General features: G+C 44.1%; 1 pseudogene; it reads right to left on the minus strand.

The window, feature by feature from the left end:
- Nucleotides 1-5,735: 5,735 nt before the first annotated feature.
- LOC137335347 (cadherin-like protein 26) lies at nt 5,736-48,757 on the minus strand (annotated as a pseudogene).
- Between the last annotated feature and the right edge of the window lie 9,368 nt (nt 48,758-58,125).

Raw genomic sequence — 58,125 nt, forward strand, 5'->3', positions numbered from 1 at the left:
ATTTCTCAGCCTGCAGTGCACAGCTGAATTTTTTCTTATTCGTTCATGGGATGTGGGCGTCACTGGCAAGGCCGGCATTTATTGCCCATTCCTAATTGCCCTTGAGAAGGTGGTGGTGAGCCGCCTTCTTGAACCGCTGCAGTCCGTGTGGTGAAGGTTCTCCCACAGTGCTGTTAGGAAGGGAGTTCCAGGATTTTGACCCAGCGACGATGAAGGAACGGTGATATATTTCCAAGTCGGGATGGTGTGTGACTTGGAGGGGAATGTGCAGATGGTGTAGTTCCCATGTACCTGCTGCTCTTGTCCTTCTGGGTGGTAGAGGTCGAGGATTGGGAGATGCTGTAGAAGAAGCCTTAGCGAGTTGCTGCAGTGCATCCTGTGGATGGTACACACTGCAGCCACTGTGCGCCAGTGGTGAAGGGCGTGAATGTTTAGGGTGGTGGATGGGGTGCCAATCAAGCGGGCTGCTTTGTCCTGGATGGTGTCGAGCTTCTTGAGTGTTGTTGCAGCTGCACTCATCCAGGCAAGTGGAGAGTATTCCATCACACTCCTGACTTGTGCCTTGTAGATGGTGGAAAGGCTTTGGGGAGTCAGGAGGTGAGTCACTCGCCGCAGAATACCCAGCCTCTGGCCTGCTCGTGTAGTCACAGTATTTATGTGGCTGGTCCAGTTAAGTTTCTGGTCAATGGTGACCCCCAGGATGTTGATGGTGGGGGATTCGACGATGGTAATGTCGTTGAATGTCAAGGGGAGGTGGTTAGACACTCTCTTGTTGGAGATGGTCATTGCCTGGCACTTGTCTGGCGCGAATGTTACTTGCCACTTATGAGCCCAAGCCTGGATGTTGTCCAGGTCTTGCTGCATGTGGGCTCGGACTGCTTCATTATCTGAGGGGTTGCGAATGCAACTGAACACTGTGACATCATCAGCGAACATCCCCGTTTCTGACCTTATGATGGAGGGAAGGTCATTGATGAAGCAGCTGAAGATGGTTGGGCCTAGGACACTGCCTAGGCCCACTGAATCAAGCAAGTTGTCATACCCTATTTGTCAGAACCAAACAATTTGTCAGATCCTTTCCCCTGGATGCCAACACTCAAAATGAGAAAGCTCTGGATTTGCAGCAGGTGCTGGCTTTCCCCGTGTCCAGGGCATTATGGTCTGCACTCATGTAACCATTAAGGCACCAGAAGACAAATTAGCAGCTTTCATCAACAGGAAGGCTATCACTTAATTAGTGTCCAGCTGGTGTGTGATCACCGCAGAAGGATCATGCAAGTGTGTGCCAGTTTCGCAGGCAGCTCTCACAATGCTTTCATCTTGCAACACTCATCTATCCCGCCGCTCTTCCACCCTTCTAGGAATGTAAGAGGATGGCTGCTTGGGGACAAGGACTAAGCCCTGCACATATGGCTAATGGCACCCCTATCCTTTGGCTGCTGCCAGTGCAGTTTGGCTTAGCTGGCTTTCTGGCACCATGGCAGGTATTGGTTGAGGGATGTTGAGGGAGTAGATGTGCTGACATCCTGAGAGAGAGGAACATTACTGCTCCCATTACATCACTGCCACTCTCGTGGGGCTGAGGCTCATCAGTCCTACTGATCTGCAGGAGCACTTACTGCAGCAGATGACTCCTTGAAAACCCATTGCTATTCAGTCCATCAGTCTCTCCAAGGTGAAGCCCAGGGTCTGGATGGCGGCCATTTGAGCTTCCACTGAATCTACAAAGACTGTTAATATCGACTCCTGTTGCGAGTGTCTAGCTGAAGTGTCCCTGCAGCTGACCACATCCTCCAAGTTAGACAGCAGAGTGGCGATGCCTTGCGAGATGACACCACACAAGCTGGAAGCAGACTCGTCCATACTTTCAGCCATGGTGATAAAAATCCCTGACAGGCATTCAAATACCATGTATAACTGCAATTTTCTTTTCATTGCTGGGCCTCTAAAGTCCACATCTCTGTCCTCTTCAGCAGAGCTGATAGAGGATCTCGTGCTCCAGTGAGCCATCTCCTGGGCTGTCCCTGCCACCACTACCTGCCCCTGCTCACTCGTGTTGGGTGTGTCACTACATGCATTTTTTTCTAACTCAGTCTAACCCACACGGGATGTCAATTTCTGTGCTGGAAGAATGGAACGCTTGACGCTGTCTCTTCAGAAGAATTGGTCTCCTCTGAGGTATGTTCTTCTGCAGGGTCTTGCTGCTGAAAGTGGTGACTGCAACCTCCCTTTCAGAGGTGCATTCCTACTTTACATAGGCCTCTGGAGGCCTGTCAGAAATTATGGCCAGTAAGCGGGCAGGCTTCCAATTCCCAACACAATTGGGTGGGAAACCTACCAGTCAAATTTAAATGAGGCTCGGTAGTAAATATCCCAGACCTGAAATATAGGCCAGCGAGTGTGTTTTGCACTCGCCCCACCTCCCCGATCACTTCAGGTTAAGGTTGACCCCTATGATAATGAACTTTTGCTGACTAATGCAAAACAACATTACACCTTGCTCTTGAAATTAATGTTTAATGTATTTTACTTGCACCCAATAATTGAAAAATTATTTGATACCAGTATTCCGAATGCTAATCTGTGCCAGACCTATGGACATTTTTGTACTGTGATGCCAAGGCCATTACAAATCTAAGGAATCTTACAACACCAGGTTATAGTCCAACAGTTTTATTTGAAAATCACAAGCTTTCGGAGGCTTTCTCCTTCGTCAGGTGATTCAACCTGATTGAGGCAGCTCAAAATCCCAGCAGCGAGGAGACTTTTATACTGTAATGCTGGGATGGATTTGAACTCCACTCCTAGATGGTGAAAGGCCAGAATGCTCATCCATTATGCTAACCATTTCTTCTAATATATGTAATTGTGAAGTAAACAAGTTCCACCAATTGCAAAGTAAACAATTTAATTTTATTAAGAAGCAAAAAAAAGTAACAGTATTGAAAAAGTCCCAAAAATATATCAATATTAGAATATTACAACATCTTACAATATCCAGCTAGAATATCCCAGAATATTCTGTGAGAATCCAGTTAATTTAATCCAATTTGCTAAGTTTCTAGCATTTAATGGAACTGAACAGATACTGATAATTCAGAAATTCATTGGTGTTTCATCATGTAAATTCAGTTCATGTAAGGTTTGATCCTAAAACTAAAATTAAATGGCATCACATATCTAGGTGAAATATTCTATAAACTAAACTCAGAAATGACTATTGCTTAAAGCACACGTTAAAAAAGAGCAAAACCTAGAGCATTTATGTAATAAGAAAAACTGTAATAACTGAAACCATTTACCACCCCCCACCCTGACCCTGCCTCAGTCTTCCCTTCCTCCTACAATATTCAGACTTTTAAAACTTAAGCTTTAAGTTTTTTCATATAACCATTATTTATCATATAACCATTATTTCATTTACCTATTCTTTTCTCTTAATCTTTTCAACCTTGGCTGTATTCTATACAATGAGCATTGGCCCTCCACTTAATTTAAAAAAGGGAAGCATGACTCTTTATGATTCTTGATGTTTACCATTCATAGTTAAGAAATGCATATATATTTTGTAAAATTCAGATCTTCATTCCAACTTGGATATCTGGGGAAATGAAAACTTAGGCCAAGAAATTCCATCGCACCCGAAGACGGGTATGCAGGGGCAGGCACCTGTTAGCGTCCTCTAAGACAGCATGTAATATTTTCGCTGCCTGCTCATTATCATCACTCAGGCATGCAGCCAGTGGTACCCATGCTATTCATTGGCTGTATGCCTTTTTGAGGGGCTGGATATTGGGCCTCTCTGACACCACTTAAAGGCAGCTAGTACCTCTTAAAGGGGAGGTGCGCACTGACTGCATACACCAGGGAAACACTTGTGAATTGGAGAAATGGCTGCTAAATCTAAAAATCATGCCGTAGTGGCAGGAAGCCCTCCAGGCATCGACTCCATTGCCAGTAGGAAGAGGTGGCACAGCAAGCAAATGCCACGAGCGTAGCTCCCAGGACATGAGGCTTCATGACCTCACCTGAGTTGTCAAGGTAAGAATACTGCCCTCTTACTCTCTGCTCACACTTCCACCATCTCCAGCCTCACTATTCACAATACTCCTCTCCCCTGCTTACCTTCATTCTCAATCCCTATACCACATTTCACTATACCTCCTTCTCCTCACACTCACATACTCACCACAATTCCAACCCTCACTTCCCCACAACTCTCATCTGACACGTTGCATGCTAGCTATTCCACCAGGGCAGGCACATTCTCGGAACACCTCACAAGACTCTCACTAACACACACCCTTCTTTCTCGCAGGAGAAGGTCGCATACAATTCCAATCAGGAAGCTGCTACCCGAGGAGGCCTAACCCACCAGCACATCCCATCCCCTCGAAGAAAATGTGCTGGCCATCACGGGCAGGGGAGAGTCATGGCCATGGGGACTGGCAACGCTGGAGGAGAGGTCACGTAGGGTCTCTTCACACTTTATCCTCTTTTTCCCTTCTCACTTCTATCTCACCCTACACACTCTGCATGACAAACTACAGATGCTTTTACCAGCCACTTCTATTCCTCTGTTCTCCCTTCGCACTAAAAGCTAACCCTTGCCCTTCTCTTTCATTTCAGGTGCTGAAGCTGTGGACATACCTCTGCCAGTGGAGGAAGAGGAGGCCAGCCTTCCTGAAGATGCACCATCAGCTGAAATACTGGCACCACGCATACTTTAGAGGCTAGGCTAGAGGAGGGATCTTCACCTGGTGAATCACAGGGCACAGGTGTGCAGGAGCTAGACAGGGGGATAGGACACCACAGGTGCTAGCTTGCTGGAGGATGAGATCACATACTAGCTCTGCTGCAGAGGACTCAGATGCTAACTTCCAGGGCCCAGCCCACCGAAGAAGGCTGATGGGCATACACCAGGAAACGCTAGGTGCACTGGGCAACCTGCCAGTGAGCTTGCTCACATTGTTGCAGACAATGGGGGCGTCCAGCTCCAACTTGTCTCGAAACTATGAGCAAAGCATGGAGACCATTCTGTCCAACATGGACCAAGTGGTCAGATCCTTCAACACTGCAGTAGAACCCACCAAGATGGAGTGTCTCCTGACAGCTCTCACAGTTGCTATGGAAGCTCAGACTGCTGCCACCGTGACTTTGGGGGCCACTGTTGACAGTGGCTTCCAGAGCATCACCTCACTCCGTCACTCTGTCTTAACCAGAGCCGTATGAGTACTAAGACAATCCCTGGAGAGTGGTCTTGGCTCCATGGGAGAGGCACCTGCTGTCCTCTCTCAGGATGTCAGCATGCCTGCTTCCCCACCACCCACTACACCAGTGCCCTTGTTAGTGCCACACAGCCAGCTGAGTCAGACAGCATGGCCCATGCCGAGATACTGTAGTCTGCAGCTGGGGCCTCAAGGCCCAGGTTATCCTCTATGGAAAGTTCAGCAAGTGGGAGTCAGGCACTGGGGCATACCAAAATTGGAAAAAGGTCTTGCGCTAATTTAAATAAGGTGTTCATTACTTTAAATACTTCTGGCATGCACTCCTGACACCAACGGAAAAGCCCGAGCCAATATGGCGTGCGGCGCACTTCCGGCTGGAAATGTGTGCACGATCCCTGCCCGCCCTAATGGACGCTTAGGAGGCCATTTAGCACCCGATAAACGGACGCGCACTATCAAATTTATAGGCCTTAGTTCATCAACTGTGCAACATGTTGGACTTGGCTCTTAATTCTGTGGTTTACAGTGATAAAGTATGCTTATCATCAGTACAAATTTAATTGTTTTGGATTTTTTTTGATGGTTTAGCTGACAAATTTCACCGAGGGTTTTAAACTTTGTCCCATTGGATTAAGATAGTTGAAGTCATCACTTTTTTCAGTATGTGTCAAGAGATATTATACTGGTAGATCTCCCTTCATGCTCATAAACACAGGGTTCATAATGGTCTTGAAAGTCTTCCCTATTTTTTTAGAAATAAACTCTCTGAAAATAAACATTAGGTATAGGCTGTTAAACATTTTAATAACATTAAACAAATACACCAGGCCTGCAAGAAAGATGAAACATTCATTTTTTGTCATGTTTGTGTGCTGTGCCATAGTTAATCTAGGAAAATAAATCTATACAAAACTACTGCCAAGGGGAATTATCTGCTTTCCTCATCTGTTAGCATCTTTGATCTTGTGAATGCCATGGTGTTTTTTATTTCTTTGATATAATTATTTTAATGTATTGCACAGTCTGTAATGTGGTAATGATTTGTTTCTGTATTTCTGCCAAGTAAATTAATTAATTGACTATGAAATGTCTGGCAACGTTCCATATTATAGGGGATGGATTTCCGCAGGGATTCTGTCACTTGTCAGCTGTAAGATGGGCAAGAGAGCCATGGAAACCATGGAAAAATGGTGTAACTACCCAGAATGTGGCCAATTCCCATAACTAATAGGTCTGCAGTGTAGGTTAAGAAATGGCCCAGAATTTGCTGGAACGGGGCATATCACGGTGTGCCCCGTTAGTTAGACTTTTATCGTCACCCTTTACCTTGAAAGCTTTTGCGCCGCAAATTGCTGGAAGTGCGAGCTGATAACAGGGCATCTGGGAACTTGGTGAATGATGGGACCAATAGTCTATCACCTTAACCAATGAGATTTAAGGATAGAAACAGAGGAACGACGGAGAAGGAAATAGGGTGAATTAGAGTCAAATTAGATGCAGAAAGAGAAATAAAGAAAGGGAAAGAAAGATTGGATTAAGAAAGAGAGAAAAAAAAGTGACAGAAAGGAAAAGTAAGAAAAAAAATTAAATTAAAAATTTTAAATTTAAAAAACCTCTAGGAACAATTTACTACCTGCAGGAGTGAGAATCCACGATTTCAACTGTTCCCTTTCTCGGCCTCTGAGGTTGAACGGCATTGTAGGACCATAAATAATTTAAAGGGTCCTTGAGTCATTAAGTACCAGCCCTAACTTTCTGCGTTGAGTTTAACTCATTTTAACAGCGTAAATCCAGCAATTTCTTGATGGAGAGATTGACGGTGAGTTTTGTTTTTTGTGAGGCTAACAGCGGAGCGGCGCTAATCGTCCGGCAATTTGTGGCGATTCACAACTCATGGTGTATCTCTTGCTCACCACAAATTGTTGGATGATTTACACACTAATAGCAGCATGCACATTTAATTCACCATTATTTTCCCAGCAAATTCTGGGCCAACAAATATAAAGGAGTTTCATATTATTGCATCGTGATGTTTCCTGTCATACTATGGTGAAGATAAAATTGATAAGGTAAGTGAAAGAAAGCTAACTACCATTATGTTGGTTTGCTCAGTGACAGAAACTTAGTCTGCGAAGCACCACCAGTAAGTTATCTTGTTGTGGGTACAGTCCGGTTGCCATGCCACCAATGAGATAACTCTTCTGGGCCAATAAATCACACTACCCTATCATCATTAGTTGGAATATAATTGCTTTTAGTCAGTTTCATTACTGAATCAAACCAAGGTGTACACTGGGCCTGGTAAGCTTTATTCTTAAGGTTACATGCCTGGGCTTTACTATCTTCGCTTTCAGCAGATCTCACCAGCTGACCCCCAACATATGGGTCTTTGTTCTCTTGTTTCTTGTCCCACAGGAAGTAGGGGGGCAGTTGATACCCGATCCCTCCCCCTATCTGGGGTTGGCCAGCAGAGCTTTTAATCATCCTTTTGAAACTAGTTTAATATAAAGATCAACAGCAAGGGGCATTCAAACACCCCATGGTGTGAATGTTTGATGGTAGCATCTGAGATGAGATAATAACACCCCTACTGTCCCCGTGTCATGGGCAACAGTTTCAATGGCTGCTCATTAACATACCAATCCCCTCTCTTTGTCCTAGCAGCTCCAGCTTGTGGTTGACAGATGTGTTTTAAACATTGAAAACTCACTTTAATTTAAAAGGAACACTAACATAAATCATAGCTAAATCCTTTCCGTGAAAAAATGGTGGAAAATCCCGAAACGTGACAAGGGGTAACAAAATATGTGGGGGAAAAATTCGATAAGGGTCCGTTTCGGGCGGGGGTAGCGATGCGCTACCACCCCGCACCCGACGGACCCTGTGTAGGCAGGACGCAAGTTTGGACCCACCAGCGCACTTACCTGCAATCAGCCTTCCTTTCCAGGCCTTGCACGTGGAATCAATGCAATTTGCACTTTCCACCACCTTCGACAACCAGTTCTTCACCCAAACACACAGAACAGCCATGGGGACCAGATTCGCACCCCAATACGCCAACATTTTCATGCACAAGTTCAAGCACGACTTCTTCACTGCACAGGACCTCCAACCAACGCTATACACCAGATACATCGACGACATTTTCTTCCTATGGACCCACAGCAAAGAATCACTGAAGAGACTACACGATAACATCAACAAGTTCCATCCCACCATCAAACTCACCATGGACTACTCCTCAGAATCGGTTTCATTCTTGGACACACGAATCTCCATCAAAGACGGGCACCTCAGCACCTCACTCGACCGCAAGCCCACGGACAACCTCACGATGCTCCACTTTTCCAGCTTCCACCCTAACCACGTCAAAGAGGCCATCCCCTATGGACAGGCCCTGCGAATACACAGGATCTGCTCAGACGAGGAGGAACGCGATGGACACCTACAGACGCTGAAGGACGCCCTCGTAAGAACGGGATATGACGCTTGATTCGTCAATCGACAGTTCCGACGGGCCACAGCGAAAAATCACATGGACCTCCTCAGAAGACAAACATGGGACACAACCAACAGAGTACCCTACAAAACTTGGAAGGGTAGTAAACAGTGAAGAGGATAGTGATAGACTTCAACAGGATATAGACAGGCTGGTGGCATGGGCGGACACGTGGCAGATGAAATTTAACGCAGAGAAATGTGAAGTGATACATTTTGGTCGGAAAAATGAGGAAAGGCAATATAAATTAAAGGGCACAACTCTAAAAGAGGTACAGGAACAGAGAGATCTGGGGATATATGTGCACAAATCGTTGAAGGTGGCAGGGCAGGTTGAGAAAGTGGTTAAAATAGCATACGGGATCCTGGGCTTTATAAATAGAGGCATAGAGTAAAAAAGTATGGGAGAACCTTCACCACACGGACTGCAGCGGTTCAAGAAGGCGGCTCACCACCACCTTCTCAATGGCAATTAGGGATGGACAATAAATGCCGGCCTCGCCAACGATGCCCACATCCCATGAACGAATTTTTTAAAAAAGTCATGATGAACCTTTATAAAACACTGGTTCGGCCACTACTGGAGTATTGTGTCCAGTTCTGGGCACCGCACTTCAGGAAAGATGTGAAGGCCTTAGAAAGGGTGCAGAAGAGATTTACTTTTCAGAAGAGATTTACTAGAATGATTCCAGGGATGAGGGACTTTAGTTACCTGACTAATAGACTGGAGTAGCTGAGGTTGTTCTCCTTGGAACAGAGATGATTGCGAGGAGATTTGATAGAAGTATTCAAAATCATGAAAGGTCTAGAGAGTAGATAGAGAGAAAATGTTCCCATTGGTGGAAGGATCAAGCACCAGAGGGCATAGATTTAAGATGATTGGCAAAAGAACCAAAGGTGACATGAGGAAAAACTTTTTTACACAGCGAGTGGTTGGGATCTGGAATGCACTGCCCGAGGGGGTTGGGGAGGCATATTCAATCATGGCCTTCAAAAGGGAACTGGATAAGTACTTGAAAGAAAAAAAATTGCAGGGCTGCAGGAAAAGGGCAGAGGAGTGGGACTAGCTGGATTGTTCTTGCATAGAGCCAGCACGGACTCAATGGGCCGAATGGCCTCCTTACGTGCTGTAACCTTTCTATGATTCTGTAATATTCAGTAAGGATTCAAACAGCGCAATTGAGAAAACAGTTACTTACTCCCTCTTTGAGCACATTCTCATTTCTCATTCGAAAAATGACTGATGTTTCAATGTCACAGTCCAGCAGGTGATCACTTTAATCTGATAAAAACCATATAAATTTGCCAATGAAACCAGCCTGTAAAGAAAGAAAAGAAAACCTTTCGATCTGCTCAATTTTGCATTATCCATTACTTTAAAACTTTAAATGCTTTCTTTGATTTTGGGTCAGTATTGTTTGTATGGATGTGTTTTTCTTCATAGGTTTTAATATATGACATGTCTACATTATAGCCCAAACTTTCTATATCCATTGGTTAACTTGCCAACTTTATGTCAATTTAAAAGTGGTCAACAATCAATCATCCTGTCACTAACTTAGCAGTAAAATCGCCAGTAAATAAACTGATGTAAAAAGATTTACACACCTAGAATAATCCTGATGTTATAGTGATTTTTTTAAAATGCCAATGTATATTTTATGAATTTCAATACTGACACTATACACAATACACAGGTACTCAAGAAAGTTGAAAAGATTAAATACAGTAATTTGTAAAGTTTGAGCATTGAATGGTTAACTAAAGGCCTGCATGGTCAATACACACAAAGTTGTCGAACATCCTGGAAAAAGCATTGCCATCACATGTACTTGTACCATATTTAACTGCACCCATCTGTAAGCCTGATGAATGGATAAATTAGATTCAATTGTTGAGGCTGAACTGAACCTGAGTCAAAACATATCATTCAGTTGACAGAAAAGACAAACAACCTCTGTGCTGCTTGCTGCTGAATCTCTCATTTAAGTCACACCATCATGGGGACTTAATGTTTAAGGTCAGGTTGAAATCATCAAATGTACTCAGCTGACATTAACCATGGATTCAAGCATAAGTGCATTCCCGAATTCAGTATGGTTGGCAAATTTCTTTTGCAAATCTGTACTGGCCAGGCATATAAAAATTGTGCCAACTGAGTATGCAAAGGCCAATAATGTGGCCCCGACTCAGTGAGGACTGCTGTTCTTCAGGCTCTGCATGCGACTGTAGTGCAGGGAGCCAGCCTCATGCTTAAATGCACAAAGTGCATGAACTGCTGGGGTCACACCAGGACAAGAAGTGGGTTATCTAATGCTAGCAGTTCTTAAAGAGCTGCTGAATGGTCTTAAAGTGCTCCTGTCCCTGAAGATGGGGAGAAATTATTGCAGCAAGTGTATTCAGAACAGTACCATTTAATGTCATGCTTTAGAGATGCTACTCGAGGAGGTACTGCAAAGAAGCTGAGCTGATTGCTACCCTCCAATGAGAGCATCACCGCAGCGACTTGGTCAGAGCCAATGTTGTCTTAGGTGTATAGAACTGAATGAGAGAGAAATTTGTTGGTTCTCTTGAGGTTTGCCAAGGTAAATTCTGCTCACATTTTGCTTAATTTTTTACATTAACTTATTTTAACATTATCACAGTTTAAGTTGAGAGCAGTAACAGAGATGACTGTTTATGTACTTTCAATTGCATGGCATGCCCATCTTTTGCCAGGGCACTGTGTATTGCTGCTTTGACAATGCATTTTTCCTGTGGCAAACAATAAGTACCAAATATCAAGCCCCAAGCATGCTGCCAATATAAGCTATCTGTATGCTGCATGTTCTCAGGCTCATAAAACCTGGCTGCTGGGATGGCACACACCTTCTGACAAAGTTCCTCATTTTTATTAGCTTACAGGAGAAGTTCACACATACCAGATAGCATTGCATGCAGACTGCAGGAAGGTTTCCAAACCTACAACCCTTGAATCTTTATGATGAGAAGACCCTGCAGATTCTGGACATAAAGGCAATGGGGGAAGGTGAGGTAGGACAATGACCTCAAAACTCAATTTTTGTTTTTCATCCTCCATCTTCTTACTCAGTCACTCTTTCACTCCCTCACATAGAGATATACAATGCTCACTGCAACATAACACACTGTAATATCTTTCCATGTAAGCTCTTTTCCAAGGGGTGTCTTACTGACAACATTCTAAAATATGTTTGTCTGCTCCTCTAGGTGTCCAAGGGGAGAAGATAACAAGGCCCATGAAGAAGGGGGCTTAAGAGTAATTGTAGACCACTTTCAATCTCCAGATAATGTGCACAGCAATTAAAAAAGTTAATAGAATATTAGAATATATGTCTAGAACAGTGGAGTACAAGTTTGCAGGTGTTATGCTAAGGCTTTACAATCCACTGGCCAGACAATTTTGGTCAACACCCTTCAAAAGCAACATACATGAATAGAAGAGCACAGAGAACAACGAGAGTGATCCCAAGTGCGAAGGGAATGAGCTTTCGGGAAAGATTAGAGAAGTTTAAGCACTACAGTTTGGAGAGAACATGGTTAAAGGAGGATTTCATTAAAGTATATGAGGGTTAAAATTCCACTTCTCCTCTGTTGGCAACACCGCCAGTGTATGATTTTCCAGCCATTAATTTTAACGAACGAAAAATCATGCACCAGGGTTGCGCAATATAACAATATGTGCTCCTTGCATATACTGGGAGCCTTGAAGTAAAATTTTTACTCCAAGGTGTATTAAATATATAGATAAGGAGAACCCAGAATAAAATTTCAAAATGTAGGAGGAAAATAGGATCAAAGGAAAAATGGAGATTAGAGAAAAGTAAATTTAAAAAAGATATCAGGAAAATTTTCTTTACTTAAGGATCAATAATTATTTGGAATAAAGACAGAAAATGTTATCCTTAAATGTTCTAAATAAATGACTTCTCACACCCTAATAAAACTTGCTAGCCTGTATTCTCAGAGTTTATTGCAGTCCCCACCTCTTACAACATCCACGCTTATCATGGACAGCCACCTAGATCGGGCAAATAGCGCTAACCATTTGCCAGTACCATAGGAGTCAATTAAAAAGGAAACGCTTATAACACGTTAAGCATGCTGGCTATTTCGAGCAGTTCTATATGTTCTTTCCACCTCGTTATCATATTTGTATTTATATCCCTCCATGGATCCTCCGCATCTGTTTTGAACCCTCAATCTCTCTCATTGTTAACTATCACCGTTTCAGAACTAGAATCCTACCCATAGCTCAGTTACCAATAACTGCTGCAGAGATATAAGAAATCCTGTCTTTCCCACGTTTTTCGAGCTCTTGATTCTTCATTTGGTTTAAATCCCGGACAAACCATCTGTTGATACCTTTCCACATTAAATTTTGTTAACAATAACCACAGGGACGGAATTGGAATCCAGTCAGCTGTTTGTTTCCCTCTCTGTTCCTGTTCTCTCGGTGTCTCGAAAAGACGATACACCATCCAACATTTATAATGGGGTAATCGCGTTAACACCAACACATCCGCAAAATGCAGTGAGGACTGTATCTCATAAACTCCAAACTAGTAACATATTTTACCATTGCAACTCAGATTAAAATAGTGATAATTACTTGTGCTTGGATTGTAAGTAATTAATTTTTAATTACTTACTGCACTTGCTGCGCCATCTCCTTCTTCATTGTACTTTATTAATGTCCCATTAGGTTCATCATAAGGGACTAAATTAGTCCGCATCTTAAGTGACAAAATAGAAATAAACACAAAGAAAATGTAAGGAACGAAAAGGACAATACACTGAGTTATAATAACAAGTGACCCAAGAACTATGGTTTTATTGTAAATATTTTAACAAGGTGAGCAGAAAAAGTTGGTTTTAGTAGAAGGCATAGAATCATAGAAATTACAGTGCAGAGGGAGGCCATTTAGCCCATCACACCTGTATATGTGCTAATCTTTCAAATTTAAGCTATCTCCTCTAATGCCATTTTCAAGCCCTTTAAAAACCTTCTGAAAATTGATGAAGACCTCTATTCGATCCGCCTTAATCATCTCTATTTCAGTGAAAAACATACAATTTTTTGAGCCTTTCTTCATAACTTTACCTGTCACTCCTGGTATTATTCTAGTGAATCTTTGCTTTATTCCATTCATGGCTCTAATGTATTTATTATAATGGGGTATCAAAATGGCACATAATATTCAAACCGTGGCACTACCAATACTTTTGTACAAATTTAAGATCAGTTCCTTGGATTTATATTCAATGCTCATATATATATATATATATATATAAAACCCAGAACCTGACTTGCTCTTTTTGAATCACCTTCTCTACCTGTACTCCCACCATTAAATTTCTTTATTTCTGTATTCCGAAATCACTTTGTTCTGCCACTCTGCTTAGAGTCTTACCATTTGGAGTATATTTCCTTTCGCTTTTCTTTTCCCCAAAACTTACGACTTTATATTTTAGGAACACAGGAACATAGGAACAGAAGTAGGCCATTCAGCCCCTCGTGCCTGCTCTGCCATTTGATAAGATCATGGCTGATCTGTGATCTAACTCCATATACCTGCCTTTGGCCCATATCCCTTAATACCTTTGGTTGCCAAAAAGCTATCTATCTCACATTTAAATTTAGCAATTGAGCTAGTATCAATTGCCGTTTGCGGAAGAGAGTTCCAAACTTCGACCACCCTTTGTGTGTAGAAATGTTTTCTAATCTCACTCCTGAAAGGTCTGGCTCTAATTTTTAGACTGTGTCCCCTACTCCTAGAATCCCCAACCAGCGGAAATAGTTTCTCTCTATCCACCCTATCCGTTCCCCTTAATATCTTATAAACTTCGATCAGATCACCCCTTAACCTTCGAAACTCCAGAGAATACAACCCCAATTTGTGTAATCTCTCCTCGTAACTTAACCCTTGAAGTCCGGGTATCATTCTAGTAAACCTACGCTGCACTCCCTCCAAGGCCAATATGTCCTTCCGAAGGTGCGGTGCCCAGAACTGCTCACAGTACTCCAGGTGCGGTCTAACCAGGGTTATGTATAGCTGCAGTATAACTTCTGCCCCCTTGTACTCCAGTCCTCTAGATATAAAGGCCAGCATTCCATTAGCCTTCTTGATTATTTTCTGCACCTGTTCATGACACTTCAATGATCTATGTACCTGAACCCCTAAGTCCCTTTGGACATCCACTGTTTTTAACTTTTTACCATTTAGAAAGTACCCTGTTCTATCCTTTTTTGATCCAAAGTGGATGACCTCATATTTTCCTACACTGAATTCCATTTGCCATAATTTTGCCCATTCACCTTATCCATCAATATACCTTTGTAATTTTATGTTTTCATCTACACTGCTTACAATGCCACCAATCTTTGTGTCATCGGCAAACTTAGATATGAGACTTTCTATGCCTTCTTCTAAGTCGTTAATAAATATTGTGAATAATTGAGGCCCCAAGATAGATCCTGCGGGATTCCACTGGTCACATCCTGCCAATGTGAATACTTACCCATTATCCCTACTCTCTGTCACCTTTCGCTCAGCCAATTTCCTAACCAAGTCCGTACTTTTCCCTCGATTCCATGGGCTTCTAACTTAGTTAACAGTCTCTTATGTGGGACCTTATCAAATGCCTTCTGGAAGTCCATATAAATAACATCCATTGACATTCCCCTGTCCACTACTTTAGTCACCTCTTCAAAAAATTCAATCAGGTTTGTCAGGCACGACCTACCTTTCACAAATCCATGCTAGCTCTCCCTGATTAACTGAAAATTCTCGAGGTGTTCAGTCACCCTATCCTTAATTATAGACTCCAGCAATTTCCCCACAACAGATGTTAGGCTAACTGGTCTATAATTCCCCGGTTTCCCTCTCTCTCCTTTCTTAAAAAGCGAAGTGACATGTGCAATTTTCCAATCTAGAGGGACAGTTCCTGAATCTAGAGAACTTTGAAAGATTATAGTTAGGGCATCTGCAATGTGCTCACCTACATCCTTTAAAACCCTGGGATGGAAACCATCTAGCCCTGGGGATTTGTCACACTTTAGTGCTATTATTTTCTTCATTACTGTTGTTTTACTTATGTTAATTTTATCAAGTCCCTGTCCCCGATTCAATATTAGTTTTCTTGGGATTTCCGGCATGCTATCCTCTTTTTCGACTGTAAATACTGACGCAAAGTAATTATTCAACATATCCGCCATTTCCCCATTGTCAATGACAATATCCCCACTTTCAGTTTTTAAGGGGCCAACACTGCTCCTGACCACCCTCTTTTTCCTAATATAACTATAAAAGTTATTTGTATTGTTTTTGATACCCCTTGCAAGTTTCTTTTCATACTCTCATTTTGTAGCTCTTACTATCTGTTTTGTGACCCTTTGTTGATCTTTGTATCTTTCCCATTCGCCAGGATCTGTGCCATTTTTTGCCTTTTTGTATGCCCTTTCCTTACGTCTTATACTGTCCCTTATCTCTTTAGTTGTCCATGGCTGTTTTTTTTGGCAAGTAGAGTTCTTGCCCCTCAGGGGTATAAACCGGTTCTGTATCTCGTTAAATGTTTCTTTAATCATTTCCCACTGATCATCAGTCGTTTTACCCATTAACAGATTTGCCCAGTTTACTGTGGACAGTCTCTGTCTCATCCCATTGATGTGGAGATGCCGGTGATGGACTGGGGTGGACAAATGTAAGGAATCTTACAACACCAGGTTATAGTCCAACAAATTTATTTTAAAATCACAAGCTTTCGGAGATTATCTCCTTCGTCAGATGAAGTCATCCCATTGAAGTCGGCCTTACCCAAATCTAGAATCTTCGCAGCTGACTCACTTTTTTCCCTTTCAAACACTACATTGAACTCGATCATGTTATGATCACTATTGGATAGATGTTCACGCACAGTTAAGCTGTTAACTAAATCTGGTTCATTACTCATTCCTAAATCCAGTATGGCTTGCCCCCTTGTTGCTTCTAGGACATACTGCTGTAGAAAACTATCCCGGACACACTCAAGAAATTCACGACCTTTCTGACAGTTGCTAGTCTGCTTTCCCCAATCTATGTGAAGGTTAAAGTCCCCCATGAAGACCACTATGCCTTTCTTACACGCTTGTCTAATCTCTGCATTTATACAATCTAGCACTTCAGAGCTGCTGCCGAGTCCTATACACAACTCCAACTATAGTCTTAGATCCTTTCCTATTTCTCATTTCAACCCATAAGGTCTCTGTTGGCTGCTTACCTCTCGTTATATCCTCCTTTATCATTGAATTGATTTCATCTCTAATCACTAAGGCTACTCCTCCCCCTCTTCCATTTTCCCTATCTCTCCTGTAGACCTTATAACCCGGTATATTTAGTTCCCAATCCTGACCATCCTGCAGCCATGTCTCAGTAATAGCTATCATGTCATACCCTCCAATTTAAGTTTGAACCTGTAGTTCATTTAATTTATTCCTTATACTCCGTGCATTTGTATATAGAACTCTTAGTTGGGCCATACACCCTAGCCTGACCTTCAGCTTTGATGCTGGGATAATCGCCTTACGACTTCTAGTTTTCACTTTATCTATAGTATCTAAAGTACACTTTCTTTCTGCTGCTCTACGCTTTTCCCTTTCATTTGTTCTTGAACAACTGTTTGTACTATTTGTATTGTAAATTTCCCCTGGGTCTTCCCCTCTCTTGCTGCTCTCAGCTTTACTCCCTTCTGACTCCCCGCTAAGGTTCCCATCCCCCTGCCACTCTAGTTTAAACCTTCCCCAACAGCACTAGCAAACACCCCCACGAGGACATTGGTCCCAGTCCTGCTCGGGTGTAACCCGTCTCGCTTGTACAAGTCCCACCTTTCCCAAAACCGGTCTCAATGTCCCAGGAATCTAAATCCCTCTCCACACACCATCCCTGCAGCCATGCTTTAATCCTGTCTATTCTCCTGTTCCTATACTCACTAGCACGTGGCATTGATAGTAATCCTGAGATCACTACCTTTGTGGTCCTGCTTTTTAATTTATCTCGTAACTTCTTGAATTCACCTTGCAGGACCTCATCCCTTTTTTAACCTATGTCGTTGGTACCGATATGGACCACGACTACTGGCTGTTCACCCTCCCCCTCCAGAATGCCCTGCAGCCGTTCCGTGACATCCTTGACCCTAGCACAGGGAGGCAACATACCATCACGGAGTCACGTTTACGGCGCAGATACGCCTATCTGTTCCCCTTACAATTGAATCCCCCATCACTATAGCCCTGCCACTCTTCTTCCTCCTCTCCTGTGCAGCAGAGCCACCTATGGTGCCACGAATTTGGCTCTTGCTGCTTTCCCCTGATAAGCCATCTCCCCCAACAGTATCTAAAGCAGAATATCTGTTTGAGAGGGAGATGGCCCCAGGGGACTCCTGCTCTCCCTGCCTGGTCTTTTTACTCTGCCTGGCATTTCCTTTCTGCCTGCGTAATCTTTACCTGCGGTGTGACCACCTCACTGAACGTGCTATCCACGATAGTCTCAGCATCGCGGATGCTCCACAGTGAATCCACCCGCAGCTCCAGCTCCGAAATGCAGTTTGCCAGCAGCTGCAGCTGGACACACTTCCTGCACACATGGTCACCAGGGACACTGGTAGTGTCCATGACTTCCCACATAGTGCAGGAGGAGCATATCACGGGTGCGAGCTCTGCTGTCATGACTTGCCTTAGATTTACCCTGCGTTCACCTCTCAGACTCTCCTCCCGCTCTTGGTCTCTCCTTTTATACTGTCCTCACCTCTCGGACTCTCCTGCCTCACCTGCAACGTCGCACAGTAGTTGTCTCTTGTTGCAGGTCTGCTGCTGCTTCTATCCCCACTCTCAGTCTTCTGCCGCTCAGGTCCGCCGCCGCTCTGCTGAAAAAGTTAGGAAAAGCAAGGCAAAGCAGCACCTCCTTTCCCCACTTCACCGAACTCCCACACTTACCAAACTCTGAAGTGTTCACTCTGTGTTCTGCTGCACTCCGTGAAATTGAAATGAATCTGTCACCTATCTGCCCACTCTGCCCATCTGTTATTGTTGGTATATGAAGAACTGTTAGTTTATGAAGACATTAATTCTTCAAGGCATGTGAAAGGTAAACGGGGTATCTGCAGGAAATTCATCCCCCATGTTTAAATTCATGCTATAAAATCTAACTTGTTAATTAATAAACTGAAGAATTAGAGTCTCTAATAGGTCAACAGTAGTGGTAATAAACAGCAATGGTCTCCTTAATTTTAAACCATTAGTCCGAATACTCACAGGCTAAGTAGTATAATTCTACTTAGATTCCTTTGCTATTCAATTAGATTTTAATTCACAATCCTATTTCTTCACAAGATAAATTGTTATAATCATAAGATGAATATTAATAATCTATACAATTGTTTTACAGGCTTGTTTCTTAAATAACTGGACTACCAAAGAAGACAAGTGAGGTTTAAAACTGTTTGGAATTCACATTTTGAACTGAATGCAATTGTGAGATGCAGGATATTGTATACTTACGAAACAGTAATAATAATGAAGCAAAGAGAACACCAATAGCTGTGCCAGCACCAACAGATCTACTGGCTTCCAAACTTTCACATTCAACCTCATCTGGACAATGACAGACATGCAGATTCAGTACACCCTCTTTACTAATTCCTTGACAATCTCGGATCTCGAAAGGCACAGTATAAGATCCTGGTGGAGGATTCTTCAGACTCATAAACTGTGAAGAAGTACCTGACTGAACACATTGAATGAATGAAACTGAGATTCATACATTATAACTGGTAAGTGTTATCAATTATCACTAGAAATATACTTTTATATCAAATGAGTGTCTTCTGAGCATGGAGCACAGATGTTTCAATACAGAAATCACTCTGCAATAATTAAACTGAGGAATGATGATGGGATTCAGTGTGAAACATTTCAATTCTGCTTCACTGCCAAACCTCATCTAGCAACCTTGAAGAAAGCTCACCATATGTTGTTCCTAATTTCCACATCTCTTTTCCAAATGCTTTGGTATTCAGTTTAAATGTGAATGGACCACGGAATGGATCTTCATCATCATCTGCTGCTATAATATTTACAATTGTAAACAATTTTACAACACCAAGTTATAGTCCAGCAATTTTATTTTAAATTCACAAGCTTTCGGAGGCTTCCTCCTTCGTCAGGTGAACGATGTGAAAATGAAATCCTCGAGATGAAATCGCATTTATAATTCACAGAACAATGCTTGGTGAGTACAGACAGTTTTTTCAACTGCCCGTTGCCAAGGCAATCAGTGTGCAGACAGACAGGTGTTACCTGCCAGGTCTCACAGAATATACAAATCACCAAAAAAAAAACAACAAACAAAAAAAAAACAGAGATAGAGAGGTAGAAACATAGAAAAGACAGCAACTCACCCGTTATATTAAAAACAGATAACATTTGTTCGCTGGTGGGGTAACGTGTAGCGTGACATGAACCCAAGATCCCGGTTGAGGCCGTCCTCATGGGTGCGGAACTTGGCTATCAATTTCTGCTCGACGATTTTGCGTTGTCGTGTGTCTCGAAGGCCGCCTTGGAGTACGCTTACCCGAAGGTCGGTGGATGAATGTCCATGACTGCTGAAGTGTTCCCCGACTGGGAGGGAACCCTCCTGTTTGGCGATTGTTGCGCGGTGTCCGTTCATCCGTTGTCGCAGCGTCTGCATGGTCTCGCCAATGTACCATGCTCTGGGGCATCCTTTCCTGCAACGTATGAGGTAGACAACGTTGGCCGAGTCACAGGAGTATGAACCATGCACCTGGTGGGTGGTGTCCTCTTGTGTGATGGTGGTATCTGTGTCGTGGCAGGGTTGTGTGGTGTGGTGACGACACCACACAACCCTACCACGGTAACCTCTGCAAGACATGCCAGATCATCGACACAGATACCACCATCACACGAGAGGACACCACCCACCAGGTGCATGGTTCATACTCCTGTGACTCGGCCAACGTTGTCTACCTCATACGTTGCAGGAAAGGATGCCCCAGAGCATGGTACATTGGCGAGACCATGCAGACGCCGCGACAACGGATGAACGGACACCGCGCAACAATCGCCAAACAGGAGGGTTCCCTCCCAGTCGGGGAACACTTCAGCAGTCATGGACATTCATCCACTGACCTTCGGGTAAGCGTACTCCAAGGCGGCCTTCGAGACACACGACAACGCAAAATCGTCGAGCAGAAATTGATAGCCAAGTTCCGCACCCATGAGGACGGCCTCAACCGGGATCTTGGGTTCATGTCATGCTACACGTTACCCCACCAGCGAACAAATGTTATCTGTTTTTAATATAACGGATCAGTTGCTGTCTTTTCTATGTTTCTACCTCTCTATCTCTGTTTTTTTTTTGTTTGTTGTTTTTTTTTGGTGATTTGTATATTCTGTGAGACCTGGCAGGTAACACCTGTCTGTCTGCACACTGATTGCCTTGGCAACGGGCAGTTGAAAAAACTGTCTGTACTCACCAAGCATTGTTCTGTGAATTATAAATGCGATTTCATCTCGAGGATTTCATTTTCACATCGTTCACCTGACGAAGGAGGAAGCCTCCGAAAGCTTGTGAATTTAAAATAAAATTGCTGGACTATAACTTGGTGTTGTAAAATTGTTTACAATTGTCAACCCCAGTCCATCACCGGCATCTCCACATCATAATATTTACAGATTGTACATTACCATATGTTGATATTGGTTGACCAAATATGGTGTATTGTCATTGATATCTGTTATGTGTAAATGCAGACTAGCAGTTCCAGTCAAAGGAGGGACACCTAATGTGAAGAGAAGTGTACAAAAAATATATTGCTATCAACACTCATTTCCTTGTTAGTGATTGGAAATGTTATTGTTACTGACTGCATTCCATATGAATCAGTTCAATGAGTGAGCAAAATCAAAAGCAAAATACTGCGGATGCTGGAAATCTGAAATAAAAACAGAAAATGCTGGAGAAGCTCAGCAAGTCAGGCAGCATCTGTCGAGAAAGAAACAGAGTTAACGTTTCAGGTCGAAGACCTTTCCTCGGAACTGGAAGATATTAAAAAGTTAAAGTTTAACTCTTTAACATCTTATAGTTCTGACGAAATGTCTTCGAACTGAAACGTTAATTTTGTTTCTTTCTCCACAGATGTTGCCTGACTCAATGAGTGAGCAGATGAGTCTGTATTTTCACTTTTATATGCAATATTGCTCTTTTAGTTCTTTTGTAGTATTTCTTAATACATTAAAATAAAACAGGTAGAGCTTAATACTACTAATGGAATAATGCATGACATGAGGGCTGACAGTCAATCCTGACATTCAGACTCAGGTACACTAATTGGAGAAGTTCTGACCCATTACTGTATTGTGGAATGCCTTCTTTGGGGTAACAGTGCATAAAGCATTATGGAAATGTTATGGTTGAATGAATTAATATTACTGATGATGGGGTAACTGTTCTGTTACAGTGAGTTTTTCCCCCTGTAGGATAAATAGATTTTCCAGAAACTTCTGGAATCAAAATGAGATAAAATAGGAAAACAATAAAGAGTGCCTATGTGCAGTATGTTTATAGGCAACTATCCTAACCAGTAATGGCAGTACTTTAAAACGTGTATTGTGGAATTTATAAGAATGATGAGCGTGTTGACATACTCTCTTTGATTCAAGAATTTCACGTTTCAACAAATGTATTTGAAGCAACTGCCACAAATCACTATTAAACTATTTAAAAATTACATTTGAGTTGTCAAAGTCATTGCAAAAAAGTACTTGGCCATCATCAACTGCATGAATAATTATATCATAAACACTTCCATTTATGTAAGGTGCTTCTCGATCCAGTTGTTTCAGTGTTGTGACTACACCAGTCTTTTCATCCACAGAAACCAATTCTCCAGGATCATGTGCTTTTACATATCTTGAACAGAAAAAGTAATAAAGAAAGCAAATTTGGGGTACCCATGGTGGGTAAGTGCATCATATGGTAGATACTGACCAATACAGACTGGAAAGGATTCTGATTGCTTCTCTGCATTCCCCACACCTCCCCAACACAGGCAGATAGGTTGTGCTATTGTATTTTACATTATAAGTTAATTATCCAATATGTGTGGGATTTTGTGCCATTTTGTGTCATAAGCCATCTACATGGCATTATTGGGCAATGTCATCTTGCCAGGTTCCTTAAAGTGTTCAATTCTGTTGCATGTACACCCAAGAATGCAGGTGATGTTCACAGCACTGGCCATCACTTTCTGCCAGGCATGATGCACTGCTGTCCTCTGGGGAGGGTGCCCAGGAGTGCCAAACAGGATAACACTCCTTACCACCTCCTCATGCAAGAACATCTCCACTTCATCAGGCACGGGACAGGGGATCAGGTGCTGCACCACACTGTTGCTTGCCCAAAGATTCCATTCTGCACCTTCACATTGGGTGTCCTTTCACTTTTTGTATGGCACTTCTTTCCCCCCTCTCCTCATTCAGCTTTGGAAAAGTCTGTCAAAGGGATGGAATGTATGTTGAGCTATTCTAAAGGCTGTAAGAATGTTTGCCCTACTATATATACCTTTAATTTCAACTATGGTGCAACTCTGCAGTCCACTCATTAGGCTAGTTTCCTGTACAAGGCCCAAGCTGCATAGCCATGATTAATGATGCAAATCAGCTAACCCCACAAAATTGCAGGAAATCAGCTTATTGAATAGTGGATTAGCTCTGTGCTAGCGCCCAGGCATTCAAGCCTACATTTAGTCTGGACTGCAAAATTAGCCCTAATATTTTCTACCAGATGCAACCACTTATTTATGACTGGGTACAATCCTTCATATTTGAGCTACTAGCCAATTTTTTTGCATCCTCCTTTAGGCTAAGCTTCTGGTGCACAGCCAAAGCTGTGCTGGAGTTTATGGTAATGTTTCAAATGACCTGACCCTGCAAAATTGCGCAGGTGATCTTTTGGCTAGTTTTGAGCTAAGAACTAGTCATTAACAGCACAGATTATTGCCAGGACCACAAAACTAGATTTATATAGCCAGTCTATTTACATCTATTCTTTCAAACAGTAATTTTCCATTTGGTCCCTGCATCAAATGTGTGGCATTTCCACTGGTGGTTTCTGATTGGTGTTTCATTCTATACAGGCACCATTATTAGAACTTAATTTATGCATGACTTGAACAATGATTTTATACTTGCAATCCTTCATGGCTTTTGAATTATAAGGTAAGATTTCTAAAGGTGGATTTTATGAATTCACGGCCCCAGCATGAAGCTTCGTGCCCCAGGAATGCAAATTCATAAAATCTATCTTCTAATCTTCCTGAATTTATAAAATCTTGAATGTTGTCATTCTAAAAAAACATAGGTTGTACTTCTGTCTTCACTTACCTGATATGGTTTTTAAATATTTTATCAGGATCCGTGGCATTCATTCTCCCCAGCACAGCTCTAGGTGGCAGTCCTTCTTTGCGCACAACTGACACTTCAGGAGTGTCAAAAATAGGAGGGTCATTCTCATCCACCACATTGATAATTGCTGTCATGATCTGTGCTTCTGCTGAATGGATTTCACAAATCTTGCCCGGACAGGTAAATAATGGTTCTTCATTTTCAACAGCAATCTGAAGCTTTCTTTCTGGACCATCCTCGTAATCCAAATGCTAAAGTATTAATGCAGTAAAAGAGTTTAATGCAATTTTAATAGCTTTGTAAGTACACTAAAACATTTTTAATTCTAACAAAGCAAGGTTAAGTAAAGAAGCATAACAGTATGGAGACAAGACATCCTCTAGTTTCTGAGGGCTTGCAGAACCTGGATTGTTTTTTGTAAAAGATGACTTTGTGGGTGATCATTCCTGCTATATGGACTGAAGTAATGTGTAGTGTCAGATATAAGTAACATTTCTGCTGAGGATTGATGGAAGCTGTGATAGGGTTTTAAACAGATGAAGGTGTAACATAGGTAAGCCTTTAAATTATAGTGTGCAAATACTAGATTAACGTATTCATCTGAAATTCACTCATCTACTATTTTAATAGAGGCATTATCCTGTTTAAAATAAATGGGCTAACACCGCCATTAAAACAGCAGGCAAAAGAATTTCATGTGAATATGTTAAGCGTTCATATGCTAACATTTGCAAACCGTAATTTGAAGACCTTACTCTGCTGCTAGAAACATCAGTTTAATTTATTGTCGAATTGGATACATTTTGGATCGGAAGTATTATTTGAAATTTGAAATAAAATTTGGTTTTAAATATTTATACTAATTAAAATAGTATATTTAGCGCCTCATAATTTTAAATTGAAAGCAAACTTATTCACAGTGCCCCCAGTTGAGTCGAGTCACTGCTGTGTCCCTTTTCCATCAAAAGTAGATATAACAGTTGGCATCAATGTGTATTTTCACTTAATGCAATTCCCAAGAATTTTAAAAGGACATACAGAACAATAAACAGACACAAAATGAGAAGCACAGGGGAATGAGACAATCAAGAAAGTAAAAACTACAAGAAGAAATGTAATAAATACAAAAGACACAGCCACACCAGTACTTGGCTCAGCTGAGATAGGTAAAGAAGGTGTAAAAGAGACAAAGTCGACTGTGGAGGCTGGTGGGGTGGAAGGTGAGGACAAGGAGAATCCCTATCAAGGTTCTGAAGGTGGAACAGAGATGAGGGCAGACGCATAGGAAATAGGTCGGACTCAGTCGAGCATCTTAAAAGGTGTACATTTATTCAAAATAAGAATAATGCAATAAAATACAAATTATTGCTTAATTTAAATGATATACCTTTATTAGGGACAGAATTCCATCAATTGTTTTTGGTTCTGTTTCAATCTTGTAAATCCCCTTTTCATTCCCTTGTATAATTGTATACTTTTCTTTCCAGCCTGGGGTATTGGATTGGTCTCCATCAGTTACTTTTACTTTTAGTACAATTGGCTTCATCTCAGTCCCCTTTCATGCACAGTCCCCGAGGCCTGAAATAAACAAGAAAAAGATGCAACATTTTCTGATTTTAGTTAAATTGAAATAAAAACATGCAAATATGCTGTTAAATTGAAAAGAATTGCTAAAATAACTTATTAATTATGGTTTCAACCTAAGATTTATAAGCTTTGCATTGATAGCACCAATCCCAGTTATGTATAAAACTTTCAAAATCATTGTGATTTAGATTTTACTGAAGTGCGTGCATCAGTGTAATACTCAGTAGTTTCTTTTAATGGCCTATCAATCCCTGTTGTATATTTTCTTCTCTCCATCTCATTACATAGATCCTCATAGCAGAAATGTACTTTTCTGTTAATAATATATCCAGCTTAAATATTTCAGCTTCATGATAATGTTTAAATAAGCAACAAAGTATATTGTGGAAATCTGATTATGCAAGTGAAACCTATCTAGAATCTTGAAAGAGTATTATCTGTTCAAAGCAACAATTTGGCTCAATAAAAATAAGTAAATATAATTTCTCATGTGGTCACAAAATATATGCAAAATGTCCCTGATCATCAGTACTTACACTTCGACTGACAAAAGTAGGAGGATTATTATTTCCATCTTCAACATTAATAATTACTGTGGCAGAGGAGGAATGTTGGATTAGAGGTCCACGGTCTCTTGCTCAAATGAGAAGTTTGTATGAAGTGATTTTCTAAAATCAGATGTTAGTAAAAATGTTGACATTTACATTGTTTTGTAATATAAAAAGAGATTCCTAACCACTCAGAATTTTCAAGCTTCAGTAGTTTCAGATTAATGGTTGGGTTTTCAGTCCAAGCAGTAGTAAAATTAACTATTCCATTATAATATATACTTGACACATTGGCCCCGATATTTACGGGGAGGCGGGGAGGAAGCAGGTGCCGTGTTAACAGTTGGGAAACCCAGAAATATCGGGAAGGCGGTGGTCCTGCCGAATATAACCGAATATGCCTGGCAGCTGGCCAGCCTCTCAATCTGGCCGGCTGGCGGGTGGGAAAGCTTATTGCAGAAGGCTGCAATGGGGAACGCTTGGGACGTTTCTCGACAATCGAGAAGATTGGGGTTCGTGGGTGGGTGCTCGGCGTGCAGCAGCTAGGAGGGAGAGAGAGAGAGATTGCGAAGGGAAGAGATCGTGGGAGGAGAGATCGCGAGAAAGAGATAGAGATCACGGGAGAGAGATAGAGATCTCGGGAGGGGAGAGATCGCTGGGGAGAGAGATCACCGCGGAGGAGAGATTGCGGCAGAAGAATGTGCTTGGGATGCCGGAAGGAAGCACTCCTGCTCCTCCTGGCCCACAAGCAGTGCTGCAAAAGTACTTACCTGCGGGTTCTGGCAGCTCCCGCCTTCCTTCAGCTGCCGGGTTTCCCGAGCCTGGGAAACCCGGCCTGCAGCCGTTAAATTTAAATGGCTTCACACAATTTCGATTTGGAACTGCATCTGTCCCACTTTCTTGGGACTAAGCATTAGCAAGCTCATGCTCAAAGCCACTTGTGCCAGCCTCACTATCTCGGTAATCTCCTCCAGCCCTACAACCCTCCAAGATTTCTACACTCATCCAATTATGGCATCTTGCGCATCCCCAATTTTAATCGCTCCATCATTGGTGGCCATGCCTTCAGCTGCCGAGGCCCTAAGCTCTAGAATTCACTCCCTAAACCTCTCCACCTCTCTACCTCTCTCTCCTCCTTTAACACTCTCCTTAAAACCTAAATTGTGTGAAGCAGGGAGGTACTGAGTGGTGGTTGGGGCATCAATTGGGTATATCTTTCCAACTGCAAGATCAATAAAAAGGAGGAACATTACAGGAAGAAAGTTACCCAGTAAAATGAAATCACAATATATTACACAGACATGTTTTAAAAACATAATTTTTTTTTATTTGGATCTCCCAGGTTTTTCAAACTAATAGTGATACCATTTCTATTTGGCCGATGGTCCCTCATTTGTTCATGTTTTTTTTTCATTTTAATAGTTATGAATTGAAAAATTCAGTTTAAAATAAATTCTTACCTGGAGCAGTGGACTCAGAAACCTGGACACAGTAAATATCTTTGGAGAATACAGGAGGATTATCATTGATATCTTTCACTTTGATCTGATAAATCAGCGACCAATCTAAAATATTTCCAATTTTTTTTGCAAAGCATGAATTTCTAACTGGATATAAACATACAAATGTTGATTTAAAAATGCAACATTGTTCAAAACAATGTGATGGGAATGATATAGAGAGATTTAGAATGTGGGAATAAAATTCAACCATATTACAAAGCCCCTCCTGATCTATCAAGGCAGCAAAAACATACTTTATAACTGCATCCTTGTAGCATGCCTCAATTGCTGCCGTTGCAACTATTAGAGAGATCATCATCCATGGCAACAAGGGGTATGCCTAGTCGCCCATCTTGATTAAAAAGAATTGTTGCTGATTATAAAAATAATCTCACGTTGTCATATCTCAAATTGCTCGATGTATTAAAGTGTAAGCCAAAATCTTTAAATTATCAGTAATAAACATCTGGTAGTTCCAGAATGTAACTGACTGCAGTAAAGACTACAACTTGGCCTGGACTAAAATCCAGAGTCATGAGTTCAAATCCCGACACGACAGCTGGCGAATTTAAATTCAATTAATTAATTAAATTCCATTAATTAATTAAAAATCTGGAATTAAAATACTAGTATCAGTAATGATGGCCATGAAACTACCGGATTGTCGTAAAAACCCATCTGGTTCACTAATGTCCTTCAGGGGAGGAAACCTGCCGTCCTTACCTGGTCTGGCCCATATGTGACTCCAGACCCACAGCAATGTGGTTGATTCTTAATTGCCCTCTGAAATGGCCTAGCAAGCCACTCAGTTGTAAAATCTCACTACGAAAAGTCATAATAAGAATAAAACCGGACGGACCACTCGGCATTGGACCACTAGGCACCGGACACGACAATGGCAAACCAAGCCCAGTCGACCCTGCAAGGTCCTCCTTACTAACATCTGGGGACTTGTGCCAAAATTGGGAGAGCTGTCCCACAGACTAGTCAAGCAACAGCCTGACATAGCCATACTCACAGAATCATACCTTTCAACCAACGTCCCAGACTCTTCCATCACCATCCCTGGGTATGTCCTGTCCCACCGGCAGGACAGACCCAGCAGAGGTGGCGGTACAGTGATATACAGTCAGGAGGGAGTGGCCCTGGGAGTTCTCAACATTGACTCTAGACCCCATGAAACCTCATGGCATCAGATCAAACATGGGCAAGGAAACCTCCTGCTGATTACCACCTACCGTCCTCCCTCAGCTGATGAATCAGTCCTCCTCCATGTTGAGCACCACTTGGAGGAAGCACTGAGGGTAGCAAGGGCACAAAATGTACTCTGGGTGGGGGACTTCAATGTCCATCACCAAGAGTGGCTCGGTAGCACTACTACTGACCGAGCTGGCCGAGTCCTGAAGGACATAGCTGCTAGACTGGGCCTGCGGCAGGTGGTGAGCGAACCAACACGAGGGAAAAACTTACTTGACCTCGTCCTCACCAATCCACCTGTCGCAAATGCATCTGTCCATGACAGTATTGGTAGGAGTGACCACCGCACAGTCCTCGTGGAGATGAAGTCCCGTCTTCGCACTGAGGACACCATCCAACGTGTTGTGTGGCACTACCACCGTGCTAAATGGGATAGATTCAGAACAGATCTGGCAGCTCAAAACTGGGCATCCATGAGGCGCTGTGGGCCATCAGCAGCAGCAGAATTGTATTCCAGCACAATCTGTAACCTCATGGCCCGGCATATTCCTCACTCTACCATTACCAACAAGCCAGGGGATCAACCCTGGTTCAATGAGGAGTGTAGAAGAGCATGCCAGGAGCAGCACCAGGCGTACCTAAAAATGAGGTGCCAACCTGGTGAAGCTACAACTCAGGACTACATGCATGCTAAACAGCGGAAGCAACATGCTATAAGACAGAGCAAAGCGATTCCACAATCAACGGATCAGATCAAAGCTCTGCAGTCCTGTCACATCCAGTCGTGAATGGTGGTGGACAATTAAACAACTAACGGGAGGAGGAGGCTCTGCAAACATCCCCATCCTCAATGATGGCGGAGTCCAGCATGTGAGTGCAAAAGACAAGGCTGAAGCGTTTGCAACCATCTTCAGCCAGAAGCGCCGAGTGGATGATCCATCTCGGCCTCCTCCCGATATCCCCACCATCACAGAAGCCAGTTTTCGGCCAATTTGATTCACTCCACGTGATATCAAGAAACGGCTGAGTGCACTGGATACAGCAAAGGCTATGGGCCCCGACAACATCCCAGTGCTGATGTAGTGCTGAAGACTTGTGCTCCAGAACTAGCTGTGCCTCTAGCCAAGCTGTTCCAGTACAGCTACAACACTGGCATCAACCCGACAATGTGGACAATTGCCCAGGTATGTCCTGTCCACAAAAAGCAGGACAAATCCAATCCGGCCAATTACCGCCCCATCAGTCTACTCTCAATCATCAGCAAAGTGATGGAAGGTGTCGTCGACAGTGCTATCAAGCGGCACTTACTCACCAATAACCTGCTCACCGATGCTCAGTTTGGGTTCCGCCAGGACCACTCGGCTCCAGACTTCATTACAGGCTTGGTCCAAACATGGACAAAAGAGCTGAATTCCACTGGTGAGGTGAGAGTGACTGCCCTTGACATCAAGGCAGCATTTGACCGAGTGTGGCACCAAGGAGCCCTAGTAAAATTGAAGTCAATGGGAATCAGGGGGAAAACTCTCCAGTGGCTGGAGTCATACCTAGCACAAATGAAGATGGTAGTGGTTGTTGGATGCCAATCATCTCAGCCCCAGGACATTGCTGCAGGCGTTCCTCAGGGCAGTGTCCTCGGCCCAACCATCTTCAGCTGCTTCATCAATGACCTTCCCTCCATCATAAGGTCAGAAATGGGAATGTTCGCTGATGACTGCACAGTGTTCAGTTCCATTCGCAACCCCTCATATAATGAAGCAGTCCGAGCCCGCATGCAGCAAGACCCGGACAACATCCAGGCTTGGGCTCATAAGTGGCAGGTAACATTCACGCCAGATAAGTGCCAGGCAATGACCATCTCCAACAAGAGAGAGTCTAACCACCTCCCCTTGACATTCAACGGCATTACCATCGCCGAATCCCCCACCATCAACATCCTGAGGGTCACCATTGACCAGAAACTTAACTGGACCAGCCTTATAAATACTGTGGCTATGAGAGCAGGTCAGAGGCTGGGCATTCTGCGGCGAGTGACTCACTCCTGACTCCCCAAAGCCTTTCCACCATCTACAAGGCACAAGTCAGGAGTGTGATGGAATACTCTCCACTTGCTTGGATGAGTGCAGCTCCAACAACACTCAAGAAGCTCGACACCATCCAAGATAAAGCAGCCTGCTTGATTGGCACCCCAACCACCACCCTAACCATTCACTCCCTTCACCACCGGCGCACAGTGGCTGCAGTGTGTACCATCCACAGGATGCACTGCAGCAACTCGCCAAGGCTTCTTCGACAGCACCTCCCAAACCCGCGACCTCTACCACCTAGAAGGACAAGAGCAGCAGGCACATGGGAACAACACCACCTGCACGTTCCCCTCCAAGTCACACACCATCCCGACATGGAAATATATCGCCGTTCCTTCATTGTCGCTGGGTCAAAATCCTGGAACTCCCTTCCTAACAGCACTGTGGGAGAACCGTCACCACACGGACTGCAGCGGTTCAAGAAGGCGGCTCACCACCACCTTCTCGAGGGCAATTAAGGACGGGCAATAAAAGTTGGCCTTGCCAGTGACGCCCACATCCCGTGAACGAATAAAAAGAAACTGAAAATAGCAACTCACTAATTTGTGAAAAAAAATATGCATTTTTGCTAAGGTTTTGATTTGGTGGCTACTCTTTTAAAATTCTGCCAGTTTGCGGGGAGTTTAACAGCCAGAGCCAAGGTTTTGCATCAGGTTTGTTTTGCAGTTTCACTGGGAAACAAGAATGGGAGGGAGCCTAACACACAATTTTCAAATTCATACAGACTTCATGATTGGTTCAGTTTGTACTTGACTGACAGTTCCCTTTTTGAATTTGAGGTCTGAAGGGAATTCTCCTCCATGATCTCAACCAAAAGATCAGAGATAGGTTTGAAAACTCAGCTCAGAGTTGGACCATCAGATTCAATCTGAACAGGCAACTGAGCATATTGATGAGTATGGAACATGGGAACATAAAAACAAGAGTAGGCCTTTCAGCCCCTTGGACTCGTTGCACCATTCAATTAGATCACGGCTGATCCATATCTTAAATCCATCTACCTGCCTTGGTTCCATTATCCGTAATTGAGTAAATATTTTCATTCCATAATTTTTTGTTTTGAGTGTTTTGGTTAGCAAGATGAAGGAGATTAGTGGTTGGAAATGGAACTCTTTAAAACGCCCAGTGCCAACTTCAAGCATTACATGCAGAGCAAACCTCTCTACTCCAGTAGTACACTGCAGCAATGCAAAAATGTCATGCTTGTGCCTTACTCAAGGGCCACGGTGCACCACAGAATGATGAGACACACGTTTTCACCTGCAATTTCTCCACAGATTGCTCTTGCTTTAAACTATGCAGCATTGGGCAATTGGCAAGTAAAAGCTAGTACTTCCTTGCAGTAAGAGGGACAAAACTTTAAGATATAAGTTGTATCGGATAGTTATATTTTGTAAGGCCTTTCACTTGTCACATGGAAGGAGATACAACTCCCCACTTTACAGGAAAGAAAGAAGGAAGAGGGTAAAATGTAGTCAGAGGGTCTGGGGTTTTGAGGGGGGGCGGGGTTCAAAGGCAGGGAGAGAGCAGGCAAGGCAGAGATAGAGAGAGTTCCAGATGTCGGGGCAGGATGGCTGAAGGAGGTGTCACTGATGGAGGAGTGAACAGAACAAGGAATGTGAACTAGGCTGGTGTTGGAAAACCAGAGGATGCGAACAAGGATGCAAGGCTGATGTCGATAGTTGAGGCAATCCAGGGATTTGAAGAGAAGAAGAGTGTTGGTCTATTTTCTGGGACACCGGGACCCAGTGGAACTTGATGAGAATGGATGATATGGCTATGAGTGTCCGTACGGGCAAGGACACAGTCATACTCTCTGGGTGACTTATAGCTTGTGAATGGTATTAGCAGGGAGCATATTGGGTTTCCAGCTCCAAGGTAATAAAAGTGTGGATTAGGGTTTTTATGGCAGAGGGGCAGAGGGGCAGAGGTGAGGGTTGAGGTGGATGATGTTGTAGAGATGAAAGAGCAATATTGTGACAGTTCGAATGTGGGAGGAAAGCTGACATCAGGTAATACGCCAAAGTTCTGCACCTTCAAAGCGCTCCATACTACAGAAAGGATATTGAAGCACTGGAGAAAGTGCAGAAAAGATTCACAAGGATGTTAGCAGAATTGAAAGGATGCAACTATCAGGAAAGATTGAGTAGGCTGGGGCTCTTTTCTCTGGAAAAGAGATGACTTGAGAGGAGACTTGATTGGGGTCTTTAAAATGATGAAGGGTTTTGATAGGGTTGATGTGGAGAAACTGTTTCTACTTGTGGGTTGAGTCCCAGAACAAAGGGGCATAAATACAAGATAGCCACTAGCAGATCAAATAAAGAAATTAGGAGGAATTTCTTTCCACAGAGAGTGGTGAGAATGTGGAACTTGCTGCCACACAGATTGGTTGAAGCATTGATGCATTTAAGGGGAGACTTGATGCATACATGAAGTAGAAGGGAATAAAGGGATATGGGGGTAGGATTGAAAGAGGTAATTAGAGTGGGAGGAGCCTCGTGCAGAATACAAACTCTGACATGATCAGTTGGGTCAAATGGCCTGTTTCTGTGCTGTACATTCTATGGTAAGTGTAAGGTGGCAGCGAGAGAGGGCGATGAAGTCGAGACCAGAGGTGCATCGATGTTTGTGAAGCCGAACAGGACAGCTTCAGTTTTGCTAACATTAATAAGCTGAAGATAATGTAACATTAATGCTGTCTCCCGATGAGAAATTAGGAGAAACCAAGGAGGTCATGAATAAAAGTCTTAGAGGCTCATGGAGTCTGTTATGGGTGAACAGGCGATTGGTCACAAATGGGCTGCACAGTAATAAAATATGCTGCATCACGCAAGATTGAAACTTTGTCTAATTCCTGTGTTGGGGGCCATTTATAGATGAATGTAACCATATTGATTCATTATAATTTACAAAATCCTAGATGTGGAGCATAAACCCCGGTATTGACCAGTTGGGCCGAATGGTCTGTTACTGTACTGTACATTCTATGTAACCCTTAATACCCTTGCTTAACAAAAATCTGTAAGTCTCAGTTTTGAAATTTTCAATTGCCCTATAGCCTCAACAGCTTTTTGGGGGAGAGAGTTCCAGATTTCCACTACCTTTTGTGTGAAGAAGTGCTTTATGACATCACCACTGAATGACCCAGCTCTAATTTTAAGGTCATGCCCCCTAGTTCTGGACTCTCCCATCAGGGGAAATAGTTTCCCTCTATTTACCCTATTAAATCCTTTAATCCTTGGAAACACCTCAATTAGATTTATCTATCTTCAGTTACAGATCAACTGTAGGAAATTATGACTCATTATGGACTTAATGTCCGATAGTACAACTATCTGAAGGGGAGAAAAAGGAAGGATAGAGAATGGTTGTTTTTCAGACTGGAAGGAAATGTACAATGGTGTCACCCAGGAGTCGGTATTAAGACCACTGTTCTTTTTGATATACAGTAATGACCTGGACTTGGATATAGGGGGCATAATTTCAAAGCTTGGAAATGTAGTGAACAGTAAGGAGCATAGTAGTAGACTTCAGGAGGACATAGACTGGTGAAATGGGCAGACATGTGGCAGATAAAATTTATTGCAGTGAAGTGTGAAATGAGGCACTTTGGAAGGAATAATGAGGAGAGGTAGTATAAACTAAAGGATAATATTTTTAAGGGGGTGCAGGAACAGAGAGACCGAGGGGTTCACATACACATATCTTTGAAGGTGGTAGGAGAAATTGATAAGGCTGTTAAAAAAGCATATGGGATCCTTGGCTTTATAGATCGAGGTATAGAGTACAAAAACAAGTTATGCTAAACCTTTATAAATCACTGGTTAGATCTCTGCTAGAGTATTGTGTCCTATTCTGGGCACCTCTCTTTAGAAAGGATGTCAAGGTATTGGAGAGGGTGCAGAGGAGATTTACCAGAATGGTACCAGGATGAGGGAATTCAGTTATGTGGAGAAACTGAAGAAGCTGGGATCATTCTTCTTAGAGCAAAGAAGGTTAAGGGAAAATTTCATAGAATCATAGAATCATAGAAGTTACAACATGGAAACAGGCCCTTCGGCCCAACATGTCCATGTCGCCCAGTTTATACCACTAAGCTAGTCCCAATTGCCTGCACTTGGCCCATATCCCTCTATACCCATCTTACCCATGTAACTGTCCAAATGCTTTTTAAAAGACAAAATTGTACCCGCCTCTACTACTGCCTCTGGCAGCTCGTTCCAGACACTCACCACCCTTTGAGTGAAAAAATTGCCCCTCTGGACCCTTTTGTATCTCTCCCCTCTCACCTTAAATCTATGCCCCCTCGTTATAGACTCCCCTACCTTTGGGAAAAGATTTTGACTATCTACCTTATCTATGCCCCTCATTATTTTATAGACTTCTATAAGATCACCCCTTAACCTCCTACTCTCCAGGGAAAAAAGTCCCAGTCTGTCTAACCTCTCCCTGTAAGTCAAACCATCAAGTCCCGGTAGCATCCTAGTAAATCTTTTCTGCACTCTTTCTAGTTTAATAATATCCTTTCTATAATAGGGTGACCAGAACTGTACACAGTACTCCAAGTGTGGCCTCACCAATGCCCTGTACAACTTCAATTTAAAGAGGTGTTCAAAATTTTGAGGTGTTTTGATAGAGTAGATAGGGAGAAACTATTTCCACTGGCAGGAGTGTCGGTAACCAGAAGACACAGATTTAAGATAATTGGCAAAAAAGCCAGGTTAGAGATGAGGAGACATTTTTTTACTCAGCGAGTTGTTAATATCTGGAATGCATTGCCTGAAAGGATGGTGGATGCAGATTCAATAGTAGCTTTCAAATATATACTTAAAAAGGAAACATTTGCAGGGCTATGAGGAAAGAACAGGGGAGTGGGCCTAATTGGTAGCTCATTCAGAGAGCAAACACAGGCACGATGGACTGAATGTCCTCCTTCTATGCTGTATGATTCTATGATTCAATCTTGAGGAGAAACTTAGGGTGAGGCTGGGGCATGGTGGGGGGGTGGTGGTTGGTGGGCAGTAGAGAATGAGGATTTTAAAGGAGAAGTGAGATGGTGGAGCAAGATGAGGTGCTCGAAGGAGGAGAAGGTGCCAGAGAAGTAGGGGGAGAGACCAATATGTCGTTTGGTCAAGGCAGGTGATGGAAAGTATAGCCAGGCGTGGAGGCTTCAGTGAGGGGCAAGGTGTTTCCGCTCATGAGCCACGTTTCAGTCAAAGCTGTGATGTCACTGCAATCGTTCACATAAGGTCGTGGATGACAATGGCCTAGTTGATATTCTGGCGGGAAATGTGGCGAGGTGTGGTGTGTGTTGATATGCTGGCATGGTCCAATGGGGGTTGGTGAGATTAGCACCACATGGGTGTGCTGAGTGGGAAGGTCAGTGAGAGAGGAGGAATGAGCTGCTCGTAAGGAAACAGCAACTGATGCCTTGGTGGGGCTTTCAGAGAATGTCAAGAGCAGCACAGAGGGTAGGTGTGGGCTTATCTAAGGGCGGTTTAAGCCTGGATGGGGAGCAAGAAAATAGGAATGCAGAAGACTAGTGATAGGTTGGGGTGGGGATTGGATGGGGTGGGGGGAGGTGTTGGGGTAAAGTATTCGAGTGGGGTGAAATGAAAGGTGGCATAACTTGGTTATAGGAATGGGAGGAGACAGGAGAGAACGAGCCAAAAGGGGCTAAGAGAAGAAAAAAAGACTGGAGTAGCAACCAAAATGTGCATGCGAATGGACACAGAGAGAATTCAGTCTATGTAGCAATGGCAGAGACCAGGAGAAATATCATATCATAGTATGGCACAGCACAGGAGGAGGCCATTCGGCACATCGTGCCTGTGCCAGCTCTTTGAAAGAACTATTCGATTTGTTCCACGCCACCTGCTCTTTCCCCATAACCCTGTAATTTTTTTCCGTTCAAGTATTTATCCAATTCCCTTTTGAAAGTTTCTATTGAATCTGCTTTCGACAAGTCGTGGATGACAATGCCTTGTTCATATTCTGGCGGTAAATGCGGAGAGGTGTGATGATTGTTGATACGCTGGCAGGATTCGATGGGAGTTGGTGAGATTAGCACTTTGTGGGTGTAGTGCAGCGCATTCCAGATCATAACAACTCGCTGCGTAAAAAAAATTTTCCTCATGTCGCCTCTGGTTCTTTTGCCGATCACCTTAAATCTTTGTCCTTTGGTTCCCAACCCTTCTGCCACTGGAAACAGTTTCTCCTTATTTATTCTATTAAAACATTCATGATATTTGAACAAATCTCCCCTAACCTTCTCTGCTCTAAGGAGAACTACCCCAGCTTCTCCGGTATCTCCACATAACTGAATTCCCTCATCCCTGGTACCATTCTAGTAAATCTCTTCTGCATGCTTTCTAAGCCTTGACAACCTTTCTAAAGTGTGGTGCCCAGAATTGGATACAATACTCCAGCGGGGCCTAACCAATGTTTTGTAAAGGTTTAGCATAACTCATTTGGTTTTGTACTCTACGCCTCCAATAATAAAGCCCGGGATCTCATATGCTTTTTTTAACAGCCTTCTCAACTTGTCCTGTCACCTTCAAAGATTTGTATACATACACCCCCAGGTCTCTCTGTTCCTGCAATCCCTTTAAAATTGTACCATTTAGTTTATATTGGCTCTCCTCATTCTTCCTACCAAAGTGTATTGCTTCACATTTCTCTGCGTTAAATTTCTTCTGCCCATGTGTCTGCCCATTTCACCAGTCTGTCTATGTTCTCCTGATGTCTGTTACTATCCTCCACATTGCTTACTACATTTCCGAGTTTTGTGTCATCTGCAATCTTTGAAACTATACCCTCTGTACCCAAGTCCAGGTCATTAATATATATCAAAAAGAGCAGTGATCCTAATACTGACCCCTAGGAAATTCCACTGTAGACTTCCCTCCAGTCTGAAAGATAACCGTTCACTATACTTCTTTTTCTCCTTCAGCCTCTGCACTGATTGACTCATCTCTGCTTTCTGTCCCTTAGCCAATTTTGTATCCACACTTCTGCTGTGCCTTTAATTGCAAGGGCTTTAATTTTGCTAACAAGTGTATTATGTGGTACTTTATCAAATGCTTTTTGAAAATCCATATATACAACATCAACATCAGCACTGCCCCCATCAACCCTCTCCATTGCTTCATCAAAGAATTTTAAAAGAATTTAACTTCAAAAGAATTTAATCAAACATGATTTTCCTTTTATTAGCCCATACTTTTCCAAGTGCCAATTAATTTTGTCCCAGATCACTATCTGTAAAAGTTTCCCCATCGCCCACGTTAGGCTGACTGTAATTGTTGGGTTTATCCCTCTCCCCTTTTTTTGAACAGTGGTGTAACATTTGCAGTCCTCTAATCTCCAGCACCGTCCCCATATCTAAGGAGGATAGGAAGATTTTGACCAGATCTTCAGCAATTTCCACCCTTACTTTCCTCAATAACCTAGGATGCATCCCACCTGGACCAGGTGACTTTTCTACTTTGAGTACTGCCAATCTTTTAAGTACCTCCCCTTTATCTATTTTTATCCCATCCAATATCGCTCCTTTACTGCTACAACGGCAGCATCCTCTTCTCTGGTGAAAACCAATGCAAAGTATTCATTTGGTATCTCAGCCATGTCCTCTGCCTCCACAAGAAGATCTCCTTTTTGGTCCCTAATTGGCCCTACCCTTCCTTTGACTACCCTTTTACTATTGATATGTTTATAAAAACACCTTTAGGTTCTCTTTTACGTTAGCCACTAATCTATTCTCATAATCTCTCTTTGCTCCTCTTATTTATTTTGTAGATCTCCTTTGTACTTTTTGTATGCAGCTTTGTTCTCTACTGTATTATGAACCTTACATTTATCATATGCATCCTTTTTCTGTTTCATTTTAATCTCTACGGGCATGATTTTGTAACGCTGGTGGGAGGAGAGTGGGGGGATTTTCGGGTGCGAAACCCGGAAGGGAATTAGGTGGAGATCGTGACCTTAATGAGGCCAATAAGAACATAAGGGAAATAGGAGCAGGAGTAGGCCCTTCGAGCCTGCTCCTTCCAATCAATGCCTCTTCCAGGTTTCGCGCCCGGCATCCAGCCTGATTGACAGGCTGGCTGCCTGTCACCAGAAAGGAGCTGCACATCCAAGAAGGGGGGGGGAGAAAGAGAGAGAGACCTCGTCGGGGGAGGAGACACCTGAGATCGGGATGGGGGGAGACACTGGAGATCGGTGGGGGGAGATCGGAGGGGGGAGACATCATAAAACGGCGGGGGGGAGACATCAGAGATTGGAGGTGGGGGGGAGACATCGGAGATCAGGGAGGGGAAACATCGGAGACCGGCAGGTGGGAGACATTGGAGATCAGCAGGCAGGAGACATCGGAGATCGGAGGTGGGGGGGGAGACACGGAAATCGGTGGGGGGGTGAGACACCGGAGATCCGGGGGGGGGGGGGGGGGTGGCGGGGACATCGAGATTGGGGGGGGGAGGAGACACCGGAGATCGCAGGTTGGGGGGAGACATCGGAGTTCGGAGGTGAGGTGGAGACACCTGAGATCGGGGTGGGGGGGAGACACTGGAGATCGGCGGGGGGCGACATCGGAGATCGGGGCAGGAGACATCGGAGATTGGAGGTGGGGGCGGAGACATTGGAGGTCGGGGGGGGGTGACATAAGAGATTGGAGGGATGGAGACATCGGAGATCGACGGGCGGGAGACATCGGAGATCGGCGGGTGGGAGACATCCGAGATCGGAGGTGGGGGAGAGACGTTGAAAGATGGAGGTGGGGAGGAGACATCGGAGGACGGGGGAGACATCGGAGATTGGGGTGGGAGACATCGGAGATCTGAGGGGGGCGGAGACATCAGAGATCGGGGGTGGGGGGGTCCAGGCGACACGGAGATTGGAGGTGGGGGGGGGTGTCCAGGCAGCTTTGGTTTTTAGGTATGTTTCTTAACTTTTTTTACAATGAAAAATGTCATTTTATTTAATTTAGTTAATGTATTTTTCACTGATCCGGCCCTTCCCGCCTGCTTTCACCAGGCATGAATCGGAAGCGGTGAGAAAGCCGTCCGGGTAATGTCAAGATCATTTTAAGTGCCCAATACGCAAAATATAAAGTACCCTAAGTACCTCATTGCCCCTTTAAGTATCGGCTGGATTTAAGTGGAGTTGGGGCTTCCTGGTGACTGCTATGTGCGCCCACCCGATCTTGGGGGCTAAAATTGAGCCCTATATCTTTAGTTATCCAGGGATCTCTAGCTTTGGATGCCTTTCCTTTCCTCCTTGTGGGAATGTGTCTACTCTGTACCCCAACCATCTCCTTCATGAAGGCCTCCCATTGTTCAATTACTGTTTTGCCTACCAATTTTTGATTCCAATTCACCTGGGCAAGATCCCTTTTCAACTCCCTAATGTTAGCCCTCCTCCAGTTAAGTATTTTTATGCTTGAGTGTTCCTTATCCTGTTCCATAACTATTCTAAACCTGATGAAATTGTGATCACTCTTCTCCAAATGCTCCCCCACCGAAACATACTCCACTTGCCCCACTTCATTCCCCAAAACTAGAGCCAGCACTGCTTCCTTCTTTGTTGGGCTGGAAACACATTGATCAAGAGAGTTCTCTTGCACACACTTCAGGAATTCCTCCCCCTCTTTGCCCTTTACGCTGTTACTATCCCAGTCTATATTGGGATATTTGATGTCCCCATTATCACGACTCTATAGTTCTTGCATCTTTCTGTAATTTTCCTGCAAATTTGCTCCTATATCTCCTTCCCACTGTTTGGTGGCCTATAGTATATACCCAGTAGCGTAATAGCTCCTCTATTGTTCTTAATTCTAACCAAATAGATTCTGTCTTTGACCCCTCAACTACATCATCCCTTTCCAGTGCTATAATAGTTGCTTTGACCAATACTGCCACCCACCACCTTTCTTTCCTTCCCTATCTTTCCTGAATACCTCATAGCCAGCAATATTATGTTCCCAATCCTCCTTCTTTGAGCCAGGTCTCTGGTCCTGATTGTAAACAGAGGATAGGGAAGAGACGATATGAGAGTGTTCAGTCTGAGGTTTCTGTGGTGGGTTAAAGTTAACTTGTAAACAGGGTGGAGCATCATTGTCCAGTTCAGAGACAGCTGTGGTGAGGGAGTGAATCCAGGAGCAGTTTGAGAGGCAGACTATTAGCCAGTGCGCTGCTGGATGTTGTCCAGTGGAAAAGAGGGAGTTTCAACAATAAGCCAGCAGAGGTTGACCCAAGGGTCCAGTGGATGTGTGTAGAGGTCTTAGGGGTTAGTAGTGGACCAGTGGATCCAGCATAACAGCAGAGGAGCCTGGATCAGTGGGAGTGAAACCCATGAACCAAACACATGCGGGTAAATTTTAACCCACGAACGGGTGAGTTGGGGACGGGTGGGAAAGTAAAAATTGTAAAAAAGTAGAACTCAATCCCAGCTTGCTTCCAACCCTCCCACTTCTGCTTTTAACAGAGGCGGGTCGAGGGACAGGCAACCAACTCGCTCTCAGGTGGAGGGTCAGTCAGTAAAATCTTTTAAGAAGGCTGTGGGCCTCCATTTGAATAAATTTTTATTTTTAACTTTTGGAGGCTGGGATTCCCATCACGTGAAGTGAGAAGGCCCGGATCAATGGGCGAGTGCCTTTATTGCACTGCTTATGGGCCAGGAGGAGCAGGAATGTTTCCTCCAGGCCCAACAAGCCTACCTGCCGCGATCCCACACACGCAATCGACCGACCCTCCACCCCAATGACCGAGCCCCCCATGATCTCCGACCCCCCCATGTTCGACCCACCTGATGTTTAATACCCCCCCACACAATCTCTGATCCCCACGTCCAAACTCCCCACGATCTTCAAACCCCCACGAGCTCCAACCCCCCTGTCAAACAACCTTTCTGGCACTGAAAATTAACTTTAACAAGTGTGGAGTCTCATTCCTTCAAATTTTAATTGTTGTTGGACATTTAACAAAAAGTTAAAAATTGAAATACATTCTTTTTCACTTTTTCTTTCTGCCTCTTTATTCAATCTTTCTTACCCTCTCTTTATTTTACTTTCTGTACCTGATTTGACATCGAATTCACTATTCTAACTTACACTTCATGGTTCAGTCTTTGCGTGGCTTCAATCTGATTGGTTAAGGGGGTAGACAGTTGCATGCCATGTTCACACAGCTCCCAGATGCCCTGTAGAGGGTGCCGTTCTTTTGGTTGTCTCATTTACAGGAAGTTGCCATGCTAAAGCTCGTAGAAAGTCTATAGGCGAGTGCAAGTCTAATGAACGGTGGGTGCCGCTTGTTCGCCGCTCACAGCAAAATCCAACCCATTGTGTTGGCAGAGCGTTGATGAAGAAAGTTTTTGTCAGAGTACAAAACTATCCTGTTGGCTCTTTACTAATGTTAAAAATGTAAGTGTGGACCAGTGCACAATCTGGGATCTTTTTAATGACCTTGCCAATACATTGATCTCACTCAAATTGGCAACCTCCAACTGAAGTTATATTAGGACTGATTTTCCTGTGGCTTTTGAGCCTGGGCACTAGTCATGTGCTGTACATTTACAGTGTGCTGCATCTCACCTCACCAGACTTGGTCACGTCTGGATTTGTGGGGTTGGGTCAATTAAATGGGCAAGTGCTTTCCCAATGCAGATTGGAAGGCCTAGTGCCTGAAAGATGCCACTACTGCAGGCCAGAGGGGCTGAGGATTGTGGTTCCACTACTGCTGCCCCAGCTGAAACCAGCTATTACTGCAGGGGACCAGTAATCAAACTGCGCTGACAGTGTATGGGTGTTGGATTTGACACCAATTTGGTTGCAAATAATCTTTATTGAGTTCAACTGAGTCTTGACACACAGTCTTAAGCAATAGTCATACAGAGAAATAAATGCTATTACCCATTTTCGCTTTGGATAGAGAACATAACCTTCATCGATTCTTTCGTTCTTGTCTCTCTCTATGAATTGTGAAGGAAAGCTTAAGATTTTTGTAGGGCTCTAATCATTATACAGGTGAGGACAAAGCTTTTTCTTGCTAAATGTCATTCATAACCTGAAGAATTCACTGAATGAGCAACTTGCCCATTTTATTAATTATAGCTACAGTACGGCTACAAGCTATTTATAAGTGAAAAGAAAGCAAAAACCTTAATCATATGAGATGAAACCAAATCCTAACCCTACGTATATACATATAAGATTAGGGTATATCTTACAGTTTCCTTTTTTGAGGGTGAAGAAATCACTTTCTGATTCCTCACTTCTGATTCAACAACCCCACCATTTTTAATTGTTCATACTGGTGTTGATGCTTCTCACTAGCCTTCGAACCCACCAAACATTAATCAACAATGTTACGATTGCTGGCATCTGGACAATGAGGATCACATGAGACAACAAACCTCACCCAAGGTGTTTCTCCTGCATTGTACACACTTTACCACCAGGAACGAGCTCCTAACAGTCGTATCCCTCTTTTGGCCTCCTCATTGTTTTGTTGCATTTTTACCAGATGTCTTTGAGAGGTAGCCCCTTTAGCTATTACACTCTGCAGACTAAAAGACAAAGGGGGTATTGGGTGTCCAAATGTTACAATTGCTTTTAAGGCTTCTACATGAAGGGCACCCCTCACCTATATCTTGGTAATGTTGTGTTTTGCAACCGGGACTGGAAAAACCTGATGGTTCTGTAGCCCAAATGTATGAGAAGGCATAGCACATCCATTTCTTGTCGGTAGCAGGCACTCTCTTCCACCATGGTAAAACGTGGTTGTTCAGGCAGTATAACAATACTCCCTTTTTCCTTTATGTTCAATATTCGTCCCCTCCTATAAGGAGGTTATCCGCATATCACCTAACGGTGATTTGTCTGCAAAAGTATATCCACATGATTTGATGTCCTAGTATGACTAGCTTCACACGCTCAGCTATCTCCTGGTCTAAAACATGAATCCAAGCTCACTTCCGTCCAGTTATCCCCTTTTGTTAAGTATGGTGGGGAATTAAGGTACTTGTTCTATAGCCTGAATCTTATACAGCTGTTGTCCAGTTTGGTTCCCAAACCATGGTACCTTAATAAGGACTCCAAATGACCCACTGGTGGATGTACAGTTACAGGGTACTTCTACAATATGGACCTGAGTGAATCGTCGAATCATACAAAGGTTCTCTTCTCCGGCATCCACTTTCGTAATTGCCCGTCAGATATCCAGTTGGGTAATTTCTCATTTATTAGGTCTTCTAGTCCCTGATTTACCATATTCTCCCAGTGTGAAAAATATAAGGCATACATAACCGCACGGGAGGCATTTGAGGCTATCATGTTTTGGTTGTTGATTATTTTATTAACCTTGTCCTTAGTCGCATCTACCCCATTTACTATTTCCCTAAATGAGATTATCCCTTCCATTCCTTCTTTAATTAAGCCCTTATTGTTTTTGTTCATACTGGAGAGTAACCCTTTCAGCTGATCAGTTAATTTGCTTTGATCATAATATTGATTTTCTATATCTAATCGGTTCCACACGGCCCCAGCAGCAACTCCTTCTGCCACCAATCCATAATGAACCTTCTCTGGTGAGTGTGCTGAAGCATTATATTCTCTTTTTGCCTCCCAATATCTCTCAGCAGTATGTTTATGGAACCAATCCTACCCTTGTTTAAGCACTACTTGAGCTCAGTCTACATAATGATTATCACACAGCCCCTGAAGTAATGCCATATTTGTTAAATCAATTACAATCGGTAAAATTTCATATTGCACATTTGAGTACACCACTTGATGTGTGACCTGAGCCATCAGTCCGTTATTGGGTCTCTGTGTAAAGTAGGCCCCATCAAACACCATTTCCTGAGCTAAAGGGTCTTGGGTTTGAGGATCTTGTAGGACCTGGACAGATATTGACTCATGTGTCCATCCTGGGTGACAAACATTGCGGTTGTACATAACCCGATTCCAGCGCTTTGCTGCTGCCACGCACTGGTACTTGCCTTCATGTCTTTTGTGAACATAAGTGAAATGTAATTGCCACAGTGGCTCGATGGTACCTGGCGTGCCAATAACATAAGGTATCCCTGGGGGGGATACCCTGTACATGATTTGTCTATCCTTCTTACCTCCCAACCCAATGGCATTTATTGAAGCTTCTGATGGAAAGTAGCCGTCACCTTTAACAGCGCTCCACCAATGTCTCCAGACAATAATGGAACTGGGCGTATCCCTTGGCAACTATGTAATGTTGACTGGCAATTGTATTCTGCATTCTAGGATCAATAATGAGTCATCTTGTAAAATCACATTTTGGTTTATGGTTTCATCAGTAGAGATGCGATACTGTGCCCGAATTTGCTCATTATCATAGTTTCCAAGTATAAGTCCAAATGTTACACACGCAATTAGTAAACGTAGTATCAGCATCATGATAGTCTTTACATCTGTAAATCAAGCATTGTATCTAGATTACTTATCAGACCAATTTCTGATCACCCTTCACAGCCTTCAGCTGTTTAATGTGATGCCACCTAGCACTTTTACATTTCTTTTTATCCATGTGTTGAATAAAGTACACAGCTGGACTCGCTTTTCCACAATTGGAAAAGGTCCTCACCATTTAGGTGCAAACACATGATCCTTTTTTTCCATAGTCTAACACCATGACGGTGTCACCAACTTCATATTTAAAAGGTCTAAGCTTTTTATCGAAATACTTCTTAATTTGATTTTTTGATTTCCCAATCTTTTGGGCCGCATATTGATTGGTTGTCTGAACATGGTCAATCATATTAACCAACCACGTGTTTCCAAATGCTCCCTGCAGCAATAGTGTTGCTGCTGGTAGCAAAAGATGTCCTGGGGTACACATTACTCGCCCAATCATTACTTGATAGGGTGACATTCTTGCAGTGGAGTGTGGGGTAGAACGTATAGCCATTAAATACATTGCAGCATAGTTGCCCATTGTTTCGGGTGATCTGCACAAAATCTTTTAAGCTTCGTTTTCAAAGTCCTGTTTCCTCTTTCAACCACCCCTGATGACTGAGGATGATGGGATACATGCAATTTTTGCGTAATTCCTTTTGCTTTCTGTAATTCTGTAAAAAATGTTCCCCGTGAAATGTGAACCTTGATCACTATCCACCTGTAGTATGGTTCTCACCTGCAGATCACCTCACTCAGTAGCAAGCTTGCTGCAGTGAGTGCCGTGTAAGCTCTGCATGGGAATGCCTCCATCCACTTGGTGAATTTGTCAATAATCACTAAGCAATGTTGGTCACCAGCATTGGACCTGTGCAGAGGTCCAATAAAATCAATTTGGAGGTGACGGACCTTCGGGGGGCAGGGCAGATCGAAGAAAAGCATGGTTGGTGTGTAAAGAGGGATTATGTTGCAGGCAAGCTAAACAGCGCTAGCGGCGTATTTTAATATCCTGTTTCATATCAGGCCACCAGGCAACCTTACTCGCTTCTTGATAAATTACCTCGGCCGAAAAATGGCCTCCTGTAAGATGAGAATGAAACATGTGAAAGAAATCCTCGGCAAACTGTGGGGGCACACACACAGTAAATATTGGGCTATCAGGCAGTTTCAAGGGGCCAATCTGTCCCTAGCACCTCAGTATTCTTAGCCCACTGAATAGGCTGAGGCAGTGGTTTGCCGGAGGTAAAGTTCAAATAAGGATGCTAAATCCAACTCCTGTGGTGCTGTCTTAGCCAAGGTGAGAATGCTGACCTGGGGAGGTTCCCAAGGCTGGCCTATTCCAGCTGCCTCTTTAGCTGCCCTATCAGCCAGTGAGTTTCCCTGTGAATGTTTACTACCTGTCTTAGTATGTGACTTCATTTTACCAATGTGGCACGGGGCCTGACTGGATTTGAGCGCATGACTTAAGGAAATCAATAGTGATGCATGTATTAAAGTTTTCCTGTCGGATGTTTTAAAATCATTTTTACAGTATAGTGGGAGGGGCAGCACAGTGTTAACAGCGTAGGCACTATCTGACCAGCTATTGACGGGCCGTTGGGAACTAATTCGGCATACCGAGCTGAATGAGAGGCACACTTGAACTGGCTGACGTCTTAGGAGTACAAACAGTGGATCCAGTCATGGGTGTTCCATCTTGGTCTTCACCATCTGGCAGTGGTTCCTCCAGTACGGGGCACGTTTCAAACTCAAACAGGGGCAGGGACACTGGTGAGTTTCTCCTGGATAAAGTAAAAGTTGAGGTAGCAAAGTAGTTTCCTTTGGGGTGATGTCCAAATCACGCTCCATTCGTAACAAAGGCCAATGGTTCAGCCTCGCAGAGGAAACCAGAGTGTCGCATCAGGAGATTCAAGGGTGTATGAGGGGAGTGGATAATCAGCTACTGCAGACCAGCGATAGAGGTAAAAGAGAACCTTCACCACACGGACTGCAGCGGTTCAAGAAGGCAGCTCACCACCACCTTCTCAAGGGCAATTAGGAATGGGCAATAAATACTGGCCTTGCCAGCGATGCCCACATCCCATGAATGAATAAAAAAAATTGTTGAACTGCCCAAAACGTGGCTAGTAAAGTCGCACACAGGCATTATATGTCTACTCCACCTTGGTGAGAATCCATGAGGCAAATGCAATGGGAAGTAATTTTTTCTGAACTTCTTGGCATGAAACGGCAGCCAAGCTTTGATCAGTAGCAGCGACTTTGAGATGGAATGCTTTCTTTGGAATGTGTGAGATAAGGCAAGTAGCTTCCATCACTGCAGCTTTTAATTGTTCGATTGCCTTAGTTTGTGCTTCTGTCCAGTTATCTTTAAGTTCTTTATCCTGGAGTTTCATCAAGTCATCCAGTGGTCTGGCGAGCTTGGCAAATTGTGGAATAAACGATTGCTGGTAGCCCACAACCCCAAAAAAGTTCACAAAGCTGTCCTAGAAGCAGGCAGGGGCAGTCTCTGGATCACATCTACTTTACGTTGATTGGGGCTGCGTCCTTCATCCAAGATGTTAATACCGAGAAAAGCAACTTCAGGTTACAGGACATTTGCCTTTCGAGGGTTAATTTTAAGACCAGCATCTGTCAGCAGCTGCAGCAGTTCCTGAAGCAGTTGTATATGTTCGTCACCGGTTTCAGTGGCAAGAAGCTGATCATCGACACACTGTAACAAACAATCTGGACCTGAAAAGTTACTGACTGCTGCAACCATTCTCTTATGAAAAATAGTGAGAGAATTATGAAACCCCTGTGGTAGGCAAGCCCGGGTATACTGTTGATCCCCAAAAGTAAAAGCAAATTTATATTGGTCCTCTCTCTTTACAGGATGACTGAAGAACCCGTTGGAGATATCGAGTGTCGAGAACCATTAGGCTTTCCTTGGTAACGTGGAGGATCTCTCACCACCGGGGAGCAGGCTGGGGTCACCAGATTTAACTTCCGATAATCGATCGTGAGACACCAGCTCCCATCTGGTTTCTTAACAGGCCAAATGGGCGAATTGGTCATGAAAGTGCGCTACCGTATAATACCCTGCTGTGACAGCGCCTCAGCCGTAGACTGCAATGCAGGATAGCTCTCAGCTGGAAAAGGGTACTGCTTAACTTTAACATGTGTCAGCCCATTAACTACTTCCTCTTCCTTCAGACGCCCACAGTCGTGCTTGTGCATAGCAAACGCTGCATTGTACTGTTAATAGCACCTGTATATCTGGATCTGGATGTGAGGGTAAGGGATATAGGCTCAGGTCTCTTAATCGCAAACACGGCGTGCGCGTTTGACACAACCTGGTCGGAGAGGGCCCCTTGGTGAAACTATAGTACATTGTTTGTATAATCAACAATGATACCACAACGCAAGATACCTTCACAATTCATCATTTTCATCATTAAGGGATAGTCAAAATGACCTGTATCTGGCCAAAGTCAAAATGTGCCACCTTACCTTCATGCACCTGGCCCATAGATCCCTCAAAAGTAGTTAAAGAAATAAGCTTCCCTGTCATCGCAGGGTGGCGTTCAGGGTATGGGGTATGTATGATTGAAGCAGCCGATCCGGTATCAACATATTCTGCCGTTGGCTTCCTTTAATAATGACAGGGACAACTGGACGGTTACTATGATCACACCAGAACCCCCCCACCCCCCGGCATCTGGGAGGCCACACTTCATCATTGCATGGCGTCCGTCCCCTCCTTGCAATCAGGAGGAGCGGATGATTGTACAGTGGCCACAGTTTTGCCATTGTTATTCACCTGTTGAGCTGTCATTAGAGCAATTAGCTATCCCAATTGTTGCTCCATGGGGCTGACTATAGTTGATTCCATTAGCGTAGGTCCATTTTTACGTCTCAGATTGTGGTTGTCGAAGCAGTGGCTATGACAGTCCCATGGAGGGTGCCCAAATTTCTGGCACCGGTAGCGCCGGTAGTTACAAGCATTGTTTCCAAATTTAGGTTGGGTCCCTGAATTATTCAACAACCGATGTGGTCCTTCACGGAGCCCCATGCCTGAGAGGCAATTTCAATAATATTAATTCAGGGGGTATTTTTACTAACTGACACCCCTATGTTGTCTTCACGAGTGGGTGCAGTTGAGACAAAAACATCTATTTGAAGAGGGCTTGGTGCCTTGGAGTGTGGGCTACCCCAGGGAGGAGTCCTGGTAGGCTGAATCAATTCATACAAAACGAACAGCCGGGGTTTGCGAATGTGTGGGGGTGGTATTCTTGACCCTGAATAGTCCGTTCACATTGATGAATTATATTTTATTGATCCATTCCCAGTAACTGCATAATGTCATGGCTTCTGCCAGTGTAATGGTCGGAAGGTGGATGCCAGGATTGAGGGAGGAACGCAGCCCTGGTTCACAAGCAGCCCTCAGCACCATCTTATATTCCTCATCGCTCAATCCCCCGTGCACCCGCCGAAAGGCCGCACAGCGCCACGATACATCAACCAGATTATCTACATCCCTTATTATCCCTGTCTCCCTTATCAGCGCCTTAATGTCTTGCGCCGACAAGGGTTTATTGTCGGAGGAGGTACTAGTGACTTGGAGTGGTGGTAACAATATAGGACACTGGTAGCACTTTCTCAGGTCCCCCTCAACATAATCGGGTTTACAGTAGCACGCAGCCCTTCGGTCCAAATCATCCCAATTTACATCATTGTCACCGTACCCATCTCTTCCATTTAGACCCTCGCCATAAGTGACAGCAGAGACCAGAGCTCCCTGTCTATTTAACTTTCCCTGAAATTCATAAATTTTTAATTTACATTGTGTGTGAACCGTTAATTTCATTGGTTGGGTCATAAGCTCACGCAAGGCTCCTCTAGCATTTTCTGACTCCTGTTTCAATCTCCTGTTCTCTGTAAAATATCCTGTTCCTGTATTGCCTGCTGACTCTCTAACCCTTGGGCTGTAGTGGTAATAGCTGCAAGTTGTGACTGAGCCAGCATGACCGATACATCATCCAACCATTGTTGAAGTGTCGCCTCATTCTGCGCTTTCTCTTTTAACACATCACTTACTCTAATTTTGCTTATCTGAACACAAAAGTGAGCTGCGTATATTAACAAACGCCTCACTGCTTTTAATTTAATCTTTTCCTCAGTCACCAACCCCTCCATGTGGGTCATTGCCGTCTCATACAGCTGCATGTGTCATTACGGTGACCAACACCTCACTACTGGCTACGTCAGTTAACTTCTTTTGAATCGCTTCCTTGATAGTCGCTGTGGTTATTCGTACTACTGGAGGGATAACCCCACGTGCCCGCCAAAACAGTTTCCTGCCTTTACGGACTGGGTTTAGTTCCTTGTCCATCCTAGGCACTCAATCTCCCTCAAGTCAGGTTATCGCTTGTCAAGTCCCTTTGTGGTGGCTACTTTGTCAAGTTCTTGGCCTCGACACTAATTTGGTTGCAAATAATCTTCATTGAGTTCAACCGAGTCTTAACACACTCAATGGGCTGGAAATTGTTTTAAAAGGAACGGCTGAGCTCATCAGCGCTCACCGTTGTTAGTGGCCAAATGAAAGAGCAAGTTCTGGCATCTGCACATGATTGGTCGAGGGGAGAGATTGATCCTCTCGCTTTTTCCATGGATCCTAGCTTCGCTGCCAAATCATTTAAAGGTAGCCGGTACCTGTTATTTGCTAAAAATAACAGTCAATTGACTGCACAGAGATTGAACAGAGATCAGACATCGCACACGTAAAACACAGATGCAGGTCCCATCCATATGTTGACAAACTGTTGAGTTATGTGAAAACATTGAATAAAGGTTGCGCACTACTAAATCCCACATCCTCTGATCTGCATGCCAGATCTTAGCAATCTGCCGGTCCGAATTGGTACTAGGCCTGCGAGAGTGCGTGCACCAATGTTCTCTGCTAATGCACTGGAGGCCTTGGTGCAAGAGGTGGAGAGAAGGAGGGGCATCCTATATCCGTCGGGGGGTGGGGGGGGGGCGCGGGCAAGAGGCCCTCCAGACATAAGCTCAAAAGACAGTGGGAGGCAAAAGGAGCCTGCCTTTAAGGGATTGGGGTTCCCCTGCTGGTGAGAAGTGTGAATGTCCTTGAATCCTTGTGTCAACGCTGATTTGGAAGGCTGCTTTCAGGTGAGTACTGAGGCTGGGTTTATCGTGGATCGTGATACCCGCACCAGGTTTCCGGCTCTATCAATTTAAGCCCCATAACCTTCATTGATTCTTTCGTTCTTATCCCTCTCTGTGAATTGTGAAGGAAAGCTTAAGATTTTTATAGGGTTCTCGTCATGCACAACCATCCCTCAAAAGGAGTTGTTTTTCAGTTTCCTAACTGATCTGTTGATCGTTGTCTTGTTTGTTTGTGATATAGGATATCCTCTTATCTGGGAGACCACCGACCCCTTATTCAGCATTCCTTGCTAACAAAAGACCTGATGACAAATCTTTTGCTTGTTAAATGGTGATGGGGAAGCTTTTGGAAACGATAATCCGGGACAAAATTAATAGTCACTTGGACAAGTGTGGATTAATAAGGGAAAGCCAGCACGGATTTATTAAAAGCAAATTGTGTTTAACTAACTTGATTGAGTTTTTTGATGAGGTAACAGAAAAGCTTGATGAGGGCAACACGGTTGATGTGGTGTATATGGACTTTCAAAAGGCATTTGATAAAGTGCCACATAATAGGCTTGTCAGCAAAATTGAAGTCCATGGAATAAAAGGGGCAGTGGTTGTTTCTCGGACTGGAGGAAGGTATACAGTGGTGTTCCCCAAGGGTTGCTTCTAGGACCACTGCTTTTTTTAATATATATTAATGACTTGGACTTGGGTCTACAGGGCACAATTTCAAAATTTGCAGATGACATAGAACTTGGAAGTGTAGTAAACAGTGAGGAGGATAGTGATAGACTTCAAGAGGATATGGACAGGCTGGTGGAATGGGCGGACACATGGCAGATGAAATTTAACAGAGAGAAGTGCGAAGTGATACATTTTGGCAGGGAGAATGAGGAGAGGCAATATAAGTCAAATGGTACAATTCTAAAGGGGGTGCAGGAACAGAGAGGCGTGGGGGTATATATGCACAAATCTTTGAAGGTGGCAGGACAGGTTGAGAAAGCAGTTAAAAAAGCATACGGAATCCTGGGCTTTATAAATAGAGGCATAGAGTACAAAAGCAAGGAAGTTATGTTGAACCTTTATAAAACACTGGTTCGGCCACAACTGGAGTATTGTGTTCAGTTCTGGGCACCGCACTTTAGGAAGGATATGAAGGCCTTAGAGAGGTTACAGAAAAGATTTATTAGAATGGTTCCAGGGATGAGGGACTTCAGTTACGTGGATAGACTGGAGAAGCTGGAGTTGTTCTCCTTAGAGCAGAGACAGGTAAGAGGAGATTTGATAGAAGCGTTCAAAATCATGAAGGGTTTAGCTAAAATAAATAAAGAGAAACTGTTCCCATTGGCGGAAGTGTCAAGAACCTGAGGACACAGATTTAAGGTGATTGGCAAAAGAACCAAAGGCGACATGAGGAAAAAGTTTTTTATGCAGCGAGTAGTTATGATCTGGAATACGCTGCTTGAAAGGGTGGAGGAAGCAAATTCTATCCTGGCTTTCAAAAGGGAATTGGATAAATACTTGAAGGGAAAAAATTTGCAGGGCTACGGGGAAAGAGCGGGGGAATGGGACTAACTGAATTGCTCTTACAAAGAGCTGGCACGGGCTCGAGGGGACGAATGGCTTCCTTCTGTGCTGTAACCATTCTATGATTCTATGATTCTATGTCATCCATACCCTAAAGAATTCTGGGAATGAGCAACTTGACCATTTTAATCTAGCTACAGTACAAGTTTACAAGCTATTTATAAGTGAAAAGAAAGCAAAAACTTTAATCATGTGAGATTACACCAAATCCTAATCCTACATATACATGTATAAAAGAATAGGGAATCTTATAACAGGCTGATGAAAATTGGGGCCAATTGTGTAAGCCAAGATTTTTAAGAGGCACCCTAGTCATTAAAAAATGCTTGGCAAAGGATTTTTGTTTGCAAACATACAATGGAATGATGGAACTTGAATCTCAACACTCTTCCACATCACCTTTTATACATTTCCAATGAAACAAAAATAAGCCCAGCTCTTTCTTCTTTCTTTACAAACAAAAAATGTTTGCCAAATCATTTTTAACATAAAGATGCTGGCCATATACCAAAGCCTCAGGTGCTTGATGACTCAAATAAAGATCCATTGCAAGAAAAGCCTCAAAAATGTGTAATACAAACATTCTCAGCCTAGCAAAGAAAGCAGAGTGCCAGTTTAAACTAGTTCCTTTTCAAAGGTGATAGTTTTATTGGCACATAAAAACAATGTTAAAATATGGATCCTCCTTATTCCTGTCACAATAAAACATTTTAACCACTCAAGCTCTGGGTGGCTCAGTTGGTTAAAGGAAGAAGTAGTTGAGTCATACAGATTAGAAGGTCCCAAGTTTGATCACTGGTCCATGCAGAGTTAGTCTCAGCTGGGGCAGCAATAGGGAGATTGCAATTGGCCTCAGTGTCCCTGTGTTACATGTGAAGGGATTCGCAAATTTTCACATGTTCCCCCCACCCCGAAGATTTATTGGAGTTATTAAAGAAACCCTGGTGTGACTGTTTTAAAAAATCTAAGGTCTCTCAAAATGGCTGCAGTCAGACACATGGCCGAGGACCGGCAGATTTGAAATTGCATTCTCAACAACTCAGCAGGCTTCGTGTTTCAGACAGGTTTCTTTAAACAATGCAGCTGCATTCTAGCCCTGAGGCAAGCTATCAACATGGCCGGCCAACACATCAAAATTCGAGCAGGAAGTGATCGCAGGACAAAAGGTGAACCATCAAGGTACATTCGGAACAATGGTAAAGCAATTAGCGAACAGATCGATACAGGAACCGGCCATTATGTAAATGGGCCAGAAATTAGGTCCTTTGTCTTAAAGCAGTTATGGAACTCAGAAATACAGGAATTGGCCATTAATGTAAATGGGCCAGAGATGGGGTCCTTTGTTTCGTGCTTAAATCAAACAATGAAGCAAGCTGATGAGGTATGAAAAAAACCTGTTACCAAGAGGGTATAACTGGGGCTGCCCAGTATCTCTTTTTCTCTTTCTCTTCGCCTCCTGGCTCGGGGTCCTGCTGTCTGCTAGCAACTAAGAAGGAAGCCATCCAGTAAACCTCGCAACCACATGTTGACGGCAGCAGCAGGGCATCAGAGCCCAGGCCTTTTCATCTGTTTTCACCGGTAAGCATTAATTTTCTGGCCGCTACAAGACAACCTAACATAAGTGTAAGGGTGGGGATTAAAGGGGATATTGCTAAACTTGTGATTTTAGAATTTTCCCTCGATGTGTCCGTTTCTTCCAACCCGTTAAGCGTAAGACTGTATTACATCCATAGCGATTTCTTTTTATCTTCTGCATTATACTGTTTACTTTGTAGTTTTAGTTTTCTTATTAATAAACATTGGTTTTCCTTGTACCAATCCACTGGTCTGTTTGTCTGTCTTTGTTACCACTCGATAAGTCCTCAGCTCAGAATCAGGAAGGGGTAAGCGATTCGCAACCGCACTGCGGGCAGGGCAGCTCAGGAAAACATAACTGGCTGACCTATTATAAGCCCGAGAAACAGTAAAAAAGAAACCCCTTACAGAAATGGCGAGCCAGGTAGGAGCTGAGGCGAAAGTGTGTAACAAGACAGACAGTGGTGCGGAGGAGGAATCCGCAATGGAGATAAGGTTGTCTGCCTATGTGTGCGGCAAGGTAAATAGCGCGAAAAAGTGGGTGGGTGATATGCTAAAGGCCGAGTGTCCCATAGATGCAGCCGTCCAGTGGACAGCAAGTAAACAGTATAAGAAAAGTATTGAGAAGACGGTCTGGCTCTTGTGTTTTAAAAAGCAGGTCTTAGTTCTAGACCGTGCTGTAGCAGCGCGAGCAGCCAAGATTAAACAGTTGACCCTAGAGCTGCAGGAAAAGACAGCAGCTGAAGAGCAAGGGGTAGCAGCGCTCCAGGCAATAAACCAAGAAAGGGCATAGATGGCAAGGGACCACCAGGCAAAGGTAGAGCGCCTGGAATACCAGATCGCTGAGCTCAAAAGTAGCGCTAGAGGTCGAATGGAACACCTGGAATACCAGGTCAGAGAGGCGAGAGGCAGTGAGGTTAGGTTAATGGATAAGATCCACAGCCTCACGCAAGAATTAAAAGAGCAGGAGGAGAAAGTAGGCGAGGTAAAGGCAGCATATAAGCTGGCCTGTGCCCAGGGGTTTGAAGACGCAGATCATCGCCCCTGCAGGCAAGAAATAGAACGTTTGGGCATGGCCTTAGCGAGGGCGAAGGGCATGGTATGCCTCCTTAGCCCGAAGGCGGGCCAGTCGGATTTTACCGGCAACCCAAACAGGGAAGTCCCACAGGCAGCTCCCAGAACGACACTGGTTAGGGAACCAGAGGCTTCACGGCCATCACCCATAGCCCCGAGTTTTCAGGAGGTCTGGCAGCAAGGGGGGGGTTGAGGATGAAGCATTAGGGGAGACCCAGCAATTCCTGGTAGATAGACCAGGACCGGGACCAGTGTACCCCCTCCGACAACGGAGGTACGGCCCGCCCGCCGATGGCGAGGACCTAGGGGCCATCCAGAACCAGTTTGTAGTGCCGCATGGCACCCCACAGCTCAGGGCCATGGTTAGCCATATCCCTAAGCTTACAGTGGAGGGAGACCCCTCTCTACACTTCCGTGAGATAGAGCAGGCAGCGTGCGTTAATGACTGCGATGAAGCAGAACAAGCAAAAATGCTGCTGTTTTCTCTGGGGGGTGACCTCCTCCAAACCTTATCAGATGAGTGCAAAAGGGGGCAGAAAGATTACGAGGAGTTAAGGGATGAGATATTGGAGGCCATGGGACTAAATGATGGGAGTCCGTTCGCCCGGGTGGGAAAAACGGTACAGCTCCCTGGGGAGTCCCCACAGGCTTTCGCAGACAGGCTGTGGCCAGTCTACCGGAGCGCATGCCCGGGAATGCCAGGGCGGGCATTCCTGAACAGAGATCAATTGGCCCACTGGCTCCGCTGTCTCATGACAAACTGCCTGCCCCAAATTCGAACACGAGCTGCGGCTTGGTTTGACCCCCATAACCCCCAGACCACCGAGGAAACGGTGATCCGCCAGCTCACGATAGCATTTAAAAATATCAGGGGTATCGAGACGCCCCAACCCAAGGGGAAAATCCACGAGGTTAAACCAGGGGCCCAGCATAAAAGGGAATGGCACTAGGAAGGGAATCGTCCCGCCCAGGCTAAGTTAAACTGCTTTGGGTGCGGGAAGGATGGCCACTTGCGCAAAGATTGTAAAAACCCCTGGAAGGATACCAAGGGAAAGAGTCCCAACGCCCCAGCCCAAAAGGCAGCGACGGGGGAGGCAGAGACAGGAATTGCCCCCGCTGCCATGGAGTCATTTTTTGAGGCCATGCGATCTTTTATGGCCAGCCAGGGAAGAATAGCAGCCACTACCAGTGTGGTAGCTCCCTCAGCCCCCCCTGACGATGCCCCGCTATGACTGGAGAAGAAAGCGCAGATCAGTCAGCAGGAGGTGAAATTCCTGGGCCTGACTGTCCGTGCAAGGGAAAGAGCCATAGACAAGGCTGGGAGGGAAGCGTTCCAAGAGCTACCAGTCCCCAGTACTGTGGAGGCGAAAAAGCAGGCAGCTGGGATCGAACCCGAGGTTAGAAATCCCCAGCTCCCAGCAGGTCACAGCTCACAGGCAGCACCTGCAGGAGCAGTCGCATGTATCAGGGGAGGAGTCACACAGGCCCCTGTCCAAACCATTCCCCCTCTCTTCTGGGACTCAGGTGGGGAGGAGGAGGAGCCCGAGGCAGGTAGTCCCGCCCCCGACCCAGGTTTCGAACCTGGAGAGGAAGACTCTCAGCAACAGGCAGCAGGCAGCAAGTGGTTGCCTGTCCCCAGCTCAGACTTGGGAAGGGAGGAGCCACAGGGGAAAAGTCCCCAGCCAGCGAGGACTGCGACCCACAGCAAGGGTCCGCTCGCCAGGGTAGCCCCACCAACAGCACTTCCTAGGAGGTCCCCTCGGACACCCCAGCCTAGGAAGACATGGTGGCCGGCTCCCCAGTTTAAAAGGGCTACCTCCCGCGTTAAAGTTAAGTCGAAAGACAAAGGTCCTCAGCCAGCAGTCGCGGGCTGTGAGGGACCGGAAGTAAAGCTCAGTACAGCCACGCCGCAGGGAGCAGCCTGCAGCAGTCCTGACAGAATCTGAGCTGGCCGCTCGGAGACGGGCGGCGGATGTATATAACTTTAGCAGTTAAGTTGTAGTTTTAAGTTAAGATGTATAGGTTTATTATAAGGTGTGGAACCGTAATGTAATTTTAAGATGGAACCGTTCCAGTGTTGTTTACGTGAGCCGAGGTCGAGGGACCCGCTCACACTTCACCCGAGCCAGGCAGCCTATATGGGGCCCGGCCAAATGTTGAATTTTATCAGTTTGATTTTTCAGATGGTGACAGAACCA

Source organism: Heptranchias perlo, chromosome 19 (genome assembly GCF_035084215.1).
Source record: "Heptranchias perlo isolate sHepPer1 chromosome 19, sHepPer1.hap1, whole genome shotgun sequence".
Lineage (NCBI taxonomy): Eukaryota > Metazoa > Chordata > Chondrichthyes > Hexanchiformes > Hexanchidae > Heptranchias > Heptranchias perlo.